The sequence below is a fragment of the Gymnodraco acuticeps genome, unplaced genomic scaffold, assembly GCF_902827175.1.
Source record: "Gymnodraco acuticeps unplaced genomic scaffold, fGymAcu1.1, whole genome shotgun sequence".
Classification (NCBI taxonomy): domain Eukaryota; kingdom Metazoa; phylum Chordata; class Actinopteri; order Perciformes; family Bathydraconidae; genus Gymnodraco; species Gymnodraco acuticeps.
Window position 1 is genome coordinate 133,707 of NW_022991064.1, and position 72,089 is coordinate 205,795.

At 41.1% G+C, this 72,089-nt stretch overlaps 1 protein-coding gene across 2 annotated transcripts; it reads left to right on the forward strand.

Annotated features, from left to right (window-relative positions):
* The first annotated feature begins 2,226 nt into the window (after nucleotides 1-2,226).
* On the forward strand, nucleotides 2,227-58,552 carry foxo6b (forkhead box O6 b). Of its 2 annotated transcripts, XM_034236650.1 has the most exons (4): nucleotides 2,227-3,200; nucleotides 3,535-3,570; nucleotides 53,480-53,693; nucleotides 54,032-58,552. In XM_034236650.1, exons 1-4 carry the CDS (start codon nucleotides 2,721-2,723, stop codon nucleotides 55,423-55,425), a joined length of 2,124 nt encoding a protein of 707 aa, XP_034092541.1. In that variant the 5' UTR covers nucleotides 2,227-2,720; the 3' UTR covers nucleotides 55,426-58,552. The 2 variants fall into 2 exon arrangements, with proteins under 2 accessions (XP_034092541.1, XP_034092542.1); XM_034236651.1 differs by lacking the exon at nucleotides 3,535-3,570 and having other exon boundaries at nucleotides 54,032-55,425.
* The last annotated feature ends 13,537 nt before the right edge of the window (nucleotides 58,553-72,089 follow it).

Genomic DNA, 72,089 nt, shown 5'->3' on the forward strand with positions numbered 1-72,089 from the left:
TTGACAGTCAATATGCATTCGATCAATATTTAATACTCAAAACAACCAAAAAACATGAATATCCAGAATCCAGCTGGCACAATCTGACTAATACTAGTCTGGAGAAGAAACAGTGATGTAAAATATTTTCCTTTGAATAGCTGAATCTCATATTTTGCACGTTATATTCCAAAAATCCCCTCCCTCCGTGTGAGGACACATGTACTGTGACTCATGTTTCTCGTGTTTACGCACTTCACCTAGCCTGATGATGACGAGTTCCTTGCCACAGATGAAGGCGGTGTTTCCTCCATGCTGGCAGCGCCGCTCTGTTTTCATTCCTGATGAGACGAGTCACACCGCATTCCTGTTACAACTTCGCTGCGGCGCATTAAAAAAAAATCTCCTCTGTAACAAACCGCAGCGCCATGTGTTTTACATTTTCCCTCTGTTTGTTCCCATTTACAGCATGGCTCTACACTATTTTTGCACACACACACACACACACACACACACACACACACACACACACACACACACACACACACACACACACACACACACACACACACACACACACACACACAAACACACACACTGGTTCGTACTCGTGTTGATTGGCTCGTTTAGTCCTCATGAAAGCATTCCTGTTAGGTGCATTTGAGGTTACGGTTGTCACTGACGACTGGCTGTCAAAGAGCGGCAGCCTCTCTGCATGTTGGGGGTTTCCAAAAACGAGCTGAAAACACACAGAGCGGCCATTGATAGAGTTTCTCTTTATGGACTCAGAGACACTAAAGGCAATGATGAGGGACAAAGACAGTGAGGGGACTCTTTAACTCCAAAGCTGGAAGAAATACACCATTTGATAATGACTCTTGGAGTATGTTGAGAAAAGTATTCTATCAATAATCGTTATCCAGTCATTTACCATATGATTCTGGAATGTGCCATTATGCATAATGAGTACTTTTACTTTTGGTATTCTAACTATTTGACAATGCTACTTTTACTTGAAAAGGCCCTATTCTGCTTTTTGGGGGTTTTTCCTTTCCTGCAGTGTGTTATAGGTTTTAAACCTATAAATCAGGGCATGTATGTGCATGTAAATCAGGGGTGTCAAACTCAATTTCAACTCGGGCCACATTAGCATCATGGTTGCACTCAAAGGGCCGGTTTTATATATAAGACTATATAAGAATAAATATATAAATATTTAATATTAAATAATGTATTATATTACATTATTGCCTCTGCATTGGTTTATTATCGGATAGGGTAATAACTTCATAATTAACCAAGTCTGAAAGCAGAAGTCTAGGGCAAACAATTGCAAGTCTCTTCAGTGCGCATGTCACAAAATGATTTAAAAAGAAAAGCCAAATACTGGAAAAACAAAAACAAAAAAGTGACATTTTGAAAAAAAAAGTCAAATTCCGAGAAAAAAGTCAAATTTGAGATGCATTGTGGGACATGTAGTTTATGGGCAATGTGCTTCTGTAAAGCGGGATGTAACCGTATAATAAACGTATTATATTATTTGCAAGCTCTTGTGGGGCCACATGAAATGAAGTCGCGGGCCGGATTTGACCCCCGGGCCTTGAGTTTGACACCCCTGATTAAATGGTCTGCAAAGGCTAAAATCTCTGTGTTTCCTCCAGAGAGGGTTTCTCTCCCACACACTGCCTGAAACGCCTCCATTGGACTCTTTTGTTTACTTCAGGAACATAGTGACATCACTATGGAACAATCGCGCTTCTATTGGCTATCGCTCCAATACATTGTACGTGATAGGCTAAGGGGCGGGACATCTCTAAGCGGTTGACCAATCGAGACACATAGCAGACTGGGCTCTGGTTTTGAAGAAGCTCCTTTTGATTTGATTAGGTTATAAAATAATTTTAAAAAAACAGGGAAATAAAGTTAATATTTGTCTTTAATAATTGAGTTAAAACTGATGATTTCAAAATATGATTATACACTTCAATTATCTAGCCTTTGTTGGCAATATCACTCCCACCACTCACACGCGCACACACACACACACACACACACACACACACACACACACACACACACACACACACACACACACAAACAAACAAACACACACGCACACCCCCCTCCTCCTCTGGAAACCTGTTCTGGAGGGAGTGACTTGAATCCAGGCGTCGTCCAATTATATGGAGGCAGCACTTATTCCACTTTATTCCCGGCTACAGTTAAGTGGCTGTGAGCCTTCAGAGCCGCAGCAGTATAAAGGCAGAGCTGAACATGTGACTGTGAGCGAGAGACAAAGGTGGAGACATATCTACTACAGACAGAGAGGAAGCTCATCACATCCAGGAGGGCTTCTCATTCTCGTCTGGAGATCCTTCATATATCATGAGATTATTTCTATAAGGGAGTAATTGTGAGTTGCTTGGAGAGTTTTTCACCTGTCAGGAGGATCAACTGTTGCTGCAGCCGGAGCTCAGTCAGAGACAAGCGTGTGTATGTGTGTGTGAGTGCGTAATTATGGATGTGTGCGAACGACACTCGGACATGCACACTGCCGGTGATGTGCAATTATCATGGAAGAGATACTGTTGTTGATGCCTCGGATACACCTTCATCTGTCCTGATGTGGAGAACCGGCTCTCTCTCACACTGAATCCTCTTTATTCTTCACATTAAGGACCTTTTTTGTGTAACTCACAGGCGTTTTGATACAGTGACCTTGCCCGATTTTGACATCCATCATGCTGATGATGATGAAGAACAGCGTAATGGATGCGCATCAGGTTGATATCGATCCGGAATTTGAGCCTCACAGTCGGTCTCGGTCGTGCTCTGCTTGGCCGCTACTGGAGGATTTCCCCGCCGGCGGAGAGGACGCAAACCTGGGTCTGGTTTCGGTCAAAGTGGAGAACGAGCAGTACAACGTGCCGGCGTCGTGCCAGCGTGCCGGGAAGAAAGGCGGCGCGCCGGCGGAGCTCCAGCACCCGACCGGAGCTCCGGTTGCCGGGGCGTCTGCGCTGGATGCGGCCGGGCAGCTGCGCAAAGCCAAGTCCTCCCGGAGGAACGCGTGGGGGAACCTGTCTTACGCGGACCTGATCACCCGGGCCATCGAGAGCACCCCGGACAAGAGGCTCACCCTGTCCCAGGTCTACGACTGGATGGTGCGCTTTGTTCCCTATTTCAAGGATAAAGGAGACAGCAACAGTTCAGCCGGATGGAAGGTAGGTGTTTAGGAGACATGGATGTCATGAATGATTGGGGATTTATGTTCATATATGCCACATGAAAAATAATGTCATCTTCACACACCACATGGGGAAGGTTTTTAAGTGGAATATCTAGTCTATATAGTCTGTCTGCAGCAAACTCCTCTCCTGCATGTTTCAAAGCCCTGGTTCCAAGATTCAAAGGATTTATTGTCAAATGCAAAGCAGCTACGAGAAACTTAAGTCCTCCAACAATGCAACATAAATGTATAAAATACATCAAACTGAAAAAAATTGTGCAAAAAGAAACAGAATAGAAATTAAATGTGCCTTTTTTCCTTATTTCAAGGATAAAGGCGACTGCAAAAGTTCAGCCACATGGAAGGTATGAAAAATAATGTTCCTATGTTCTTGTTCTTTATTAGGATCCCCATTAGCATTGGCTATTCTGGGGCATGCATGAAGTGAAAAACAAAAATGATCATCATATTTAATACAATCAGTTTACCACAGACACAGATCAATTATAATTTGGAGATGCTTTTAAGCAAACTTTTGAAGCGTACTTTGGATTATTCCTGAATAATATGGATTCCAGCTGACCATGTCCTCTCACACACCGCATGGGGAAGGTTTTTTACTGGACTATATTTAGCCTGTAGTCTGTCTCCTGCAGAAAATCCTCTCCTGCATATTTCAAAAGCCACATAATTGAGCCTTGGTTCCAGTCATTTATGTCTGCGTTGTGTCCCAGAGTCACTCCACTACAGTGTGTTCAGGGGAGTTGAAGGTTCACTGGGTTCATCCTATTTAAGAGATGCATGTGTGTATAGAAGGAGAAGCCACTCCCCCTCTTCACGGTTCCCTTTGGATAGGCTAGTGTCTGGTTTCAAGCCTTCCTCTGCTGGAAAGGAACAAAATACATTTGAGGAAGTTTAGGTCTGAGTTACAAAACTACTTGGTGATGGTTAAAGCAACAAATATTATGGTTGATCTTATAAGCAAGTCACGTCACAGAATGTTAGTTTTGACTTTCATTTCCCTGGAAAAATTACTGTTGTTTTTCGCTTGAAAGCTTTGTATGTGTCAAAAACCACTGATCCTACAATTCCCACAATGCAACACGGTAACACTTTTTATTGGATTGTCACTGAGACACTGATTCTCAAACACAATCGGCAAAAATAGCAGCTATTCTTCAAACGATGAAGCTCTTTAGTTTTTGGATATGCGTAATCTCATAAAAAAATACAAAGTACTGTACTTTAGTACAATTTTGAAGTACTTCAATACTGAGTATTCACAGTGTATGCTACTTTATACTTTATACTTCATTCACAGGATATATTTTAATTTCAAACTACTGTACACCATTTTTGTATGCATATAGTACACTATGTTAATATGTTAAGTAGATTGGTATATTAGAAGGTATGGGCCATTATGCATAAGGGAGTATTTAATTTTGGTACTTTAAGTATATTTTGATGCCGTACTTTTACTTCAGTAAGATTTTAAATGTAGGACTTTTACTCGTAACAAAGTTCTTTGAAAAAGTAGCATTGCTACTTCTGAGTTCTTCTTCCACTGTTTATATTGTTAAATTGCAGTTAAGCTTATTATAAACACATGTCCTCCTATATCTGGTACATTTGGGCATTAACACTTTCTAAACTGGGAGTACGTACAAATCAGATGGAAAAACAAGTTAAAAACTTTTGAAAAGGAGCTGAAAAACCTCCATTTAAAACCCTGCTTTCCTGTTTCTCTCCCGAAGTACTTCTTCCACCTCTGTTCATATCTCTGTGTTATGGGTCAGCCCGGAGCCAGAGTGCGTCCTCCGGTCCGATTTTCAGCTCCTCACCCTGGGTATAACCCCCCCCCCCTCATCCAGTTGAAGTACACACAGCCTGTTTGCGAAAGCATGGCACAAGGCGAGGGGGTTTAAAAGGACAATAACAAGAGATGATGACATGGGGTGTCACAGCAAACAGATGTAACCACAGATTATCCCTTAAATTCAAATTAATATGGGGTTAATCTAATAGATTGGTTGATGTAATCTACTTAACGTTACCACCCATTCTGTGTGCGGATTAATGGTCTTTTGTTTCAAAGCCCTGTGCTGTATAGCTTCACAATGGCCTCCATGTTTTAGAAATGTGTGTATCTTTTGGTCCCTTCTCTAGCCATTTCAAAGCAGTCTGACTGAGATTTGGTGATCTAGATTGCAGTTAAGTTAATTATAAATATATGTCTTACTATATCTGGTCAATTTGGGCATTAATCAGGACTTTCCTCACTGAAAGTAAGTGTAATTCGAAAAAACAAGTAAAAAAACAATTGAATATGAGCCGAAACATATATTTGTTTCATCGCTTATGTTATATGGTATTTTGCTGTAGTTAGAGTTTTATCAAAGGGCTCAGCAAATTTCCAAAACTGCTGGATACAAATTGTTAACTCTGACAAAACAGGGGAGATTCCTCAATAAATCGCCTCTTGTTAAATTTGACAGCATTAACATTTACTGGCAGAAAAAGCAACAACAATGTTTAAAGGGTCACTTCTGTGATTAAGTACTTCACTCTCTCTCATAACGTTGGGGAGTTCACGTTAGACAGATTGAAAAGGGAAATGGTTGTTATTGTTTAGGTTCAAAGCTTTGTATTTGTGAGAAAACCCTTGGTACTACCATTCCCACAATGCAACGCAGTAACGTCTTTTATAGGACCCTCGCTGACCAACACATTCTCAGAGAAAACTGGAACAAAAAGAACAATTTCTTGGTTCATATTTCAAAGTAAAGTCCTGTTGTATTTTTTGTAAACGTTAAAGCTTTGTGTCAGTCAGAAACCCTTGATACTACAATTCCCACAATGCATCATGGCAGTGTTTTTTATTAGACCTTTACTGACAACACATTCTCAAACACAGCTCGTCAGAAATGTCAGTCAATGTCATAAAAAAACAACCTTGTTAGCATTTCAAAATAAGGAAGTTTTGAGAAACGAATTCCAAAATATTAACTTTAACCTGTTGTTTTGGTTATCTTAAAGCTTTCCCTTCAGAGCCACAGAATTTAAAATGCATTTGTTTTTCATGTGGGTTGAATCTTTGTGACGGGTAAACTGAGCGTTGTGTGTAAAACCAGCAGGGCGCCCCTTTAAGAACCTCAAACGCTTTAACGCTTTTGAAGTCGTACTTTACTCTTCCTGCTTTCGGAGTGACGTAGACGTTTCTCATCATCTGTGTGTCTGACATCTAGTTCATCCAGAAACAATCCTCTCCTGTCATTTCCTCACAGCCTTCCATTATAAGTGCCATTGCCCCCCCCCCCCCCCACAGACACACACACACACACACACACACACACACACATTTCCTCCACTGCTAACCCTCCATCTCATTTGGCTCCATACCAGCCTCCAATTGAGCAGTATTAAGACACAGATTAATCTCAATAAAACCACCATTTGATTTAAGTCAGCAGCAGCCTTCTGTCCAATCTTTATGGTACGACATTTCTAAAAGTGGATTTAAAGCTGAGCGTAATTCCCGGGGTCGTGATACCTGCTCTCCGTTTTCCCGCTCTGCGCTCTGATTGGCTAGCAGAGGGCGATTGGTGTCAACTGATTGGTGCTCCAAGAGGCTCCAAGTTGAGGTGAAAAACAACTTGATTTAATCATGATAACAGAGTGGACACACACACATACACACAAACACACACGCACACATGCACGCACATGTTGGACTGTAACAGTTGGCATTGGTTTTAATGAGATTCGAAGCACGGAGGTACACAATCCCTGGCAAACACACAGACTGGCGTGTAATGTGTACACACACTCACATTCCTGTGTGTGTTTCTGCTTAGATTGAACAATATTGATGAGGGGGATGAGATCAGTGTGTGTGTGTGTGTGTGTGTGTGTGTGTGTGTGTGTGTGTGTGTGTGTGTGTGTGTGTGTGTGTGTGTGTATATGTATGGATGGATGTTATGAGTGGGAGGGAAATAGGATCCAGTCTTGCTATTAAAGGCAGTCTTTAAGAGCTGTTGTGTAATCCTGTCTGAGAGCTGCTGCTCAGTTCAGCCGCTGGGCTCTTTGTCTTCATCTGGGCCACACACACACACATACATACATACACACACACACACACACACACACACACACACACACACACACACACACACACACACACACACACACACACACACATACCATGTATACATCACTTCAGGGGACATTACATTGACTTACATGCATTTCCTGGAGACTTATCCTAACCTTAACCATAACCAACACATGCCTAACCCTAACCCTAACCCTTAACCTAACCAAGTCTTCACCCTAAAATTAATGATTCCCCTCATGGGGACCTCCAATAAGGGAAGCCAGTCCCCACACGTGACTATGTAAACAGATTTAGGTCCCCACAAGTATAGTAATGCTAGACCACACACACACACACACACACACACACACACACACACACACACACACACACACACACACACACACACACACACACACTCACACCCACGCACACACATAAACACACACTCACCTATACACAATGCTGTGGTGTCACTCACTTGCTTAAGTGTGGAGTGTTAAGGCTACAAAAGTGGATTGGATTTCTTTCACACTCTCACATCACTTCTTTGGACCAGTGGTAGATTTAATTTGATTGTGCTCACACCCACCCACACACACACACACACACACACACACACACACACACACACACACACACACACACACACACGCACACACACACACACACACACACACACACACACACGCGCACACACACACACACACACACACACACACACACACACACACACTGTTGCTCAAAGGAGTATTTAGTTATCCATTAGTACCCGATGTTACCTTCAATTCTTAAACATAACTGCAAAGGTAACAAGATACAACATGTTTAAAGTGTCACTCTAGTGATTTCATATTTTTGTTTCATACATTTTGGGAGCTAACCAAAGAAAGATTTATGAAATAACGTAAACATTAAAGCAAATGAAGCTGAGATATCCTGACTTTAACTGCCAAGTATGTGATAAGCTCCAGAAACCCTGGATCCTACAATTCCCACAATGCATCTCAGAAAGGTATTTTATTAGACCTTTTAAAAGGCAGCCTAAAAGGGGTCCTAAGCTACAAATGTATTGAGCATGATATCGTTTTCTTGTGTAACGCTAATCACCATTAGTTCAATTTTTCAAGTCGTATTTTTTATTCTTCTTTCAGTTTTCGTTGGCAAAATCAATCCAAGTTCATTCGAGAGACAACATGTTTAAATGGTCTCTCTAGTGATTTAGTACTTTGATACATAAATCGGGGAGCCTACCCTAAAAAGATAACAAATTAAAGGAACTGAAGACGTGGTATTTGTCTGAAACCCATCCTACATTTCCCATAATGCAACTCAGTAGGCCTACCTTCACAATGCATTTTTGGTAAGTTTTTAGCATTTCACTTAAAAATGTATGTTATGATAAAGTGTTGCTGTATTACCCGGACCTAAATCACTTTAAAGCTTCAAGAACTTTCTGCCTTTTTGATCTATCCGCAACTTTTCTACAAGAATCCAGATTGCACGTATTAAAACAAGAGTAGGCTACACACTGTGCTTCAGTGGGTGGAGTGAAGTGTTCCTTTAAGCATCAGTTACGGGGATGACTATGTATGGATTTCTCCGGCTGTGACTCAGTAATTGCGGTCGAGTGTCGGGTCGCGTTTGTTATCGTATCTGAGGTGGGAGGCTGTGTTTGATCCTATGAAGTGAGTTCAGTCCTGTAGGAGGTCGTGGTGTTGGTGCGGGGGGGACCCGCTCACACACACACACACACACACACACACACACACACACACACACACACACACACACACACACACACACACACACACAGGTTAAACCTATGTTCATTTTAAAGTGTGTGTGCGTGGGATTGTCCTGTCTGCAGGCTGTAAAGCAGCTCACTACCTGAAGGATATAGAGGGAGGTGGGAGGACCAGTGCTGTAATCACACTGTGATATAATGAGAAGAACAAGAACAAATAAACATGAGGATTAATTATTTCTCCAGAAAAGCTTTAATTTCTCACTTTTTCTCTTGTTTTATCTCAAACACGCCTCCTTTACAATGTGCAGTAAAGTGACCGCACTGTATTTACTATAAGTCAAAAAGGTGGAGTCTAAATATGCTTTTTAATTTGTGAGAATGTTATACATTTTACATTTGTGATGTTCAGCTGTAGACAGTGGTGGCAGTCAGACTTCTTACTTAAAGGTAGGGTAGGTAAGAATGGAGAAACCAGCTCGAGTGCGCTAGAATTTGAAAATACGCAGCCGAAAAGAATCTGCCCCTTCCTCACAGAGCCCCTCCTCCAACACACACGAACGCGCACATGACCAATGAGGGCACGAGATACGTTTGTGCACAGATGGAAGGCTGACAGGCAGGTAGGCCATCCAGTTACTTTAGCCGGGCCGGCTCAGATGATTGGTCGTGCTTTTTACAGTTCTACGGCTTCCACATATGATGTTTTTTTATGTATTTATTGTGAAAGCATTTCATATATTCATTGCTATCGGGATGTTAAGAGCATTCCATGGAATATAACACAAAGTGTTTCTGAAATAAATGACCTACCCCACCTTTAAGTAAAAGAAGCAAAACTAAATTGTAAAAATACTCATGTAAAAGTAGCTACTGCATATGAAAGGTAACTTGAGTAAAAGTATGTATAATCAAAAAAATGAATTTAAAGAATTCAACCTGTTGCACAAAAATGTAAAATGAAAAAAAAGAATAATTTAAAGAAAGTCAGAAAATGATTTGAACTTGTGTTTATGGATGCGGATTACTTTCTTTTAATTGGTTGATTAATTAAATGTAATGGTACAAGTACCTCACATGTGTACAATATATGAGTAAATGCACTACTCTGCTGCTGTTATTCAATACACTGTTAACTGACTGCAGGATTCTAGCTTTTTGACATATTTACACACAAATCTTAAACATTAAGACATAAAAATCCCCTGAACAGTAGACCTACACATTTGGGTAAAGTGTTTAAGCTAGAAATGGGGAACACTGTTTTAACTTAAGTACGGTCAGACCGACTTTACCTCTTTATCCCTGATTTACTTCTAATGTGCTTTTAATCTGCTTGTAATGCATCACCGTTCACTAAAGCACCACCGCCCACACTCACCTTCCCCTTCCTCACCCAGCTGCAGGAGACGGAGAATATAGGCAAGGAGAATTTTTGAAGAAAAAGGTATTATCTATCCTGCCAATAAAAAAACCTTCATTTGAATTGGGTTCAGGATTGAGTGGGAGCTGGAGAGAGGCGAGGAAAAGATGGCGGCTGAGCACATTGAGAGCAGCCTAAATGCCTGTCAGACGGGGGGGGGGGGGGGGGGGGGGGATTGGTTGGAGATGGTGGAACCGGCTTATAGAGGAAGCTGTGTGCCAGGCGGCCCTTTTTGCACCGCCACACAGTTATTGTTATCGTCACAAAGGCGCAGCAGAAGGAGAGGCAGCTCTCGAGTTGGCGGGCTTGGCGCCGGGTTAACCGGGGGCGGGAGGAGGAATTTGGCTCGTTGGATATTTTGGATCTGATACTGAAAAACTGTGATTGTGTCGTGTGAATGGAGAGGAAACAGTTGGGAAGAGTCGTTGAGAGCTTGAATGGGAAGCAGACGAGCAGATTTTGATCCGGATCAGCTGTCGGCGTGCAGAAGGCCTTTTGAAAAGAGCGGGCTGCTTGTCACTTCAGTTTGGAGGAGGGGGGGCGGTGGATGAGATATCAGATTAAAAATGTAGGAAACTCTCAAAAAATGAAAGTAAATGGGGGCAACAATGAACTATAACTATATAAAAACATCCATTACTAAAGTCTCACTCAACTAATTCATTATAGAATAGCCTATGCTGTGTCTCAAATTGCGTACTTTAGTACTTATATTTGCTATTTTGAATATATTTGAACCAGATATCAGTCCAAAAATGTAGGAAATTCTCCACAAATGTAAGTAAATGGGTGCAGCATTGAACTATAATTATATCAAAACATCCATTACTAAAGTCTCACTCAACTCATGCATTATATGCTGTGTCTCAAATTGCGTACATTAGCACTTATTTGCTATTTTTAGTGTGTGTTCCCATGTAAAGAATGGCAAATGTTTGCTTACTATACTTCACAAACATGCATTTAAATACTAGTAAACAGTTCTGCATAAACAGTCACGCTTGTGCATGCAACACGTCTGTTTGAGCTGAAATTGCGTTAAATATTTAAGTTAAGTGTAAATACATGTGTTTGTTAGGTTGTGAGCATTTGACTGAAATAGTTTTGCTGTATAACACTGAACCCACAACTCAAACACTTCAACAAATGTCTTCTTTCAGTTTGGTTCAGAACCTTTCTATAAGAATCCAAGGTAGCATGTGTTGACTTGAAATACAGGACAAATGGTCATTTTCTCTTTAAATTATTCCTTCTATCATCAGTAATTATGAGTATGGATGTCTGCCCAGCTGTCAGGTAAATGTTAACCTGCTTGAATAAAGCACAGGTTGAATATCTCTTGAATTTGGAGAAAAGATCCGAGCTGTAAACAAGGGAAGCACCAGCAGTGGAGGCGGGGTGTTCGCCGCTTTAAAATGAGTCACAGCGGCTGGAAGAGAACATAATATTCTCGCCCTCAGCCCTCGCACTTCAATCGCTTGGAATACATAAGCTGGGAGAAAATGTTGAGAAACTCGCCACAGACGGAAATTCCAGAGAGGAGTCCAGACGAGGAGAGAAGGCGGATCCTCGGGAAACGTTCCTGCTGCTGCTGGGTCGTAAAATGTCTGCTCGGCAGAACATATTCTCTCTTGAAATGTTCTGGTGTCTGGTTCTAGTCAGGAAACATGTTACTTATCCAACCATTGGTTTCTCTTCATTTCATCCCAGTGTAAGATCATTGCCAGACATCTTTAATTATGAAAATACATCAGTTTAAAGGTGGAGTAGGTACGTTTGAGAAACCGGCTCGAGATACACTTTTTGTTATATTCCATGGAATGCTCTTAACATCCCGATAGCAATGAATATCTGAAGTGCTTTGACAAAAAATCCATAAAGAAATGTCATCTGTGGAAGCTGTGGCGCTGTAAAAAGCACGACCAATCATCTGAGCCGGCCCAGGCTAAAGTAACTGGATGGCCTACCTGCCTGTCAGCCTTCCATCTGTGCACACACTTATCTCGTGCCCTCATTGGTCATGTGCGCGTTCGTGTGTGTTGGAGGAGGGGCTCTGTAAGGAAGTGGCAGATTTGTTCCGGCTGTGTATTTTCAAATTCTAGCGCACTCGAGCTGGTTTCTCCAAAATGACCTACCCCACCTTTAAGTCGAAAACATTTCTTGTTTCGTCAGAGTAAAAAACACCAAATATATCACTCTAACAGGACTTAAAGCAGAAAAAAGTGGAAAATCTTTATATTGAAAGTCAGAAAATTGCCTTTATCGCCCTTTTTCTCCATGTTTAATTGATTTATGATATGAAAACCAATAAGCTGAACTCAGTTTGAGTTATGCCATCCATCACAGTTACTATTTACGTAATATTGAAATGTTTAGATTACCTCAAAGTTTAAAAATCGACAAATACATTAAAAACTCTCAAGCATGCATTTTGAAATTGGTCTGCAGAAATGTTGTAGATACATAATACACATTGGCATAGCAATAGTATGAAAGGGCAGCATTTGTTCTATGAATTGTCTTTTATATTAATAATTTTGTCTGTAAAATGTCAGAACATTTTGAAAACATTCTTTAAGTCAGTGTAAAACCCAAAAATGTAACTTTAATAGGATATAAATCAGAATAAAAGTGGGACATCTCCACATTGAGAGGCTGAAAACAGCATTAACCCACAATTCTGCATTTCAAAATGTACCAATTAGCATGATAGTTGGCGCTTTATCAACTAATTCTTACAGCTTTGGAAAGTTATTCTAACTTCTTCAATTCTCCATATTCCTGCAAAACTTCACTCCACAAACTGTGAGCAACAATGTAAAACACACTCACCACAACATCTGAATTCACATTTTGAAATAACCTTAAAGTAATACATCACATGGAGTCACTTCTTAAAATAAAACCATCTCTGACAATCCATCACATCTGAGGAGGATCCCACAGGAATCAGCCATAATGTAATCATGCATCAGAAATCGCACTAAATTTTAATGTGATTAATGACACAGTCGCTTCATAAAGTATTAAACCCCCTAAGTTTCTCCACATTGTACTCATTATACCATGCACCAAATTTCAATAAATCATCATGCACTCACAGTGTGTTTATAATGGGCTGTTTGATGCCTAATAATGCCGTACGAGCACCACTCCAAGTCGAGTGTTGCCCTTATTTTTCTACCGCAAATGGGATTAGTTTTTGAGTTCCTGCACACGCTGAAATGGGTTTGATAGAAGGAAAAGGATGTGTGTGTGTGTGTGTGTGTGTGTGGGGGGGGGGTGCATCTGCCTCTTGTTGTGCAGCAAAGCCTGATGGGAGTCCAGGTCCGGGGGGTACAGCTCTAGTTAATAATTCAGATGAGGCTCATTATCAAGGCAGCGCAGATCTCTCTCTGATTCCACCTTAATTGCAGGCAGGATGTGCCTCTCAGACACTCTGAAGCACACACACACACACGCACGCACGCACACACACACACACACACACACACACACACACACACACACACACACACACACACACACACACAGACTAGGGCTAGGCAATATATCATATCAATACCGTGATAAAACACTAGATCTTCTTAGATTTGGATATGGTACAATTGTACGTGTTGTCTTTTCCTGGTTTTCGAGGCTGCAGACTTTTCTGAAGAGTGGACATGTCATGTGACCGTGCTGTAGTTCCTTTATAGCCCAACATTAGCCTCCTTTAGCTTAGCGGTGGTGACGTGAAGTCATGTGACCGTGCTGTAGTTCCTTTATAGCCCAACATTAGCCTCCTTTAGCTTAGCGGTGGTGACGTGAAGTCATGTGACCGTGCTGTAGTTCCTTTATAGCCCAACATTAGCCACCTTTAGCTTAGCGGTGGTGACGTGAAGTCATGTGACCGTGCTGTAGTTCCTTTATAGCCCAACATTAGCCACCTTTAGCTTAGCGGTGGTGACGTGAAGTCATGTGGACCGTGCTGTAGTTCCTTTATAGCCCAACATTAGCCACCTTTAGCTTAGCGGTGGTGACGTGAAGTCATGTGACCGTGCTGTAGTTCCTTTATAGCCCAACATTAGCCACCTTTAGCTTAGCGGTGGTGACGTGAAGTCATGTGACCGTGCTGTAGTTCCTTTATATCCCAACATTAGCCACCTTTAGCTTAGCGGTGGTGACGTGAAGTCATGTGACCGTGCTGTAGTTCCTTTATAGCCCAACACTAGCCTCCTTTAGCTTAGCGGTGGTGAGGTGAAGTCATGTGACCATGATGTAGTTCCTTTATATAGCCTTTCACTTAAAACAAAAAACCTTCTCTTTTTTACTGAGGAGCTTCATAGCAGTTTGCAGTTAGCAGAGCTCTACTTTATAAAAGTGTGTATGAATATGTATCTGTGTGGACATGGAGGTCTAAAGTGATCCAATCGTTTCCCAGACTTCATGACTTCAGACTGTCGTTAACTAATCTGAAGAGATTTGCTAGACCAAAGACAGCAGGACAATGTGGAAATCCAGCTCAATGGACTTGATATTCTTAGTTTGAATAAGGTCAAAGGTAGATGTCTTATTTTTAGTTTTGTCTGTCAGAAGGATAACGAAGAAACTACTGGTCCAATTTTCATGAAACTTTGAGGATGGGTTTAGAAAGGGCCAAGGACACATCCATTACATTTGGACCAGATCCGAATCACAGTGTGAGCCTCATTTGGCTGCGCTCTCCAAGTGCCCTTCTAGGTAGTAATTGCATTAGTAATCAAATGGATTACAGCAGGTATCTTTGCATAGCAACTTGCAGAGCTGATTATGCCAAATGTCAAATCTCAAGAATAATTGCTATCTATTAGTCTGAAACCGACTCTGGTGAATCTGACTGGCACCAGTCTGAGTTTCTGAGGTTAAAAATACAAAACCATCTTTGCATGAAGTTCAATGAGTGGGTGAATTCATAAAAGTCTCCTCAAGCAGCTTGTGAGATATAAAATGGATGGAAACAATTATATTACTGTATGTGCAGCTGAAGATGCAGAAAAGGTTAAACGTTTGCAGAAGGTAACAGACAAATTAGTCAAAAGCCACACTCCATCATTGTACAGTACTATCAATCACCCTTAATGCGCATTGTTCTCAGTGAAGTTCACCCATGTTCAGGTGATGTTCGGCATCAATCAAGTCACATTCATTCTCTGGCAATTTCATCCGTTTTCATTAAAGGTGTCTGTAATCGCACTTTGATCATAGCTGATAAAAGCCAGTTGGAAATGAACGCCATCAGTGTCTTAAGAGCCAGATTGGTTGTGTTTTTACCAGAGTTATATGCAAAGAAAGTCTGTTTAAGAAGTCGGGAAGGTGTCTGCTAACGATTTCATTCAAAATAAAGAGTCTATTGTTATCACAAAGACGGGTCAGGGAGGAGTATCTCCCCTCATGAATATTCATCAGGCTAACGGCATATTTGGACAAATTACAATAAAAGCCTCTCAAGCTCTCAATCCACTCATTTTGGAGATTATTAATCAAACGCTATTAAACTGCATTAAGCAGATTTACATTACGGCATGTACAGACTGTGTAATGCGTGTGTGTAATGTGTGTGTGTGTGTGTGTAATGTGTGAGTGTGTGTGTGGTCCAGGAGAGGTTAGAAAGATTGCCTCTCGGTGTCAGTTTGATGAAAATAGGTCAGGATTCAGAGCTTGGCGTTTAGCATTCTGCACATGTGATGGCCTCGAATAAACTCCAGACTTGTCTCCCCCTCCTCCTCTTCCTCACCCCTTGGCTTCCTCCCCCTTCCCGCCTCATTCCTATCTAATCTAAACTCTGTCTTGTCAACCTCGTTCATCTTGCTTCGATAGAAATTCAAATCTGCTGCCATAGATTAAACCCGCAGAAAAATCCACAATAGTCTGGCGGTATTTATTAGACCTAGATGTTCTTCTTTCGGTATTGTAGTGAGAAAAAATAGATGTGCTCGAACGTTTTTATGAGGATAATATTTCAGTCGTGGCCGGCAGTGACCTAGCTTAGCATAAGGTCTTCTGTATGTTTGGTCACCGCTGGAAAAAGGTCTGATTTATGTATTATTGTCCCACGGAGCAGACCCTCATCTCTCAGGACTGAACGCTTTTTAAATAAAAATACTCTCTAAAAGGTGAAATCATTTAGAGACGAGACGCCTCGATGTGGAGCTGCAGCTGAGGCTTTGAAAGTGAGTCACACCTGTGGCATGTGGAGACTTTAATGGACAAAAACAAGAAGTAAATATAAAGTTAAAAACATGAAGGGATAGATGAAAATATTGTGACAATTTGTAAGTTTTGGATTGGGAAGTTGTTAGTTAGTCCATAAGCTTTAAGGTGTAATGAGGAAAACACATGGATGTTACAGATACTACTTGTTGTGTTTTATTGCACATAGCCATGAAGCTAATATGTACTTTTGTCCTCCATGTTTCTGATTAACATGATGTCAACTCTGCAAAACGAGCACCACAATGTTCCCCAACTTTCTGAGTTGTTGTTTTGACCTGAGGGTATTTTTGAGGGAATTTCCCTCGTCAGAAACTAAAATCGGACTCCACATGAATGAAGCTCAAATGCCCTATCTCACACAGAATGATTCAGAACTGCTGAAAACAATCATGGGTTTTTCTTTGCCCCATGCCACATCCTTCCACAAAGTTTCATGAACAACAGGCTTTCAGTTTTTCAGCAATCCTGCAGAGAGACAGAAAAGCAGAAAACATGACCTCCTTAGTGGCAATGATAAACGTTTTCAACTGACCAGCCACATTTGGTGATGATACACTTTGCCACTGAGTTTCATGCAAATCAGGCTAGTATTTTTTAAACAGACAGTCAAAAAACATGACCTCCTGCATATAATGAACGTTATCATGTAAACTGTCCGGTCAAAGTCCCTGTTTTCTGTTAGTATACAAAGTATACTGTCTTTGTATGTCTAGTATCTGTCCCTCATTGTCAGCCTCTAACTTACCCACATTTTTCCGACTTTCAAAGTTGTTGTTTTGCCTTTTGACTTTCATCGACTTTCCACATTAATTAGTGTATTGTTAATCTGATCTGCTCCAACATTTGATGAGTTGTTCTTACCCCAATGATACACCCACCAAGTTTCATGCAAATCAGAGCATTCGTTTTTAGACAAACCAAAAACATGACTTTCTTGGCTCACGTAATGCAAGTAATCATATCAACAACTCAGTGTTTCTGTAACTGGAGTTTATAAAGGAACATACCTGTGTTTGTTTGTGCCTCGTGTGTCCGGTATCCATCCCTGATTGTCAGCCTCCACCTTGTGAAGTGTTAGATTTCTCCTCCAATCTCTGATTTACGGGCCCGTGAAAGTCTGACTTCATCAAATCCCTGATAGCGCTCGTCATGTATACGGGCTTTGATGAGAGCCACGGAGTCGATGTGTGAATTTAATGGCTGCATTAATCTGCCTGTTTAATGGTGTTGTTGAGTGGAAGGTGGTCACCACGAGACGCAGCACTAAAACATGAGTTATGAGCCCAGCCGGCGCGCGAGGAAAGGGCAAAAATGCAAAACATTGGAAGTGGAGGAGAGCGGGATTAAACAAGGTCTTCAGTGAGAGGACGGAGGGAAAGTAAAGATAGTTACTGAGCGTCAGAGGTGGACGAAGTACTCAGATACTTTACATATTATTACATTAAGTTTGGCGCATTTAAAGTACCTGCAGATTCTTGAGTTTGTTTGCACTTTGGATAAAAGGGTCGAAGAACCACATTAGGGTCAAAATACTGCAATACAAGTTAAAAAAAAGAAGCAACATGTACCAAAAGTTAAAAGAATAGAAGTAATCTTTTGCAGAAAAGCAGTGGAGTAATTACATGTTTCTGTTCTGATACACAAATAATTATCGTTTAGGAATGTTTGTAATATATTTGATAATTTTACTTTCATTGTAACAGTTGTTTAATGGTTTAAGTTTTAGAGATGCATTATTTTTTCTCTTTTGTTTTACTTTTTGATGCAAAATCTTAGTGTGAAAGAGAACTTAAGCTCTAAAAATGTAGAATAAAAATACATTAATGTCAAATACTGCAATACAAGTAAGAGTCCAACATTCATTCATTGAATTACAAGAACAGAAGAATTAACAGCGAAAAGTACTAAGTATTCATTTTGCAGAAAACGGCACTCAGATTTAATGAAATATGAATGTTTCGTTGGTTTAATCTCGATTTGTAGGCTTTTATATTCATCTGAAATGTACAGTATTGACTTAGAATAAAAAAAGTAGTATTAAAGAAAGTAAAGTATTGAAGTAAATGTATTGAGTTAGTTCCATTGCTGATATGTGTCCTATTATATAAATAATAAGAGCCTACTAAGATCCCAGTATATTAATGTTACCTTATTCATAACAAAGCCAATCAAAGACATTTTATCACTGAGCCTCATTACAAAAACAACCTGCCAAAATGTTTTTAAAACACCTAAAAAAAAAGGTGTATGGTTTATTGTAGATGTATTTCAGCAGGTTCATTATCCAAACAGGCTTGTGACGAGATGGGAGATGAAGCATATTTGTGTAATCTGATAAAATGTCACATGAGAATCAATTATCATGTGTTATCTGTAAATTAACAGGATCGCAAGACGTGCTAACAAATAAAATATCACCTCACGCTCGTGTTTAACAACAACGACGACAAGCCGCTGAAACTCTGACTCTGAATATAATTTTATTTTACACCAGGCTCAGCAGCCGGGGAGAGAAACTAAGCACATTTATTAAAGTACTCTGCTTAAATTCAATTCTGAAGTACTTGTATTGAGTTGGAGTATTTTCATTTAATCACTTTTATACTTCTACACAATTCATAAAATAATAAGACCTTTCACAGCTGAAAGTTAGTTTAAGGTTGAGTTGAAATGCCCAATGAGTGTTGCAATTGTTGAATTTGTCCTAAAAACCCAGCAATTAGTCAGCATTTTACCCGTTGGAGACATGAAGTCATGTGACGTGCTATATTCCTTTATACCCCAACATTAGCCACCTTTAGCTTAGCGGTGGTGTCGTGAAGTCATGTGACCGTGCTATAGTTCCTTTATAGCTCAACATTAGCCACCTTTAGCTTAGCGGTGGTGATGTGAAGTCATGTGACCGTGCTGTAGTTCCTTTATAGCCCAACATTAGCCACCTTTAGCTTAGCGGTGGTGATGTGAAGTCATGTGACCGTGCTGTAGTTCCTTTATAGCCCAACATTAGCCTCCTTTAGCTTAGCGGTGGTGACCTGAAGTCATGTGACCATGCTGTAGTTCCGTTATAGCCCAACATTAGCCACCTTTAGCTTAGCGGTGGTGATGTGAAGTCATGTGACCGTGCTGTAGTTCCTTTATAGCCCAACATTAGCCACCTTTAGCTTAGCGGTGGTGATGTGAAGTCATGTGACCGTGCTGTAGTTCCTTTATAGCCCAACATTAGCCTCCTTTAGCTTAGCGGTGGTGACCTGAAGTCATGTGACCATGCTGTAGTTCCTTTATAGCCCAACATTAGCCACCTTTAGCTTAGCGGTGGTGATGTGAAGTCATGTGACCGTGCTGTAGTTCCTTTATAGCCCAACATTAGCCGCCTTTAGCTTAGCGGTGGTGACCTGAAGTCATGTGACCGTGCTGTAGTTCCTTTATAGCCCAACATTAGCCACCTTTAGCTTAGCGGTGATGTCGTGAAGTCATGTGACCGTGCTGTAGTTCCTTTATAGCCTAACGTTAGCTTTTCAAGTGGTGTTAGTTTCATAAATGTTGAGATTATTTTCTGCAAAAGTCTAAAATCTGTTATAGATGGAGATGCTAACTACAAAAATACGTCATCACCACTGTATTGACATGATCATGATAAGAAATGCCAATTCTCAGCTTCCCTCTCGATATATCATCAGATATGACGGCAGTGATGAAGCCGATGGGAGGACAGGATGATGGTTGCGTGACTTTCTGTGTCATCCTCGCAGTCGACGGATATTAAAGACAGAGCGCAGAGGCCTTTTCCCTCCGCTCGGTCCCTGCTCTCCCTCGCCCTCCTCCCCCCTCCCTCTCCCTCTCTCTAATGATCTGCTCCGCCTGTCGCAGCCTGGCTGACTGATGCCCACTGACAGCCCCACTCATGCAGAAACACTCCCCCCTTCACACACACACACACACACACACACACACACACACACACACACACACACACACACACACACACACACACACACACACACACACACACACACACACACACACACACACACACACACACACACACACACACACACACAGTAATGAACTTCTACATATTTTCTATGCTTATGCGACACACATGCCCCGTGCACGCCATCTTGCGAGAATGATCCACACAAACAAATCACGCCCATTTGTTCAGTCACATGTCAGCAGACATACACGTGGAGCAGCTGACAGACGCACAAATAGAGCAAACACTATCCATATACATCACCTGATATTCCATAGCATCCTGCACACTCCCCAGCCGTGCATTTTTATGCAAATGACCATGAAGGCTGAATGGAAAGCGGCACATCTCACTGAGGCTCCGCAGAAGCGTTTTGCTGCAGGCAGAACACTTTTACTGCTTATAAAGAAATGATGTAATAAATAGAGATGGGAGTGTGTTAATCATATGAATAACGATGCAGGTTTGACACGATAAGCTTGTTAAATGTCTCGTAATGAGGACACGATGTGATGAGTGGGACAAGTTTCCAAAAGATAGTTGACAAATAAACAGTTTTCCGTTTGACTTTGGACTGTTTTAAGAATAGATTATGAGGGGAAGCCCCCTAATAATAACTAAACCCAGCTTCTTACATTTCAGGATTTTCCCCTTTTCTCCACTTAAATACAAGGAACAAGTAAATACACTTAGCTTTAGGGATTCTAGTTGAAAATAGAAGATTTTATCGTAGGTTTTGGAGATCGTGCTAAGCATTTTTCAATATTTTATGATGTTTTAATAAGAACACTTAAAGGTGGGGTAGGTAAATTTCAGAAACCGGCTCGAGTGCACTAAAATTTGAAAGTACGCAGCCGAAAAGAATCCGCCCCTTCCTTCAGACTTCCTTACAGAGCACCTCCTCCAACACACATGAACGCGCACATGACGTCAGCAGACTGGTGAAAGTGGCCGCCTGTTGCTGGCGAGTCATTGAAGTACTGCTGCAATGCACGCCCAATGACGGCACGCCCAATGAGGGCACGAGATACATTTGTGCGTGCACGAAATGGAAGGCTGACAGACAGGGCGGCAATCCAATCGGTTTAGCCGGCCCGGCTAAACCGATTGGTTGTACTTTTTACAGCACTAGGGGTTCCACAGATGCATTTTTTTTTTATGGATTTTTTGTCAAAGCACTTAAGATATTCATTGCTATCGGGATGTTAAGAGCATTCCATGGAATATAACAAAAAGTGTATCTCGAGCCGGTTTCTGAAACTTAGGTGGGGTTGGTAATTTTGGAGAAACCAGCTCGAGTGCGCTAGAATTTGAAAATACACGACCGGAAAAAATCTGCACACTTATTTATGGTAACAACTTTATTAGCGTCTTATAAATATTTTAATTAATTAATTTATATAATGCGTAGAAATTCTAAATGTGGGTACTTTAAGTAAGATGTTACAGTTCGTATCGACTAAACAAAGGATTGATTGACGCAACATGTGGATTTTTCACAAGAGATAAATAAATTCAGATTTTTTTCTTATCGCTTAGCATTTTCAGAAAACATCTGACATCCTATTTTCGGCATTCTGAAAAACACAAATTGTATTTGCTTCCACCTGTCGTATAGAAACAAATCTAATTCTAATTTTTGTTTGCATCTTTTCAATTCATACGTTGGATTCACCACGCCATGATGCAGGGATTCAGATTGCATTATTGTTTTGATTGCATAAAACCTGCTACTAGGTGATTTTATCCAAGGAATATCCAATGTATTTTGCACACATTAGCAGAACTGAGATGATGCAGAAAACACTCCAGTGGTAAATCGTATCCACTCCACATATTCAGCAACACCACCAAACTGCACCTTGTGGACATAAACCTACTTTCTCAATAAAATAACTGAAACTCTATTTATTTCTTTTCATCAGCACACATTAGCTCTCCCTCTGCTGTTGCTCCTCATTGCTAATTGGCCCTTGTTAATAATAAACAGTCAATCATATGGAAATCTGATCCAAAATAGCTTATTTACACCAATTTGGGGTAATTTACTCCCGTGTTGTGGCATTGATAAGCCCTTTAATCAATCTATTACATATATCAGGATCTTTCTGTGAATGTATCTAAGCGTGCAGAGCATCCTCACATCGGCGCTCTGCCAGGGGAGTTTCAGGAGGGAGGAAATTAGGTCAGTAAGCAACACTGTGATGCAGGGCGACCCCCCCGGGCTCCCCTCAGTACGCCCCCCCCATGTCTGCACACACACACACACACACACACACACACACACACACACACACACACACACACACACACACACACACACACACACACCCCTTCTGCATACTGTACGGCCCACAATTCCCCAGCTGATGGCTCTGCCCGGCGACTAAATTCAGCCGCGTTTACACAAGCCTCGGAGAGATTAGAGACTCGGCCAGGTACTCCAAATATCTGGGCTGCAGACCAACATGAGAGCAGAGCGGCTGTAGTGGAGAGGGAGGGTGGAGAAATTGAGAGAAAGGGAGAAATGTATGGTGAAATTACGTTTGAGAATGACCATATCTGGACCCAAATGTAGAGTTTTTACTATACAATAGCGAGAATCTAAGAGACAAAAATTAGAATCCTGGAAAATGGGGAAATTGGCCGTTCACGTAACTCTAGTCTCGGACACTTAAAACGGTTTGGAGGTCATATCTAATGACTTTATTTAACCATTAACTAATACTTTACAGATTAGGTCCAACATATGCTCTTAACATTTTTCATGTAAATGTTTATTGTTTTCTGAATGCGTTTTTTTTGTCCAGCAACATGAGCGACCCCTGCAGTGCTCAGCCTTATTTGTATTTGAATAATAACATTTCTTACATAACATACATAAGTTGTTTGTTCAGTACGTAACTTAGGGAACAAAAAGAGTCAGCAAAGTGCCTCCAAGTTTGGGTTTCTTATGTACGCGGTTTGTCACGTCTACGTTATCTTGTGTAACTTTAGATACACATGTAACTTAAGTTAGAGAGATGAAAGAGAAAACTTTATGGATGAATAACACTTGAGAATGAACAGACGGCAAAACACTGATAAAGTTTTATTAAACAAGTTATAGATATCTTTTATTTTGATAGTCACAGGTGATTAGTGGAGAATAAACTGACTTCCTGTAGCACCTGCCCTTCAAACACTCATGCAACTTTAAGCACGAATAAAAGCTAGATTGTCACCCACAAATGAAACCCAGTGGAAAACACGAAATCCATTTCCATTTTAGCTTCAATTAGCAGAACGGTTTCCAACTCTGTTAGCACTCCTCAGTTCACGAAAACGCGTCGACGCTCAGATGTGCAGGAGGCGAAACTTCAAGCATCTAATGAAGTTTTCCGTCGACTCTTTGAAAAACTGAAAGCTCTGTTACACTCCACCCCTCATCTACCAGCTTGACCCCCCCCCCCCCGGTTCACACACACACACACACACACACACACACACACACACACACACACACACACACACACACACACACACAGAAAACACACATTCCGGCATCTCCATTAGCAATTCATGAGCTGCGTCTCATTAGACTTTAAGTTTTACCATAGGCCTCTGAAGTATATGGCTGGAGCAGTTATTAATATTTCATAGCCTCCCATTGAGGAGCTAAAAACGAAGGCGACCCGCTTCCGCTAGAAAGTGACTCGCTTTCCTCTTTTTATTTTATTTTATTCCTCTTCTTCTACTTCTTCTTCATTTTTTACCGCCTCTTCTCCGTGTTCGTTAGACTGTCTCGTATGTTAGCTCCGCCGCCGCTGCCGCTTTTCAGTTTCCTCGCTTCCGATCCCTCTCTGCCACACAGACCTTAACTCAAACTGACTTAATTGGGCTGTCTTTGTTCTGGGGAAATGTGGGCATACCTTCCCCTTCTCCCCAGCAAAGAGAAAGTGAAGAGGGGAGGGAAACGATGGAGACGGAGGAAGAGGAGGAGGAGGAAGAGGAGGAGGGGGAAACGATGGAGACGGAGGAAGAGGAGGAGGAGGAAGAGGAGGAGGGGGAAACGATGGAGTGAACCCAGATTCCTCAACGAGATCTCAAATTCAAAGGAGCTTTATGACCATGTCAATAAACATAGTATTACTAAAACATTTTGTACAAAGTGCTTCAACAACAAAATAAGAACAAATATAATACAAAATAAGAACTCTAAACATCAGCGATACATGTGGCACAACAGGAGAACATTGAACATGCCAGCGATAACATGTCATTAAAAATCAAATAAATTGTGTGCCATGCTCGGATTATGAAGAGGGGGACTCAAGGGTTTGGAAGGGGGGATGGGATGTGTGTGTGTGTGTGTGTGTGTGTGTGTGTGTGTGTGTGTGTGTGTGTGTGTGCGTGTGTGTGTGTGTGTGTGTGTGTGTGTGTGTGGATTCTCCAGGGTTCACAGGGTGTCTGTCAGACTGGCAGACAGGAGCTCTGCCCCCGAAACAAACCCATGCATGAATAAGTCAATAAAGTTGTGTGTGTGTGTGTGTGTGTGTGTGTGTGTGTGTGTGTGTGTGTGTGTGTGTGTGTGTGTGTGTGTGTGTGTGAGAGAGAGAGGATGAGGGTGATGAGGAGGCGTCTTGTTTCCCAGCGTCTGTGACAATGAGACAGACGCCACATTCCCTCACAATGAGAAACAGACAGAGAGAGAGAAAGAGTGATCAAAACCAGATAGAGGGTGAGGGGGGGGGTGCTTAGAATCGGTTGGGACAGTTACAGCATGCTTGCACGTTGCACGAAATCGCTTGGAAGCAAAAGTATTTGGAGTATTCTGTGTGTGTGTGTGTGTGTGTGTGTGTGTGTGTGTGTGTGTGTGTGTGTGTGTGTGTGTGTGTGTGTGTGTGTGTGTGTGTGTGTGTGTGTGTGTGTGTTGTTGTCGGGGTTCTGCAAAGGTCTTGGACCCACATGAACCCGACGGGTATCGCAAAATGCAAAACAAAGGGTACATTTGTGTAATTAATGTATGCAAAAGATCGAGATATGCTTGGTTCAGATCTGCACAGGTGTTTTGATAAGTTGCAAGACCTTTAAAGATATTATGTCTAAATAACACACGTTATTTCAAGGCTCAATGTATGAATTTAATAATACAACAATATTAGAGCGTACAGAGATAAACCCCCTCTCCTCTCTGTGGCATCCTATTCACGATGTTAGCCGCACGCTGTATTCTTTACACTTTCCTTTTTCTAAATCAGCATTGAACCTCTACTCGAAACACAAAACACACAAGCCCAAGATGTATGAGTGGTTGCCTAACCTTCACGATACAATGACCATAGTTTATCAACAAACCTTCAGAGTACTTCAGACTTTCCAGCGTTGGCATTGGACTCGATCTGAAGGGTTTTGCAGAAACATCTTAACCCTTCTGCTCAGCAATGGGGTCGGACGAAATGTTTTGTGTGTGCGGAGGAGTTTTTTTAACAACAAGTGGTCCAAGGCCCATTCTAGAGGATTCTGTCCAATGGAGGTCGTATGGGTGCCTTTCGTTAACCATTCATTGACCAAAGTTTGTTTGCAAAGACCTCTTTTGAGTTATTCAATGTTTATGGTTGTCATGTACTTATATCTGAAAAAAACAAGTTGTTTGGTGCGTTGACATTGGTCTCAATCAGAATCAGAATCAGGTTCATTGCCAGGTAGGTTCACACATACGAGGAATTTGACTTGATGTCATGGTGCAGACATAAAATATAAAACAAAAAATCTTTAAGGACACCGTAATAAAATATAGTTAAATAGCAATAAAATAAAGCAGTAATTTACATGGAAATAGAATGCTATGAATTAATTATAGGATATAAAATATGAACTATGAAACAATAAATATGTGCAGTAAGCAGTATGAACATTGTGTGCATTAATGTAATGCATATAGAGACTACGTCGTGGCTAAGGTAAGTGTCGGGGGGGGGGCGGGCCTTGTTTAAGATGCTGGTAGCGGAGGGGAAGAAACTGTTCAGGTGGAGAGGTTTTGGTCCTGAGGGGAGGGGGGTGAACAGTTTGTGTCCTGGTGGGAGGGGTCGGCCACTATCTTCCCTGCTAAAGCGTTTTGCAGATCTTATCCTTCTGCTCAACAAAATGCTCACATGGATTCAGAACAAATGAAGGAAAGATAAAAATGTAATAAACCAGAAGCCGACATGAACTAGATTCTAGACGTCATACTTTGTCGTGGCTAACCGGGTTCATTTCAGGTTCTCTTTTGCAGGTTGAGGGTGGTGAGAGGTGAAACCCTTCAGGTGTTAACATGTTGAAACTCCACAGTTACATATCGCTCATGTTCTCCTTAATGTGATGGAGCCGTCCGGGAAATGAAAGCAATGATTTAATAAGAACTGAAGTCAGAGAGGGAGAAACAGAGGAAGCACTGTTAGCTCACCAGGCTAACGCTACGTGTCGGGTACATGCTGTTTCCTGTCATAGTTTATTTTCCCACTGAGCACTGGATATTATGTTGAAACAAATAACACTTCAGTAGCCAACCTTTTTGTACATATTGGATGATTCTGCAGCTGTTCTAAATCCAATGGAGGTTGTAGTAACCTTAACCATACCTTTACTATAGTTTGTTTGAAAAAAAACCATTTCGAATTTGTTAACTTTCCTTGGTTGTCATGTCTATTGGACTAAATCAAAAAGGTTTCGCATACACATCTTAACCTTCTGCTCAACAACGGGGTTAAACAGAGGGTGTTTTAGCACAACCAGTGAAGGAAAGACAGACATCTCTCTTTAAATGTCATTTTAAATGAACCAGAAGTCGAATCCAGACTCACAACCCGACCTGAGCTCGATCCCGAGGCGTTGAGGTTGGTGAGAGGTGAAACCCTTCAGGTGTTAATATGTCTGAACTCTGCAGTTACACATCGCTCCCTTGACACACATGTTCTCCTCATTGTGACGGTGCAGGCCAGGGCAATGAAAGAAATGATTTAATAATAAGAGAGGGAGGAAAGACATGTGGGGAGTAACGAGGGAGGGAGGGAGGGGTGAGTAGTGACGCAGAGAGAGAAACTGGGATGGAAACAATTCAGTGTCCTTGGAAACCAATAAGGCTAATTTGAATTTAAGACTAAGGACTTATTCTTCTTTCTTCCTTCACCTCGTATGACCTCCTCCTCTTCGCCCTTCTTCGTCTACGCTCCCCAATCAGTTTAATCTCCCCCTCTCATCCCTTCCCTCCCTCTTTCTCCCTCTTTCCATGATGGATGGGCTCTGTGAACACTCGACTAAGCGCTCTGTCAGATCTGCGTAGTAAAAATAAAATCTGGAGGTTCACTCGGGGACACTTAACGTCATTTCTCAACGCCTCTGGATCTGGTTGTGGTCGTGTGTGTTAGCCATGGGAAAGCTGCAGCATGCACGAAAAGGAGGAAGGAGGAATAGATCCATTTTATATATTTCCAAAATGTTTTGGGGAATGTGTGGAAGGTGTTTCACATTTACATACAATATATCACCTCCAAACAGTAGTCTAAAACAGCAAATTGTACTTTTAGGTGGTTTTGAAAGCACATGTTGGATTTCTAGTATTTTGAATTTGTATTGTACAATGCCATGTCTTTTATGCCACTGCAACACACACATTTCCCAAATTGGGATCAATAAAGGACTATCTTCTCTTACCTCTTATCTGAATGTCTTTTTTTAGCTGCACAGTTTTTAATGGACTTATTTTAGATCCTGAAACCATGGTGCGGCATTTCATCTTGAAGTAAAGAAATCTGGAGGTTCACTCGGGGACACTTAACGTCATCTCTAAACGTCTCTGGATCTGGTTGTGATCATGTGTGTTAGCCATGGGAACTGCATGAAAAGAAGGAAGCATTTGGGCTTTTGTTTTTTCAAGGTCTCCCTCTTCCCCCCCCCCCCCCATCTTTACAAGTCCTCCTCTTTCAACATCTTCACCATAACCCCCTCCAGCCCTCCTCACTCTTTTCCTCCTCGTCTCTCTTTTCTCTCGCTGTCTGCGATGGTCATGTCTCGCGGGGGGAGACAGTTGGCAGGATGCAGGCTTGCTGCCATGGCAACAGCAACCCTACCCTCTCCCCAAGGTCTCCTTAGCAACTAGTAGCTTGGCATTGTAGTAATGAGCCGGCCCAGCATGCCACACTAGGATGAGATGTGTGTGTGTGTGTGTGTGTGTGGGTGTGTGTGTGTGTGTGTGTGTGTGTGTGTGTGTGTGTGTGTGTGTGTGTGTGTGTGTGTGTGTTGTGTGTGTGTGTTGTGTGTGGTGTGTTGTGTGTGTGTGTGTGTGTGTGTGTTGTGTGTGTGTAAGATTGGTCTCAATGTTATTAGGTGAACTGATACGAGTATCTGTCTGTAAATGTGTGAGTTGTACATTTAAAATACCTTCCTTAAATGCAAAAGACAGATGAAAAACTTGAATTTGTTAATCGGGTGTCAACTTACTCATGCAGACACAAAAAAACTCACCAACTATCTACCGCACTTTTCCCTCGAGTAAAACACATCCTCGCCCTCGATGATACTCGGTTAAAATGAGTTAGTCCAAGCCATACGATAAATCGATCCATCTGCTGACTGTTGGACATTATGAGAGGGACAGCCTGCTATCAAACTTTACCCTTCAAATCAATAATATTTTGAAAGCTAAGAATCTCCTCTTTCCAACGGTTTATACAACACAACATGTGATCCAGGGTTAATGATTTTTGATAGAGCAGGTCATAAATATACATGCAGGATACAAAGTCACACCAATCACATTGACTTTCAATAAGACAAACCTTTTTAAATGCGTATCACATAGACAACAATATGTCGATCCCTCTCCTCGCTGGCAATTTCTCGTCCAAAATTGCATCCACTAAATGGAAATGTACAGCCTTGTTGTTAAAGATTGACAGTCACACATCACACAAAGAATCAGACTTTGTTTCCCTTTTGAAAACTGGCACACTTCAAAAGAGCTGATGAGAGATGTGTTGCTGATGAGAGATGAGTTCTCAAGAAGTGCGACAGTTTGTGTGAATTGGCAAAAATTATTTACTGGGAATGAAACCATCAATCTCAAGTCAGGTGACATTTCTTTTTGAAAGGAGTATTCAAAGCTGGATGAGTAAAAAAAAGGATGAATTTAACAATATGGTGTAGTATTTATCGTAGGCAATGAGTGTGTATTACTCTCGAAACCTCTGTGTATCAGTTAGAATCAGAACATGTTATTTATCCCAGAGGAAATTTGGTTTGTGACAGTTCCTCCATTCAATTGTTTTGCATATCTACAGTAGGCTATATATTAAACTGGTATCAGGTAACACGGAAGCAGTAAAGATTGAGTTCATATACTCATAAAAACAGAAACACATTGCCAGTTGCAGTGAAATATGATATGATTTGTTTTGATAATTGTTCTGACGTCATTCTGGGGATTTAGTCCAACGTTTAGCCGAAGCTGACAAAAAGGTTTTGGAAGTTTAAGTTACACAAATGTAAAATATGCAGTCGTGTGTGTAGGTTAATTTCACGTGCTAATATGAAATGGCAACATAGCGAGATCCGAGAAAAAACATTTCATACTGAAAGCAGAAGCTAATTCGGCTAACGCAGATAGCTATAGCTACATTTAGCTTCTGTTGAATCTCAACTCAACAAGAGTCATCGACTTGGTTCTTTATATTCTATAGTGTTGGTCATTTGATGAATGCATCACTTTACATGGGTCTTAAATTGTGGTGGAAAAAGATTGACTGCTTCTCGCTACATCACCTGAGTTTCCATGGAAAAAGATGACGTTAGCATGATGGAGATGTTGCTATTGGACTTCCTTTCTAACAGTAATGAGCGCGATCTGTTCGGAAAACATATTAAACAATATATTTATTTTTGAAACTTTAATGAATATTCAGTACAGAGCGTTTTATAATTAGGGTCAGGATTAAGAGACTTTTTAGCACTTACCTATAATTGAGGTACTGACATGTTCAGAAAAGTGTCTCTTCTTCAAGTGTTTTCCATATTGATGTATGTATGAAATGCCAAAGGTTGATTTTATAATCACGACGTAAGAGATGGTTGTTTCTCTGCTGGTGTTACTAGCATCTAGAAACCTTTGACGCTGTTTTTAAGCAGGATTGTGGACGTCAATGTTCCTCAGAAACAATAACCATTGCTACAAAAAAGTGTGGATCAGATTGATGAAGCTTCTCAGGTTGTTGTTATTTAAGTACAGAAATAACACTCTTATGTTTATCTTAATTCAACACTTAAAGAGTATTGGGCGCTATAATAATGTCATCTTCCACGCAGATAGCTACATGTTAGCTTCTGCTGAACTTTAAATTTGAAGACAAGGACTTGTTTCTTTATATTCTTAAGGTGGTTTTTTTATTCAAAGCTTCAGTCTTTTGGTTATTCATGCGTGAAAGGCTCATATCAGATCTCATTATCTGGACGTATAAGAGATAGTTGTTTCTGGGTCAATCTTGATTTTTTTGTATTAACGTGTGTTACGTTCCCTCCTAAACTAGGGGTACAAAAGGAAGTAACAAAATGTAAAAATAACCGGGAGAGAGAGAAAAGAGAGAGGAAACTGATGTGGCCAAATTAGTAGATAATGTTTAATTGTTCAAAAACAAAGAAGAGGGATCAACCAGCCAATTTACACTACAAATGTAAGACAAACTAAGAACAACTTTCTCCTAAAAGAAAGTGATTAAAGTACTCAATACACAAATAAAAACTGGAGCACATCTCCATAGAACAAAACACAAGTTGTATTAACGTGCCATTGAGACTCATATCAGATCTCATTATCTGGACGTCTAAGGGATAGTTGTTTCTGGGCAGGTGTTTCTCAGCATGTTCCCAATCTCTCTAAGTCAATCTTGCCTTTGTTGCCTTTTTGTTATTAACGTGCCATTGAGAACATGGTGGTGAGTTTGTTGGAGGTGTGGATGGATGTGACAGCTGAGGTGGGTGGTGTCTGTGGAGACCTGATGGCAGGTGTGATCCGTTTCCCAGCTTCTCCTCGGGGTCCTAAAGGCGTCTCGAGGCTCCACCTGGAGTGTGAAAGCTCCCCGGGGGGGGAGGATCACAGCTGTGCAAGTGAGCTTCATCTTATGAGCGCGAGTCAAAGGTGGAAGTCACATGACTATGTTTATTTTGTTACTGTAATTGCAGGGCTTTCTTTTCAGGATTTTCTTTTTAAAGGTCACCTATTATGCAAAATCCACTTCTTCATGTCTCTTCTACATCAACATGTGTCCCCTCTTCTCCATGTCTCTTCTACATCAACATGTGTCCTCTCTTCTTCATGTCTCTTCTACATCAACATGTGTCCTCTCTTCTTCATGTCTCTTCTACATCAACATGTGTCCCCTCTTCTTCATGTCTCTTCTTCATCAACATGTGTCCCCTCTTCTTCGTGTCTCTTCTACATCAACATGTGTCCTCTCTTCTTCATGTCTCTTCTACATCAACATGTGTCCCCTCTTCTTCATGTCTCTTACATCAACATGTGTCCCCTCTTCTTCATGTCTCTTCTACATCAACATGTGTCCTCTCTTCTTCATGTCTCTTCTACATCAACATGTGTCCCCTCTTCTTCATGTCTCTTCTTCATCAACATGTGTCCCCTCTTCTTCGTGTCTCTTCTACATCAACATGTGTCCTCTCTTCTTCATGTCTCTTCTACATCAACATGTGTCCCCTCTTCTTCATGTCTCTTACATCAACATGTGTCCCCTCTTCTTCATGTCTCTTCTACATCAACATGTGTCCCCTCTTCTTCATGTCTCTTCTCCATCAACATGTGTCCTCTCTTCTTCATGTCTCTTCTACATCAAAATGTGTCCCCTCTTCTTCATGTCTCCTCTACATCAACATGTGTCCCCTCTTCTTCATGTCTCTTCTCCATCAACATGTGTCCCCTCTTCTTCATGTCTCTTCTTCATCAACATGTGTCCCCTCTTCTTCATGTCTCTTCTCCATCAACATGTGTCCTCTCTTCTTCATGTCTCTTCTACATCAAAATGTGTCCCCTCTTCTTCATGTCTCCTCTACATCAACATGTGTCCCCTCTTCTTCATGTCTCTTCTCCATCAACATGTGTCCCCTCTTCTTCATGTCTCTTCTACATCAACATGTGTCCCCTCTTCTTCATGTCTCTTCTACATCAACATGTGTCCCCTCTTCTTCATGTCTCTTCTACATCACCATGGTCCCCTCTTCTTCATGTCTCTTCTACATCACCATGTGTCCCCTCTTCTTCATGTCTCTTCTACATCAACATGTGTCCCCTCTTCTTCATGTCTCTTCTACATCAACATGTGTCCCCTCTTCTTCATGTCTCTTCTACATCAACATGTGTCCCCTCTTCTTCATGTCTCTTCTACATCAACATGTGTCCCCTCTTCTTCATGTCTCTTCTACATCAACATGTGTCCCCTCTTCTTCATGTCTCTTCTACATCAACATGTGTCCCCTCTTCTTCATGTCTCTTCTACATCACCATGTGTCCCCTCTTCTTCATGTCTCTTCTACATCAACATGTGTCCCCTCTTCTTCATGTCTCTTCCATAGTCTCTCTACATCAACATGTGTCCCCTCTTCTTCATGTCTCTTCTACATCAACATGTGTCCCCTCTTCTTCATGTCTCTTCTACATCAACATGTGTCCCCCTCTTCTTCATGTCCTCTTCTACATCAAACATGTGTCCCCTCTTCTTCATGTCTCTTCTACATCAACATGTGTCCCCTCTTCTTCATGTCTCTTCTACATCAACATGTGTCCCCTCTTCTTCATGTCTCTTCTACATCACCATGTGTCCCCTCTGTGGAAAGAGACTCTGAAAGTTTCAGGAACAAAGATTCTCTCTCTTTTTGATCCATTTTTATAAAAACCTGTCTGAAAATGAGCTGATCAGATTTTGGCCACTTTATGATGTCATAACGATGTGTTGTCTTGTGTAACCATTAACCAATCAGCAACCAAGGTAACCCCCCCCCCCCCCCCCTTATCACCTGAATCTCCTCCTAGAGCACCATTGTGTTCTTTGTAACCAAATCTCTCTCAGAGGGGCGTGGGGAGGGGCTCCTTATTTTCATCTAAAGTAACAGACAGAGAATCAGCACTTTGGAAACAGGGCTGAAACAGAGGGGGTTATGGGTAATGCTGCAATGATCTGTTTGGTGTTTGGAGCCAAACACTTCAGAGATATGTTTTGTATATATCTGACCTATAATATATTGATGATAAACAGTATAATAGGGACCTTTTGAGGTTTCGCAGCAAAAACTGCATGGCTGCAACAAATCTATAATATCACTATAATATTACCTCATGCAAGGGGGGGGGCAGTTAAGTATGTCTATGAATAGGAACAACATTGATTTTCATGCACTTTCTAACGCAGTGAAGGGCCCAGGAAATAGTGGGAAATGTTGGTTTTAATGGGATTCAATGGGAAAATTGTCATCGGGTTTGGCTGTCTGTATTATTTTCAAGTTTTTACAATCAATTCAAAGAACCTACTGCTATTATATGTACAGTGTTCCATTTGAAGTTGCTTTTTGGCACTACTTCTTTTAAAGTGTTTTTTGCAGTCTGTATTTTGGATCAAACACTAAATGTCTATCTTATTATTTAGCTTTTGGAAATAGGATGGGATGTGCTTTTTGTAGTAAATGAAATCATGTGTTTTTCCAGAATGCCATCTGTTTGAAAACTTGAATTTACAGAAAAAAGTCCAAAATCTGATCTCAAATTTTCCGCTTTTTTAAACAAAATTACGAGCTACCGTACATAGATTATTTAGTAAAGAGCTGTGTTTACTGTATTTCTACTCCAGCATGTTGTTGCCTCCTGCCCCACATTAGCATTACAAACAGGACGTAATGGTGTTCGTGATGTAAGGAAAGCCAACAGGAAGGAAGGAAGGAAGCTCCACAACTCGGGGTCATCTCTCTCTCCAGAGCTGGCCTGAGGACCGAGCATCTCTGGCACGCAGGGAGGATTTTCCGATCCCCTGCCCCGCTCTCAGATGCTCGTTAATCTGCCGGCTCTATTTTTATCCGGCCTCTCCTCACCGCCCTCAGGGGCTCTCCGCCTTCTCTCAGCTCCGTACGTCCGTCCGCTAGTGATGGGAATTACGGCTCTTTGAAGGGAGCCGGATCTCATGGCTCTGTTAATATATAACTGGCTGCTAAATCCTAAGAATTGTTACAGGATGTGTGTTTTGTAAATTGCGAAACTTTTTATTTTATTCAATTTTGTATTATATTATAACTTTGTTTTTACTTTGATACTTTCTTATGCATGCTTCTACATTACAGTAAGCTGTCTTTGGCTTTTTTTCTGCTGTAACAACGTACATTTCTGATTCTAAATCCGTTCCTTTCCGAGAGCCGTTCAAAAGAGATGTCTTTTTTTTAAGGGGGCGGGGTTACTAGGTTTATCTGCGAAATAATCACCCGGATAATGATTGACTGTTTTGCCAGAAATCTACATTTACTCACAGAACAATGTATAACTTGCCACATCTCTCAGCCAGCCAAAGTACTCAAGCAGCATGCGTTATGCCATCATCTATCGAGGGCAACTTTGCATTCAGGAAAGCAAGTTCCCGTAAAGGCGAGTGGATTTATGGCAGGCAGTTTCAAGGTTTCAAGGCTTTTATTGTCATGTGTACATAGCTACAGTGTAGTTATGACAATGAAAAGCTTAGGTCACAGACTCCTCCAACAGTGCAACACAATAACACAGATACAATAGTACAAGTAAATAAAATAGAATATAATAGAAACAGAATATGATAGAAACTGTGCAGAATAGTCTATATACAGTAATTGGAATATTGATATATGTGAGTTGCAAACAGATGAATGCTATGTTCTTTCAAAAGTGCAGATGTGTAACAGTCGTATGGCCTGTGGGATGAAACTGTCCCTGAGTCTGGTGGTTTTAGTGAACCAACGATAAAAAAGAACGGCTCTCACCAAGTACGACTCGGTTCCCTTCGTTCGCACCAAAGAGCCGTTCAAAATAATTGGATCGTTCTCGAACGTAACATCACTACCGTCCATGGAGGAGCGATCCGGCCGACAGCCAATTAGAGCCTCCCTCCGCCCTCAGGCTCTCCTCACGTCTACCTTTCTCAGGTTTTAGCCCCAGACGACGTCTCGCTGCCTGCCTCTCTACCGTCTTTATCCCCCCCCCCCAGAGCTTAAGGAGCTCCACAGGGAGTAAGGAGGAGTGAAAGGCCTTCTGTCGCCTCCAGGCCGGATCCCTCGGCTCTACTTTGAGGAGAAGTTAACTGGGAGGAGACACTGGCTCTGATAGTATTGCACATTTACTCAAGTACTGTACTTTTTTAAGTGCTTTACATAAGTTTTGTGCTACTTTATACTTTATTCCTCTACGTTTTGAAGGCAAATGTGGTGGTTTTCCCTCACACTCAATCATTTGAACATACAATATTAACATATAGAAATAAAAGAAAAAAACAAGTGCGAGTGAAATGAGGAATAAGTAAACGCATTGTTCTATGTATTTTGGTTAAGACTGTTAATACCTTAGTATTTGCAATTCAGTATTGTTCTATTTACTTTCTACATATTTATATTATTTAGGCAACTTACTTGACTATTTTATGTCTTACTTTAATGTTAAGTATATTGTATGTTGCCTTGTTGGAATAGCTTGAGACTCAAGATGTTGATAGCCAAAACTGTGCACTCCAAAGTGTAGTAATGGTGCATTTAACAAATAAAGCCTTTACATCTCTGTATTGCTCAGGATGTTTTAACATTAGCAGCATCCCTGTAAAGTGTGTCTGCACATCTTTATAGTAACAGATCGCTTTGTGCTGCTGCTGCTAGCCTCGAACACAACTCACTTATTGTGCAGCTTGAACAGTCCCAGCCACGCTGCATTCATCCGGATCCTCTGACCTATTATTTCCCTGCAATCCACCAAAAGAAAAGCATCTCTCTTCCCAGCTTAACCCCCCCCCCACCAAACCCTGCATGCTCACACCTTCTCCAACCCCATTAATCCCTCTGCCTCCCACTTCTTTATTTCCCTTCAAAGAGACAAGCGCTGCCCGTGACATCAGTCACAGGAAGTGAATCTTTAGCGTTGACTAATTTCCATCGATTGCCTCCAGACAGGCTTAGCAGACGAGACCCATTCCCACACAGAGCCGGCTGCTCTCATTTAAGTCTCCCCGCCTGCAGAAAACGCTTCACAATGAACGCAGTCAGCGCTTTTATCTTCTCCCCCACTCCTGCTTATTATCAAATAAATGCGCGGCACAGAGAGATACCCATTGACAGGACCGTGCATAATGACTCCTGGCTGTGTGAAATGGATTAATAAATAATGGTTCAGCAAGGGGGAGAAAACGGATTTGCAGAATCCCGCTACTTCTGTACAAGGCGATGTACAACGATCCCGTTAACACTCAGCGTGATGGTGTCTGAAAGCGTTAGGCCTAGATCTAGAGATCAAAAGCAGGTCACGCATTGAAGCCCTCAGAATGATATAGTTGATCAAGGTTTTGGGTCCTCTCCATGGATGTATAAAGAGAACTGGATAAAGCGTTGGAGGCACGGTCCGTTTATTTCCATGAGTTGCTTAATGGCGCATGAAGCCAAAATAGCCTGACTCTCACCAACAAAAATACCCTGATCTTGCACGTTTTTCTTAAATCTCCAGCTCGCCCTGTCTCGTCTGGTCTCAGCTCAGTCAAATTAATATAGAGTTTGAAATAACTGAATTTGGCTTTTGGGGTATTTCACAACTTGTAGACCCTAATCATTTGAAAAGGTGCGTTTAAAGTGTTTGTGCCGGGTAGATTTCCCTCCAAAAAAAGTATGTGAAAGTAATTTACAGATCTCTTTTCTAATGTAACTCAATGGGAACACCAACAGTGACAATTGGACAGTTTCATAATCGTAAATGTCATCAAGCTTCGGTCCCACTTTTTAGTGTCCCCTGGTTTCCGCTGTGTTTTGAGCTTCTTGCAGAGTTTTGTATTTCGCAGCTCTTTTGGAAAACGTGTTGCCAAGCTTTCTACAAAAAAAAGTGTTTTGCAGCACGTTTGCACCTGTCGGCCACCATAGTTATCAGTTGTGTTGACTATGGAGAGCGGGACATAGTCCGATTTCTGGGCCCCAATGTTACTCCATCCTAACAGCGCCCCTGGTGCCGGAACACATCCAGAGAATTTGAAACGCAAACCTTGAATGTGCCGTGCAATGCGTCATAAATTAGAGGTGGGCTCCTTAATATGTGGAGCAGAAAGAGCTGTAAAACCGACTACATGATGTTCTCTAGGATCCCCTCTGAGAGATGCTCTCCGCTGAGCACAGAGAGGTAAAAGCAGCCTATAAAAGTGTCCGGGAGCAGAACTCAAAGCTGCAGCAGAAGGTAAATCAGTTTCCTTTCTGCTTCTGCTTTCACGCTCTCATGAGTATATCCTGCATGTGCAAACTCCATCGAAACAAGCGCACTCTCCCGACACCAGAGGCCTGCTTCTTGTTTTTTAACAAAGCGTCCTCACCCATCCCCTGTCAGTGACATATTGCTTCATTAACGCTCGCGGCTGTGTGTATATTGACAGCTTTTTTTCAATATGGCACAGAGTAAAAGTGCTCCTGCCGCCTGCTCTGCACCAAAGGGGCTTAGACAGACTATAACAACCCAAAGTGAGTGTATGTGTGTGTGTGTGTGAGTGGAGTGTGTCACTGTACCAGAGTAATAAATCCGTCTGAGACTCGGGTGAAAAGGTCTCAATCTCTTTAGCGCTGGATTAAGAAGCAGCTTGATCAAGGCGTCTTAAGTGCTTCATTTTGGAATCAGGATCGATGGCCGCTAAGAAGAATTGAGCTCGCAGCTTCGGCAGGGAAAGCTGATTGAATAGAGGCTAATGACTTCTGAGAATCCCCTCACACCGGAGGAATGGATCATACTGTAGGCCCTTATTTTTAATTAGTGGGGTAACAAAACTAAAAGATACCACCATGAAACTTCCCAAACTGATTACTAACATTAAGGGAGTTGTGTTTTGTATTACACAATTGTGGAAAGCGTATGTTTGGATGTAGAAAATTAGGCATTTCTGTCCAAATATGTGCCAGTTTGCTTACATTTCAAGAATAAAGCCAGGTTCCAAATTATTTTTTGGTTTGTTGACATATTAGAGTTTTTAGAAAATATTATGTATATCTCTTTTTAACACTCCAAACATTCGAAGATACTGTCAAATGGCATGTTTTTAGTGATAAACTGTTCTATAATCAGGCTGTGATTAATGTGTGAACAAAGCCTTCTGTAAAAACCATCAGAATACGGATTTATGGAGATTTCCGGCTAAAGAGAATGAGAAAAAACGATAAGCGTTAAATATATGTAATTAAAATAATATCAAATAATTTATAATAATATATATTAGCTTGAAACTTCCCTAGTTCATGTTTTACACCAAGACAATTATTTTTATATAATTTAAATATGCAAATATGGCAAGGTAATGCTAACTTTTGGTGAAACTAGGAACAATCTAAAGATGTAATGTTAGTCAAAATAACACTTTAATTGTGTATTTCAGATGTTTTCTTTCCACTAGTCTGAAAGAAAACATGTTATATGCCAAACAGCCCAAACTCAGTTAACGGTGTAAAAACAATGTTTTTATCTCACGTCAAATAACAAAGAGACGGATATTCCATCTCCTTTGTCACAGCGAACAGACACAGTCAAAAGGACCTTGTTTAAGCGAGTGCTAACACTCTGGTGAAAAACATGTTTTTTAACCAGAGTGCCGTGGACAGTAAACATAACGGCAGCGCTGTGACGTAGCGCGGCTCAATCCGTACGTATTTTTGAACACCCGTGAAAACCTGTGCTTGTTTTTCTTGGCTACCAATAAATGCCCGACCAATTACATCCACCGACGCTCGATCGCCGTGATCCCACCAATCCCCTCCCTGTCTCTGTGGTTTCAGGGCGAAACCCAGTTGAGGAGTGCCCAGAATTAACCGGGATTAGCTTGGATTGTCAGGGATTACTCGGGCTGGAGAGGGATTAAGTAGGCTATGATTGCCAGTTTGGGGTGGGGGTTTTAGGGACAGGGGGGCAGATGTGTGTGTGTGAGTACATCAAGATGAACATGTGTCAAGTTGAGTAGATACGACAAGGTTTGTTATCATGTGTGTACAATGATGAAAATGTTTTTTTTAGATTATAATCAATTTTATGGTTTTAGAGTGGTTAGCATCTCCCTGGTTCCCTCCAAAACAAGCTAATGGGTTTTTTCCATTGGAGATCAAATCATAAACGTTTTCATATTTACACATTTTGTTCTGATGGATAATCTCCACCTATTAACACCACTTTATGATTGTTGAAGTAAAAAACTAGCGTTAGGCTATAAAGGCAATACAGCACGGTCACATGACTTCACGTCAACACCGCTAAACTAAAGGGAGCTAATATTGTGCTTTAAAGGAACTACAGCACGGTCACATGACTTCACGTCAACACCGCTAAGCTAAAGGTGGCTAATATTGGGCTTTAAAGGAACTACAGCACGGTCACATGACTTCACGTCAACACCGCTAAGCTAAAGGTGGCTAATATTGGGCTTTAAAGGAACTACAGCACGGTCACATGACTTCACGTCAACACCGCTAAGCTAAAGGTGGCTAATATTGGGCTTTAAAGGAACTACAGCACGGTCACATGACTTCACGTCAACACCGCTAAGCTAAAGGTGGCTAATATTGGGCTATAAAGGCAATACAGCATGGTCACATGACTTCACGTCACCACCGCTAAGCTAAAGGTGGCTAATATTGGGCTTTAAAGACAATACAGCACGGTCACATGACTTCACGTCACCACCGCTAAGCTAAAGGCGGCTAATGTTGGGTGTGATGACGTTTAGTTGTCTCATTTATGCACTAATCAGTATAAAATATGGCATATGAAAAGTAAAAGTGAACACAGTATGGACAGCATTAATAAGTAAAACACAATGAACAGTCTTATTAATATAAATATACCATAAAGTCTGTAGAAATAAGGACAGTAAAATACAGACACTATGAACAGTACAAATATTAAAGACATTAGGCATTAGGTATTAGAAATACAGTACAATATAGACACTATAGACGGTAGGATAAATATGAATAAAATATAGAGATAATAACAATATAGACAGTATAATAAAGACAGTAGTATACATATTTAATACACTATAGAGATATAAATCCTAAAATAAATACAGAAGTGTAAACATTTAAAATGATATGTAAGTAGTAACAAATAGACACTATAAAGGTGGTAGAGATATATCAGTTAGACACTATAGACGGTAATATAAATATGAATACACCATATGGACACTTTGTATAAATAATATGAAAACATATGAGTATACCACAGAAGATATGGACTAAGTACAGATAAAATGATTGTGTACAGTCTGAAAATTGCTGTGGAAACAATCTTTTCCTCTATATTGTGACAAGGTCCGGTACATAGAAATATATTGAGACATTAGCTGTTGTGTAGATATTAAAATAGGAGGCTTTTCTGCGCTCAGACACTGATCCCTGCTGAGAAACAGAAAGGAAAACATCACTCTCGTTGCCATGCGACACAAACTGGATAATTTGCAATAGATGCAATTAGCCTTAGCTAGCTGACCTGGGCTGAAAAAAAAAAGGACAAGGGGGGTTTAAAATAATAATAATAATAATAATTGTGAAAATTAGCCACTGCTGTTGTGTGAGGACAGGGGTCGGCAACCCACGGCTCTCAACCCTCTACTCTGGCTTAGACAAAAATAAGAAGGAAATAAAATAATAATATTTGTAGGACTATTTATATGTTGTTCGTATCTTGTATTTTGAGGTGATACTGTGACACATAACATTTTTTAAAAACGGTTTTAATTAGGTCAACTAAAATATGCGTCACATCCTGCTACGGTCCCGCGCCAGCGCCTTTTCTTACAGGCGAATAACCTGACCCCCGGCTCGATGAGCGAACTATGGATACATCAAAGAAAATAAAAGTATCGGAGGAACACAGAGGGTTTAATTCTGCGTGGACAGAGTTATCTGCTTTCACAGCAAACGATGCTGGTTCACCGGTATGTTTGATATGTGGAGAGAAGTTGTCAAAGGTGCTGCAGCCTTTACGTATCGAGGAGAAACACGGAAGAGGAAGACAGCTGGCGATCTTCAGTCGTAATTCAAACTCAACTCTTTTTAGGGTGCAGCTATGTTTTATTTATTTCAAAGTGGGCCCATTTTAATTATATTCTTTTTCTTCAAATGAGTAGAGGAAGTGCTGTGTTGATTTATTAGTAGGCCTCCGTATTTTTTTTAATTCTCCTTATAAGAGTTATTTGTTTATTATGAGAGGTTTCTATAATGTAATACATAATAAATGCAATGATGTCTATGATGTAACAATATACAACTTTATAAGCTATCAAGCTATCAAATATGTTTTTCGGCTCCAGACAAAATAAATTGGTGGAAAAGGGGGCAAAATGGCTCTTTTGGTCAAAAAAGTTGCTTGTCCTTGTGTTAGGAGGATGTGGGCAGAGGCTGCAGAGAGCTCACCGTTTGAGATCATTTAGAAAGCTGCTTGATAGAAACAGAAAGTCACAGTGAAATATAATCTGCACTAAGAGAGGGAGATTAACCTCTCAGTCTCACCCAGTTTTAACACAATTTAAAATGAATTTCTTAAAGATAAATACCATTTAAACACATATGTTCTGTCCACCTGTGGTTTGTTCAGTTTGGGATGTCAAGAGGAGTTGGATGTTAAACAACAGTATTGATATATAAAATAAGATACAAAACAACAAAACAAAACAAGGCATATAAGCGCATAAGTAGAATTAAAGAGTAGAAATAAACAAAACTAGAATTTAAATATCTCAAAATAGAATTAAAACAGCATTAAAAAGAAATATACAGTAGACCGTGAAGATAAAAAAAAATCTATAAACGTTGACAATAACACACTATTGAAAGGGTTTAGACACAATATAAAGCAGGATATTATTTACATTAAGAGTGAGGGAATGGAATATTAAATTAAATATGAATGCAAAATGTACAGTTTGTCCAAAAAGAAGCTATGGAGCAGAAAGATATGTGAATACCTATGTTCCTTATTTTGTTGAATCATTAACAGTTGATATGACATGGATTTAAGGTCTACTTACTTTTATTTTGTTGTATTAAATTAAGTTAAGCAGTATGTGTGAGACAACTCTCCTGATAAGTAATACAAACATTATGTGTAAAAGCGGGGTAAGACTCAGAGAATGGGGCGGAGCCTGCGAGCTAGTTCAGGCGTCAACTCGAGCACTTATGCTGCATTCATACATAACGCCTCTTGCCACTCTACCACCAACCAAACAGAGTCTCCTGAATACGCCGCTCTATTGAACCTGCCAGATCTCTCTGCTTTGCTGCAGCTACTTCCACGTCGCTGCTGCTCGCCTGCCCCACCACCACCCCAGCTTCCACCTGTAGGCTCGGGGGGCTAGTTATTTAATCATCACTCATCGTGCTATGTATATCTGTGGAAACACGTGAGTTGTCTGACTGAAATACAGTTCAGTCAGACAACTCACGTGTTTCTTAATATGTTTATTAGAAGCAGCATATAGTTTGAGTTTGGCGACTATAGGCTCGGGCCTCATCACTCCACAGATATACATAGCACGATGAGTGATGATTAAATAACTAACCCCCCGAGCCTAACCGGGGTGGAAGTTGGGGTGGTGGGGGGGCAGGCGAGCAGCAGCAACATGAAACACAGCAGCAGGAACATGAACGCAGCACAAGTGGACACAGCAGCCGCAGCATAGCGAGGCAGAGGCAGGAAGACCTGGCAGCTTAAATAGAGCGGCATGTTTAGGAGAATGTGTTTGGTTGGTTGTAAGAGGGACGAAGGGCGTCACGTGTGAGTGTATCATTGGTGCTCGAGTTGACTGCCTGAACTAGCTCGCAGGCTTCGCCCCATTTAATGCTATGATTTGAGTGGCATTATATAATATTGTGAGACATTGATTCAGGATGGAAAGTCAGGATGGAAAGTCAGGATGTCCGGCCTTCACTGCTTGGATTTTGATGTATTTCAACTGCAGCTCTATAGGTTATTGTCGGTGCACAAAAGTGTTCCCACTCTTTGGCGGCCTCATTTTCCGCCTTTAGAAGCGAACATTTGGCATTAAAGTCAAGTATTTGATAGATGATTGCTTGTTAGAAAAATGGGACATTCTTGTGAGTTTGGTGTTGAATGTGTGTGTTTGGTGTTGCTTTTGCATTTTGTCAATTGGCAAAAAGGGCCAGTGGCAATTCGAGTGGCCTTGGACGAAAATATGTATTACTTTAAAGGTCACCTATTATACAAAATCCACTTGTTCATGTCTTTTATACATAAACATGTGTCCCCTCTGGGTAAAGAGATTCTGAAAGTTTCAAGAAAAAATATTTGCTCACTTTTTGTCCTGCATCTCCTCCTAGAGCACCATTATGTGCTTTCTAACCAAATGTCTCTCAGAGGGGCGTGGGGAGGGGCTCCTTATTTTCATCTAAAGTAACAGACAGAGAATCAGCACTTTGGAAACAGGGCTGAAACAGAGGGGATTATGGGTAATGCTGCAATGATCTGTTTGGTGTTTCAGCCAATCAGAGACATGTTCTGTATATTTCTGAGACCTGTAATATATTGATGAAAAATAGTATAATAGGGGACCTTTGAAACAGGTTAACGCTCCAGTTGTTCATTGTTGTTGAAGACACCATTGCTCTAATCAGAGTGTTGTCGAGATCTTGTATGACTTTTTTGTGACTTGCAAAACAGTGACTTTATACTTTGCTATCAAGCATGCTGTCATGAATTGTCGCCCGGTCTGCCATATATTTTCCAAAAGGGTAAAAGTGTGGGAACTCTGTGTTCGGACGGATCGGGCCATTAGCTAACGGGCGGACTGCCTCTCCCCCGACTCGGTGAAAGCAGCCAAGTGTCAGGGTCAAACTCAGTCGCTGTGAATGTAGAACACACAGGAGCTGGACACTCCCTGTAGAGGAGGAGGAGGTCGAGAGGACGGATTCACTCACCGCTCTCTCTCTGCAACACTCGCCTGAGCTTCAGAAACACTCGCTCTGACAACTTCATATATAAATACTACTACTACTCCAAACTAGAAACTAATCTGGAGTCCAGAGGTGGGAAGTAGTGGAGTACAAATACTTTGTGACTGTACTTAAGTACATTTTTCTGGTATCAGTACTTTACTCCACTACTTATTTTCTGACGACTTTCTACTTCTTACATGTTGAACACAAATACCTGTACTTTCTACTTCTAACATGTTGAACACAAATACCTGTACTTTCTACTTCTTACATGTTGAACCCAAATACCTGTACTTTCTACTTCTTACATTTTGAACACAAATACCTGTACTTCCTACTTCTTACATGTTGAACACAAATACCTGTACTTTCTACTTCTAACATGTTGAACACAAATACCTGTACTTTCTACTTCTAAACAGGTTTGAACACAAATACTGTAACTTTCTACTTCTAACATGTTGAACACAAATACCTTGTACTTTCTACTTCTTACATGTTGAACCAAATACCTGTACTTTATACTTCTACATGTTGAACACAAATACCTGTACTTTCTTCTTACATGTTGAACACAAATACCTGTACTTTCTACTTCTAACATGTTGAACACAAATACCTGTACTTTCTACTTCTTACATGTTGAACTCAAATACCTGTACTTTCTACTTCTAACATGTTGAACACAAATACTTGTACTTTCTACTTCTAACATGTTGAACACAAATACCTGTACTTTCTACTTCTTACATGTTGAACACAAATACTTGTACTTTCTACTTCTAACATGTTGAACACAAATACCTGTACTTTCTACTTCTAACATGTTGAACACAAATACTTGTACTTTCTACTTCTACATGTTGAACACAAATACCTGTACTTTCTACTTCACATGTTGAACACAAATACCTGTACTTTCTACTTCACATGTTGAACACAAATACCTGTACTTTCTACTTCTTACATGTTGAACACAAATACCTGTACTTTCTACTTCTACATGTTGAACAAATACCTGTACTTTACTTCTACATGTTGAACACAAATACCTGTACTTTCTACTCTTAACATTGTTGAACACAATACCTGTACTTTCTACTTCTTACATGTTGAACACAAATACCTGTACTTTCTACTTCTTACATGTTGAACAAATACCTGTACTTTCTACTTCTTACATGTTGAACACAAATACCTGTACTTTCTACTTCTACATGTTGAACACAAATACCTGTACTTTTACTTCTTACATGTTGAACACAAATACCTGTACTTTCTACTTCTCTACATGTTGAACAAATACCTGTACTTTCTACTTCTCACATGTTGAACACAAATACCTGTACTTTCTACTTCTTACATTTGAACACAAATACCTGTACTTTCTACTTCTTACATGTTGAACACAAATACCTGTACTTTCTACTTCTTACATGTTGAACACAAATACCTGTACTTTCTACTTCTATCTTACATTTGAACACAAATACCTGTACTTTCTACTTCTACATGTTGAACCACAAATACCTGTACTTTCTACTTCACATGTTGAACACAATACCTGTACTTTCTACTTCTACATGTTGAACACAAATACCTGTACTTTATACTTCTACATGTTGAACACAAATACCTGTACTTTATACTTCTTACATGTTGAACTCAAATACCTGTACTTTCTACTTCTTACATTGAACACAAATACCTGTACTTTCTACTTCTAACATGTTGAACACAAATACCTGTACTTTCTACTTCTTACATGTTGAACACAAATACCTGTACTTTCTACTTCTTACATTTGAACACAAATACCTGTACTTTCTACTTCTTACATGTTGAACACAAATACCTGTACTTTCTACTTCTTACATTTTGAACAAATACCTGTACTTTCTACTTCTTACATGTTGAACACAAATACCTGTACTTCTACTTCTTACATGTTGAACTCAAATACCTGTACTTTCTACTTCTCACATGTTGAACCACAAATACCTGTACTTTCTACTTCTTACATGTTGAACACAAATACCTGTACTTTCACTTCTTACATTTCAGCACAAATACCTGTACTTTCTACTTCTTACATGTTGAACTCAAATACCTGTACTTTCTACTTCTTACATGTTGAACTCAAATACCTGTACTTTCTACTTCTTACATGTTGAACACAAATACCTGTACTTTCTACTTCTACATTTGAACACAAATACCTGTACTTTCTACTTCTTACATTGAACACAAATACCTGTACTTTCTACTTCTACATGTTGAACACAAATACCTGTACTTTATTTCTTACATGTGAACACAAATACCTGTACTTTCTACTTCTTACATGTTGAACACAAATACCTGTACTTTCTACTTCTTACATGTTGAACACAAATACCAGTACTTTCTACTTCTTACATGTTGAACACAAATACCTGTACTTTCTACTTCTTACATGTTGAACACAAATACCTGTACTTTCTACTTCTTACATGTTGAACTCAAATACCTGTACTTTCTGCTTCTTACATGTTGAACTCAAATACCTGTACTTTATACTTCTTACATGTTGAACACAAATACCTGTACTTTCTACTTCTTACATGTTGAACACAAATACCTGTACTTTCTACTTCTCACATGTTGAACTCAAATACCTGTACTTTCTACTTCTTACATGTTGAACACAAATACCAGTACTTTCTACTTCTTACATGTTGAACACAAATACCTGTACTTTCTACTTCTTACATGTTGAACTCAAATACCTGTACTTTCTACTTCTTACATGTTGAACACAAATACCTGTACTTTCTACTTCTCTCATTTTCCAAACAGCTGGTTCCTTTAGTCTGAATGTGTGTTTGGTGCGTGATCATTATTCTTTAGAGTCATTGCGTGCCTATTGATTTGAACACGATCCGTGTATCCATCATTTCCTGGTCTTCTCTAAAGAAGAGGGACCAATGGAAACGTTGTCATGTTGCCGTTGTTCAGCATGGAAACATTCATTAGCTAACAATGACATTATTGTTCTATTAATATAAAGGGAGGTCAGGTACTCTTTAAAACAGAGCTAGTTATGGGAACTTTTTACTGAAGTACATTTCAAAGCCTCTTTACTTTGACTTGAGTAAAGAAGTTTAGTCAGTACTTCTACTTTACCAGAGTATTTTTAAACACGAGTATCTGTACTTCTACTTGAGTAAAGGATGTGTGTACTTTTGCCATCTCTGCTGGAGACTGATCTGGAGTCTGTGGTTTTCGGTGCAAATCAGCGACAGATTCTTGGAGACTTTCCGTTGCACGTGATGCTCCAATCCTGCACTAGCCAGGTGAATAAACTGGACTCATTGAAGACATAATCAAGAAAGGCCTAAATAACAGCGCTGTTTCCCAACAACTCAACTGCTCTCTCATTTTGCCGGGAACTTATATTTATAATTTTTGTGAATTGCAAGAAAACAAGACAGAAAGGCAACATAACTGCTTTGTTATGTTCAGTTAAAGGGTGATGCTTTGGCTTAAAATAGATCCGTTTCTTAAGTTTTTGGAGTTTTGAAGAAGGTGAGTTTTAACGATTATATGCCAACTTTTTGGATTCATGTAGGATTTGAATCCTCGTCTCATGGGTACAAGTCACGTTTTAGTTTGACTCATTCATCCATCCTCAACCCATTCAAACAAAGACCTTTGATTAAAAACAAAAACGTACCAGTGAACCTCTAAAACAAACGTTATCTGGGACGAAACACATTTCCCTTGAAAGGTAATTCACAGCGCAGTTTCATTGTCGGAAAACGTCATTTTTAGGTGTGCGCAATATAAGAACAAACATGTCAGTTTAATCTCAACAAACACTGAAGACAATGCAGATAGATGCCACGTATAGAGCTGTACGATGCATCAGCAGGTGAAAGAAAAGCTACTGTGGCTCTGGTAGTTGTATAAAAAGCACTCTCTCTCTCTCACACACACACACACACACACACACACACACACACACACACCCTGCTAATCACAGCTTGGTGCAGGTAGTGAGACGTTGGGACTGCTGGTGATTGAGTTTCCCTGGTGGATTGGAAACAGGAATCTGACAGTCTCAGATAAAAGGCTGTTTGGAGTTGCCTGCAGCATCAAACAGCATCACCCCCCCCCCCCCCCCCCCCCCCCCCCCCCCCCCCCCCTGAATCACTTCTCCCCCTATTTTTGGTTTACTCTGTTTCCATGGCTACATCACGTTGGTTAGAAACCTGTCATGGCGCCGCGCTCAGATCACCTGACGCGGGTCATCGCCTCTTTCACATCGTCATCGTTCAATTTGGGCTTTGATAGAAGTCTGGAGAAGTGAGATCGGAGCATTTTGACACAAATGGTGGAAGAAATGTTCTTTTTTTTGGAGAGGACCCCCTCCCCCTTATAAAGAGCAACATAAATACATCCCTCATATCCAATTTCTGTAAAGCGAGTCTAGTCAAAGCAGCGTGATTTGAGTGGACAATGGGACGAAATTACCCGTTAGGAGTCGTGCTGAGGGGATGGGAGTGTGTGTGTGCGCGTGTGTGTGTGTGCGGGGGGTGGGGGTTTATACGTGAATGAGAACAGCGGGCAGGAGACTGATTTGGAGAAGCCACTTAAAGCTGAATTCCCCCTGTAAACATTTTGCGTGGAAACATATTACCTGCTGTTGTGGACGCTGTGATTTTCACAATACGCTGAAACAACAAAGAGCCGTCACCTCTTGTCCAGTTAGCAGCCGAGCATGCTGCCAGAAAATAAGGTGTGTGGGCAGGGGGGTAGGCTACATATGCTGTCTGTATGCATTGCACTGAAGGGTGAAATGTAAACTGGCCCACTATTAAACCCAGATTTGCATCTCCCGCTGTTTGTAGGGATGGGTTTCTTTAGGATTTTAACGGTAGATTTATCTATCCAATGTTTTAACGCTATCTGTTCATTTTGTAATTTTTTAAGGGAAAAACAAAACTAATTTGGGACAAAATTAAGATTGCTTTATTTAATGTAAAATAAACGATTATTGACAGCAAAAGAAACACATCTGACTTGGTAATGTAATCGATATGGGACATCGGAGCAGTTTCATTTCTCTGAATATGAAGCACTTTCGCCAGATGTTTGGACAGTTTGCTCGTGTTTCTGCCCTTACACAAAAACACTTATTGCACTTATGGCAACAAGCATTGTCCACATCGAGTTTCGAAGTTCAACCACACTTTTGAACGCTTCGTTCTCTGTGTTACTGGCGAGGATCTCTGTTTCTCGCACAGACGAAGAGAGAGATCGTTCTTCTGGATTCGAAGGCGCGAAAATGCATCATAGACAAATTGTGTAATGATATTAAAAATGAGAAAGGAAGTAGGTTCGATAACATGTGTGACATAACATTTATGTGGCAATAATAAATATGAAATAGCTTTTATTTGTATTTCTCCAGTACCAATAACACAACCGATAACGTCGCTATAAATGTTTGCCCCAGGGCCCGTTTGATACCGGGTTTTTGTGCCTATCTCTAGCCGTTTGTTTCTGATATTTGCTCGCCTTTCAGTGAATGAATGAATGAATGAAAGAGGTAGGGTAAGGTTGGAAAACAGCGAGGTGATGAGAGGATGGATGTGCAGGAGAGAGGGAGGGAATGAGCAATGTCGTGATCAAGAGACGCCGGAACTCAGAGAGGGAGATGAATGGGGCTGAGAGCAGGAAAATTGGACAGGAGGCGGGGAGTGAATGAAGATAGAGAATGGCTCCAGATATCAGGAGACAGAGATTGTGAGCTATGTGCAGGTAATAAACAAGGCAGAAATAGATAGATATCTCCAGAGAGGGGAAAGGAAAAGTGTGTGATTGTGCCGCATGGGGAAGAGGGTGAGGGATATAAGGGGATGTTTGTCAGCTCATAGAGGCTTACTGTGAACCCAGAAATGTTGAGTGACCCAATGTTTATGTTAGGAATGTATGGGTCCCCAGCACATAGAAACTGTCCATTTCTGACATTTTCAGGATCAGAAATGGCAGTTTTAACCAGAAATTAACCATATGTGTACTCTGTGGGCTGATTTTGATACATTTTGGGTCGATTTTGTAGTTTTAGGGGACTCTGGATCATTTGGATTGGACATATTTCTTATCTATTTTAAATAAATTGTCCCCAGTAGAAGTAATACTTTTGTTCTTGTCCTCTCTATATCCAATGGTCGCAACATTAGTCAAAATCCGCCCGAAATGGATTCAGCTTCCTCAATAACCCTCCAAAACAGTCCAAATCGGCCAAGCCATTTTGTAGCTATTGTCTGCATAAGCTTAATCACGCTAATTAACACAATTTATGCTAATTGTGCAATTTGCCAAACATATGCAAGTTGGCCTCCGGCAGGTTCTATGTGCTAAGGACCCGTACTATATATTTCTATCATAAAAATGTGGGGTACTCATTTCCAGGTGCACAATCTGGCAACTAGACTATAGAGGTTTGATTCTCCTAAAAGATCTGAAAAAGGCGAAAAGAGAAGGCGGAAAAAGCTGGAGAGAGTGTGAATAATGACATGAGCAGAGGAGATTTGGACGAACATGCTGTACTGAGTCTAACTTGGCCGACTGAGATGATGTGTATCTAAGCTCTCCTTTAGGCAGGCTTAGATCTCATCAACTCACTCCAGGTTGGCAGCGGCTTCAAATGCTTCTGGATTAACCAAACAGCCGTCACTCAGACACTCAAACAGGGGTCTGGAGAGGCTTATCCAATACTCAACCCCCCCATATTCTCCATTCTGCACACCCACCCACAACCAGAGGTGGATGAAGTACTCCAATACAGCCATTCTACAGTCCAAAAATACTCTGTTTCAAGTGAAAGTCCTGCATTCAAAATCGCACTTGAGAAAAAGTATTTACATTAAAAAATACTTTAAGTACCAAAAGGAAAAGTATGCTATGCAAAATGATTATCACTTCACTGTTGGACTTGTTAAAGGTGGGGTTTATTGAATTCATGTATACAGTACTAGGTAGTTTAACCTATACTATCATAATATTAACTATGGAGAGTATGGAGAATAAAATAATTTTAAAAATAAGTATAAAATTCAGTTTAAAGCCACATTTAAAAGGTGGGGCTTGAGTTTGCTCTGAATGGCATCAATTACTCTCCCTCGATCTTATTCCAGGTTTTATTTTTTCACTCTGGTGCCTCTCCAGATCTCCCCCCTCCCTCCCTTCCCTCCCCTGGCTGGATCTCAGACTCTCATATTTGGAGGCCCTTCAATCGATACAGGCTGTCTGTGATTGGGTTGATTCATTTCTGTAACCTTGGTGATGGTTTGATGTGGAGGCTGCACCCATGTCCATATTATGACTCAGTGTGGAGAGGCTAGTCGGGGAGGGAGGTATCGATTGGTCCTTGACTCTCCCTCGCCCTATTTGCTCTCCGTCTCCCTCTCTCTCTCTCTCCATCCGTCTTTTCTCTCGCTCACTGTGTGCGGCGCTGAAAGTTTGGCCATCATTTGAAATGACTTCTGAAGAAATGATTATTTAACCCTGAATGTTCCTCGGGTGTTAATGATTATATTTTCTTCCCTTCCGCTTAGTGCTGCAGAAAGCTGTAACAATCTTTTAAAAGTGGATATATGCACCGAAATGTCCATATTCACCCCTTTACTTTCACCCATTTGCTTAAAAACGCCTGTTAAGATATAAGATAGTACTTTATTGATCCCAATTTGGGACATGTTGTGTTGCAGCAGCATAAAAAGACATGGCATTGTACAATACAAATTAAAAGAAATAAACAAGAAAGTAGAAAATACACATGTTGAATTTACAAATTAACAATAACAAAATATAAAGCAAGTTATTATATATACATAAGTATGTGAGCCACCTGAAATTACAAATTGGTGACCATTTATTCAAGATAAACAGTGTTTTAACACAGAATTGTAACCACTTGATCAATTGTGGTGATTTTTGGTATTGGTATTTGACTATGGGGAAGTCAAATCTACACTAAAATTAGGAAACTTGTATTTCTATTGTCTTATTTCTGTGTTTAATAGACCTACAATTGACACAGTGTGACCCCACTGATACTAACCCACCCCACACACACTATGCATTACATTATTGCACATCATGTCAACAACATATTGTTCATTTTTGATTCTGTCAGTTAGTTCATGTTCATCTCTCTGAATATACTTTGCATTTATCTATATATCCCTACCTCACTTCAAATGTATCTTCATTATATAATTATTATATTTTTGACCTTTCCTTACGACTTATTTTCTTATGTTGTTTCTGTTTCCACCATCAGACACCAAAGCAAAAAACTTGAATGTGTAAACGTACCTGGCAATCAACCCGATTCTGATTCTAAAATATTGAATTAAGGTTTGATACTGTCTGAAGACAATTTAACCATTTCTTAGCGAAGAAAAACGCTTCTTACAGGCAACTTGTGGAGCTATAAACTATTCGATATTCATGTTTTGTTGGATCCATCAGACACCAAATACCAATTCCTTGTATGTGTAACCGTACCTCGCAATAAACACAATTCTGATTTGTTCTCTTTGCTTCTCTCGTTTCAGAATTCAATCAGACACAACCTCTCCCTGCACAGTCGCTTCATCCGGGTCCAGAACGAAGGCACGGGGAAGAGTTCGTGGTGGATGCTGAACCCAGAAGGCGGTAAAATGGGGAAAGGACCGAGAAGACGGGCAGCGTCTATCGACAACGGCCCCCGGTTTCTGAAGACGAAGGGCCGCGCGGGCCGTAAGAAGGCCGGCATCGGACGGGGACAAGGTAAAACTACATGCATCACATTAATGTACATCGTGTCAACAATATCTTGTACTTCTCAATTCTGTAAATCTTGCAAATCGCTTTGAACATGTTGCACATTTCTGCTCCACACCTGCAAAGTTCTCCACTTTGAACATAGTATTTGTCATATTTGATTTTACGGTACTCAGTTTTTTAAATATTTATATTTTGGGTAAATATTATTTATATATATTTTTTTTTTTTTACAATATTCTCTAAAATGGTTTTTATAATAGCGTTATTTTTCCACCAAAGTTCCTTGTATGTGTAAACCTACTTGGTAATAGAAACGATTCTGATTCTGATTCTGTTTCAAGGGGCTGGACCCACGATACAAGGATCCCCGGAGCACGGCAGTCCGGCAGGGAAAGGCGGTGTGGGCATGGGGGGCGAGGAGTACGACACCTGGACGGACCTCCATTCCCGCACCTCGTCTTCTGCATCGACTCTGAGCGGCTGCCTGTCTCCGATCCTGGCCGAGGCAGAGGCGGACGAACCTGAAGAAGGTGGACTGACCTGTTCAGCCTCCCCTCGATTGTACCCCAGCCCAACAAGCACCCGATCTCCAGCTTTGGGCACCGGGGGCCACTGCCCGAACGTGGAGTTGCCCCAACTGACGGACCTGACGGGAGCTATCAGTCTAGACGAGAGCGGCTACCCCCAGTCACAGCAAATCAAATGCAACGGATACCCATTCGCGCCCAAAGCAGAGGGCTCCTTCTGCGCACCCATGTATGGACAGCCTTCCATGGGAATGCTGCGGCACCACACCCCCATGGAGACCATCCAGGAGATCAAGCCAGTCAATTTCCAGCGCCCGATGAGGGGCTACTCGGAGAACAACGCCCTGCAGAGTCTGTTGACCGGAGGTCCTTCGTACTGCAGCAAAGACACAGTGCTGGGCCGGGAAACTCACTCCCTGATGACGCAAGGGACCAACGGCGTGCACAATCAGAGTCGAAGCCACAATCACAGCCAAGAGCACGTTCTCAATCCCAGTCTACATAATGGCTCGGTCCATGACCAGAACACAACCCACCGTCAGAACCACAATCAGGGTCACAAACACCAAGCCAGTCTCGACTACAGCCACAAGCCGCACCCGGCACACGACTACGGTCCCAGTCACGAGCACGGACACAACAAAGTAAACGATCACAACCCTCGATCCAGTCAGAGTCACATGCACAACCCTCAGAATCCTATGCACCCGCAGGCCCTCTCCCCACGGGTCAGCACAGACATCCTGCAGCCCTACAGCCTCAAGACCTCCAGCCTCTACGCTCCCCGACCACACCTCCCAACATCGCCATCTTTGCCGCCAAACCCCGCTGGAGTCATGGACGTTCCCCAGGACCCCTGCCGCCTAGCATCCGCTCCTCACCCCCGTCACCAGCCTTACCCCGGAGCTCACCTTCAGGGTATGACCGACTCGTGGCACGGATACTACCATCACCACCATCCGGGGTACCATCAGCACAACTCCCACGCTAGAATGGCCGCAAACCTGGAGATGGAGAATGTCGCGAATAGTCTGGACTGTGACGTAGACTCCATCCTGCTCAATGACTTCATGGACTCGGCAGAGAGCATGGAGTTCAACTTTGACGGCTCTCTGTCCCAAGGCATGGGCATGGGGATGGGGATGAGTTTGGGGGCGTTTGCATGCCCTCCACCAGCACACAGCAACCAGAGCTGGGTGCCAGGGTGAACCCACGCCCGAGGGTTGTTTTTTGGATAGACACATGACCGGAAAGCCTGGATGCTGGTGGGCTGTACCCTTGGACTGTGATTTCTCTGAGACTGTAAAACAAAATATGTCATTTTGTTTCCCGGGGACTCTGTACACCCTTCCCTCCCACTCTGTTTATAAAGTCTACATATTGAACCTGCCCCCAATGCACCCAGTCCTAAAACCTTCCCATTTCTTGATTCCCTTTAGTTTTTGTTGTGTTTTTTGTAATGGTTTCCGCCCAATTTCCTCCGGCCTGCCTGTCCACTTTTATCGTTTTTCCAACCCAGTTGAGATTCAACCACGCCCACTTCCGCATTCCCGTAGCTCCGGGCGACTGCGTCATGGATGTATAAAGAGAACGTCCCCATGATAACAATGCTGAAGTAATATCAACTTTACTCTAGCTTGGGAAAAAAACAATATTGGTCGTTTATCAGTCAGTGCCAGTGCAAGCCATGCTGAACATTTTTACAGCGGTTTTAGGCAAACGGAATATATTTTGTCGTTTGAGAGTGTTGGAAATATACTCAAATTAGTATGTATCAAACAACAAAAAGACAAACTATTAGGCTACATTGTTTGCTAGTTTAATTTTCTTAAATCCATGGTCAATTGATATTAAAAGATCAACTCATATTTAATCAGCTATGCATAACTGTGATTTTCTTTCATATCTGCTTCAGTGGGCGTGGTTATATCTCGACTGGGTTTGAAAAACGATAGACGCTGCCTGTCCTAAGCTCTCAAGCACTTTACATCAATCCCTTTCTCCGTACAGATGCAGTAACACAAAGACCGGGCAAAGTCACGTTGTGTGTTGGATTATGTTTAATGTATGCAATCCACTTTACAGTATTATCTCCCACTACAAAGGAGGTGTTGTTTTTGACTCAAGTACATGATCAAACAGCTGCATAAATATCTTTCAATGTAGAGGTGCTCTCAGATTAGGGGTTAAAGGCTTTGAGGTTTAGGGATAAAGAAAAAAGGAGATTTTTTTGAAGAAGAGGGGACTAAAGGGAAGATGGTTAGGAAGGGAGCTCCACTGACTTCTTCCAGAGGACAGTCATACATCAACACAACATGCAACCATCAACACCGCTGCAATGAAACACAACGCCCCTTCTTTAATCTCCAAAGTAATGCCAGAGTGATGCATCACTATTGCAAATCTAATGCGCTAGTTTGTGTTTTTCCAACCCTCCTCCACCCTCCCCTCTTTCCCTCTTCAACTCCGGACACACCGGCTTAATGTGTTTTGGCGAAAGTGATGATTAAAGTCACTCTGCACTAAATGGGGGAGGGATTGCAAAAGGGGGTTGGTGGAGGAGAGATGATAGGAGAGGAGAGATGCAAATATTCCCTCTGTGCCTCTTCCTCTCCATTTTGTGGATTTATGTAGCTTTCCCCGTAATTAAATAAGCAACGATCAGAGCCTGCTGTACATCCTGAGCCGCTCTCTGATTGGCCGACTCGTCAGCTCCTTTAACGGCTGACCCCAGAACAGCTTTCCGTCAGAACAGGATGTTGATGGAGCTGCCGTCCTCAGACCCCGGTCAACCTCGTCTAATTCGCTCACACCCAGGTTCAAAGCCCTGCTCGGTGTTTTTTCACTCCTCGGCACCAGCAGATTACTATTTGGTGCTATCTCCTCTTCCCAGGCTCCCCTCCTATCGCACCGCCCCATCCTGGAGGTTACTCGGAGGGTAAACAAGAGTAATTAACCGCCAAACAAGACGGATGATTTATGCAAGTGTGTGTATTCGCTCATAGGTACAAAGTCATAATTCTTAATCCAAGAACAAGGAGGGCGATTTTGTTGAGAGGTGATGCCCAGCAACAAGGTAAAGCAGAAAAAACTGAAACGTTTACTTTAATTAAATGTATGTCAACAGATTTCACTTAACTGTATGAGGTTAGTTGAAAGCATAATATTAGGTTGAAGTTAATATTTTCTATTATAAATAAATAAAGCTTTATTTATATAGCACTTTTCATACAACGCATGCAGCTCAAAGTGCTTTACAAAATGACACATCACAAGTTAGAAAAAAACAAGAAATTCCCCTCAGATTATTTGTTAAGAACTTTAAAAAAGGTACATGCAGCAACATATAACATTCTATCAAGTTAATAAACACAAGGAGGTAATTATTGCTTTCAATTTAGTAGTTGAAAGTAATAATTACCTGTAGCCTAATCCTACCTACCTAATCCTACCTAACCCTAATAAGTCAGTTATTTGAAATATGTTGATATAATACATTAAATTAAAGTCCGTTTTTTACGTGTGTCCTTCGAACGTCTTATGTTTTCTCCAACCCAGTTTAGATGTAACCACTTCCACATGACAAAAGCATCCACGCAGCGTCAGAGCGTCACCCTTGAAGGGGTATAGGAATAGGAATTTCTTCAATTTATTTTTGAAATGTTCCGACTGGGATACTCCCACCTTCCAGTATACAACTGGAACCCACCATTAGATACACAGAGTCTGAACGAGGGGGGGGGGGGGGGGAGGGAGTTTACATGCAGGATCTCTGAGGCTAGAGGGAGGTTTTCCAGCTCGGTAGCTTTCTGTAGAATTGGCTGTTTGAATCGGGCCAAAATGTCAAGTGCTACTCAGCCGGCTCCGACCAGAGAGCCACTTCTCCCTCCTGAACAAGGACAATGGCGGGTATTTCCATTCGCATTTATTTTGCTTTTCTTCTTCCCTTTTCACGAGTTAAGATGGCCCATTGTTGTAAAACCCCACTGTAATTTGTTCTCTGGCCCTGTGTGCACTTGTGTGTCAAGCTTCTCGTTGGGTGTGCGAGTGTGTGTGATGTTCAAGAAATGATTTAAGGGAATATTGTTTGAGAAGTAACCCTGGTGTTTTCCACGCCTGGATGAGAGCAGCATACATAATATATACAGTTTATATTTATTGGTTATGGAGACGGGTCTTCGCAGGGCCGCTCACTGCTTTGTCTTCTCGAGGCAGAACGATATTTCACTTTGACCACATTTCATTCTGTACATAATCTATATTGAGAAAATTGTATTATAATTTTTTTGCAAATATCAATTTCTTTTCTAAAATGATGTATCTGCTCATCTGGTGACCGTAAAATAAAAACAAATAAGAAAACATGTGCGTTTTTCTGAGTGTCTCTGTTATCACATGTGCATTAATGTCAGATATAAACCTTATCTCCTGTATATGAAGTCTTAAATAACGTTATAATCAATCAATCAAACTTTATTCATAAAACACTTTCATTACAGCCACAAGCTGTAGTGAAAAATAACAATACATTAAGAATAAACTAAATAATACAAATAATAATAACTAAAGAATACAAAATTAATAACTATACAAATATATATATATATATATATATCACTTTTTTTGTTGAGTTTAATAGCATACAACACTCTTTGCCAATATGTTGAGTACACCAGAATGAGTTACATAAGATATATGTTTTTTTTTAGCGGGGATTATAATGAAATCTGCCTACAGAAGATAAAACGTAAAAATCACTATATGGAGTTACGAGGTTTCCCCACAAACAGCAGTCATAGGAGCTCATAACATCAGTAGGAAAATACATCACAGGACACATCATTAGCTGTGTGTGTGTGTGTGTGGGGGGGGGTGCATCTGGGTGTGTACATGAAAGTGTGTGTGTTGCTGTTTCTATACAGAACAATTGTAGGCTACCATATGTGTGTATAAAGGGTGCATGTGCTTGTTTATGTGTGTGTGTGTGTGTGTGTGTGTGTGTGTGTGTGTGTGTGTGGTGTGTGTGTGTGTGTGTGTGTGCTTGTTTATGTGTGTGTGTGTGTGTGTGTGTGTGTGTGTGTGTGTGTGTGTGTGTGTGTGTGTGTGTGTGTGTGTGTGTGTGTGTGTGTGTGTGTGTGTGTGTGTATACAGGGTGCATGTGTTTTTCGGTGTATTCATGTCCCTGTGTATTTATCAAAGTGTGTATGATTGAGAGTTTAGCACACCACCACACCTCATTTTTGGGACTGTCTGAGTGTGTGTGTGTGTGTGTGTGTGTGTGTGTGTGTGTGTGTGTGTGTGTGTGTGTGTGTGTGTGTGTGTGTGTGTGTGTGTGTGTGTGTGTGTGTGTGCTTCGTCTAGCGCCTGTGTGATGAGTCTCGTTAGCAACCCGATGCCATGCCACAGCTGTGTGTGTGTCCCAGCGGAGTTTTCCTCACTGAGGGACCGACTGCATCTGCACCGCCATACTGTGCCTCACACACACACAACACACACACACACGCACACACACACACACACACGCACACACACACCCACACAGACATATGGCTGTGTCCTCATCACCCCCTCACCTCTGCGGCTGTGTGGTGTGATCCTGCAGAGAGCAAGACAAAGTAAAACCAGGTAAAGAGTAATGGATTACATGAAACAGGATTAATTAATCAGGATATTAAAACTAGGTAACTGTGTTATTTTATAGTTGCATTAAAAACATTCTAAAAGTGGGGATGATTAGCAGGATAACAATGTTATATAATACATAATAAAATCAAGAACAATACAAAGCTTCCATTTTAACATTGTGGCCTCTAGTTCAAAGAATCATTTCACAGGTTAATGATTTGTAAATGACAATATGTTTAAAGAGTCCTCTCCTGCTGATGTTCAGGTGTATATCAGTATGTAGTGTCTCTACTTTAAAGAGTCCTCTCCTGCTGATGTTCAGGTGTATATCAGTATGTAGTGTCTCTACTTTAAAGAGTCCTCTCCTGCTGATGTTCAGGTGTATATCAGTATGTAGTATATCTACTTTAAAGAGTCCTCTCCTGTTGATGTTCAGGTGTATATCAGTCTGTAGTGTCTCTACTTTAAAGAGTCCTCTCCTGCTGATGTTCAGGTGTATATCAGTATGTAGTGTCTCTACTTTAAAGAGTCATCTCCTGCTGATGTTCAGGTGTATATCAGTATGTAGTGTCTCTACTTTAAAGAGTCCTCTCCTGCTGATGTTCAGGTGTATATCAGTATGTAGTGTCTCTACTTTAAAGAGTCATCTCCTGCTGATGTTCAGGTGTATATCAGTATGTAGTGTCTCTACTTTAAAGAGTCCTCTCCTGCTGATGTTCAGGTGTATATCAGTATGTAGTGTCTCTACTTTAAAGAGTCATCTCCTGCTGATGTTCAGGTGTATATCAGTATGTAGTGTATCTACTTTAAAGAGTCCTCTCCTGCTGATGTTCAGGTGTATATCAGTATGTATTGTCTCTACTTTAAAGAGTCCTCTCCTGCTGATGTTCAGGTGTATATCAGTATGTAGTGTATCTACTTTAAAGAGTCCTCTCCTGCTGATGTTCAGGTGTATATCAGTATGTAGTGTCTCTACTTTAAAGAGTCCTCTCCTGCTGATGTTCAGGTGTATATCAGTATGTAGTATATCTACTTTAAAGAGTCCTCTCCTGTTGATGTTCAGGTGTATATCAGTCTGTAGTGTCTCTACTTTAAAGAGTCCTCTCCTGCTGATGTTCAGGTGTATATCAGTCTGTAGTGTCTCTACTTTAAAGAGTCCTCTCCTGCTGATGTTCAGGTGTATATCAGTATGTATTGTCTCTACTTTAAAGAGTCCTCTCCTGCTGATGTTCAGGTGTATATCAGTATGTAGTGTCTCTACTTTAAAGAGTCCTTTCCTGCTGATGTTCAGGTGTATATCAGTCTGTAGTGTCTCTACTTTAAAGAGTCCTCTCCTGCTGATGTTCAGGTGTATATCAGTATGTAGTATCTCTACTTTAAAGAGTCCTCTCCTGCTGATGTTCAGGTGTATATCAGTCTGTAGTGTCTCTACTTTAAAGAGTCCTCTCCTGCTGATGTTCAGGTGTATATCAGTATGTAGTATCTCTACTTTAAAGAGTCCTCTCCTGCTGATGTTCAGGTGTATATCAGTATGTAGTGTCTCTACTTTAAAGAGTCCTCTCCTGCTGATGTTCAGGTGTATATCAGTATATAGTGTCTCTACGTTAAAGAGTCCTCTCCTGCTGATGTTCAGGTGTATATCAGTCTGTAGTGTCTCTACTTTAAAGAGTCCTCTCCTGCTGATGTTCAGGTGTATATCAGTATGTAGTGTCTCTACTTTAAAGATTCCTCTCCTGCTGATGTTCAGGTGTATATCAGTATGTAGTATCTCTACTTTAAAGAGTCCTCTCCTGCTGATGTTCAGGTGTATATCAGTCTGTAGTGTCTCTACTTTAAAGAGTCCTCTCCTGCTGATGTTCAGGTGTATATCAGTATGTAGTATCTCTACTTTAAAGAGTCCTCTCCTGCTGATGTTCAGGTGTATATCAGTATGTAGTGTCTCTACTTTAAAGAGTCCTCTCCTGCTGATGTTCAGGTGTATATCAGTATATAGTGTCTCTACGTTAAAGAGTCCTCTCCTGCTGATGTTCAGGTGTTATCAGTATGTAGTGTCTCTACTTTAAAGAGTCCTCTCCTGCTGATGTTCAGGTGGTATATCAGTCTGTAGTGTCTCTACTTTAAAGAGTCCTCTCCTGCTGATGTTCAGGTGTATATCAGTATGTAGTGTCTCTACTTTAAAGAGTCCTCTCCTGCTGATGTTCAGGTGTATATCAGTATGTACTGTCTCTACTTTAAAGAGTCTCTCCTGCTGATGTTCAGGTGTATATCAGTATGTAGCTGTCTCTACTTTAAAGAGTCCTCTCCTGCTGATGTTCAGGTGTATATCAGTATGTAGTGTCTCTACTTTTAAAGAGTCCTCTCCTGCTGATGTTCAGGTGTATATCAGTATGTAGTGTCTCTACTTTTAAAGAGTCCTCTCCTGCTGATGTTCAGGTGTATATCAGTATGTATGTCTCTACTTTAAAGAGTCCTCTCCTGCTGATGTTCAGTGTGTATATCAGTATGTAGTGTCTCTACTTTAAAGAGTCCTCTTCCTGCTGATGTTCAGGTGTATATCAGTATGTAGTGTCTCTACTTTAAAGAGTCCTCTCCTGCTGATGTTCAGTTGTATATCAGTATGTAGTGTCTCTACTTTAAAGAGTCCTCTCCTGCTGATGTTCAGGTGTATATCAGTATGTAGTGTCTCTACATGTCTCCATGCTTTAATGTTCAAAAAGCTCTTTATTTTTCTCATAATGCCTGTGCTGCAACACCTCTTTTCACCCTCTGTCCAGTGTGCTCTGATTGGTTAACTGGCCGGCTCTGTTGTGATTGGTCAACCAGCTTAGTGATGTCCTGCCCCTTAGCCTATCACGTACAATGTGTTGGAGCGCCAATAGAAGCTGTATTGTGACAAAGTGTCACTATATTCTGGAGTCCAATGGAGGCGTTTGAGGGCCTGAAATGTAATGCAGTAGAAGTGTGAAGTTTTTTATATAGTCAGGTCTTCATAAATGCCAATAAAAGTCCTCGTGTCCCTTCAGTATATTAAGCCCCCCATTAAAATCGTAGCACTTTCCTTTTTTACACGGACAGATGATCTATTAAAGAGAGGGCGTTGCAAGAGGATTACGACAATTATCACATGTAAGTCCACACAGACTGCATACAGATGAGCAGCTGCGGACCGGAAGGGAATAACCGGACAAATGCAGTTTACACCAGCAGATCTCTGTCTAAAGCGTCTTAATAAAGCCTGATAAATTACATTATACAAAAAACTGGGACACACGTTGATTAGCTCACCCGTGGCTTTGTTTCCTCAGCGAATTAATGAAATTAACGAATGGAAAGAAATTAGGAGATTTGTTCAGAAACACAGTTTAATTCCTCAGCAGTGATCTGTGAGGCAGGGTGGGGATTTTGAGGTATTTTTAGTCTCTATAACAGAATTATAGAGATTTGTCATTAATGTTTACAATATATTTTTGTCGTAAGGATTCTTTATGTTATATTTTGTATACTTTTGATGAATAAAGTAACCCCCCCCCTGCCTTCACCTGCAAATGCCCCTGGAATAGATGTTTACCAACCACAAAAATACTCAAAATGACAGCTCCAAAAAGAGACTTAACGGTCCTACAGAAAGGAGCAAAACTACCAAAAACGGACTCAAAATGACCACAAAAAGTCTACAAAGAGACATTAAAAGGATAAAAAAGAGATGCAACCAGCTGCAAAGACACAATCACAGTCTCATAATGACTACAAAGAGACACAAAAGTACCACAAAATAACTACTAAGGAACATAAACCAAACACAAGAAGACCCAAAACAACAAAATAACTTACAAAGGGACACAAATCAACTACAATTAGACAAACAAAAAAAACTACAGAGACTAAAAAGGAGACACAAGACAACTACAAGACTCAAAAAGGCATACTGTACAAAGAGACATAAAACACATTAAAAAATCAGACAATAATACCCAAACACTTACAAAGGAACCAATGACGTATAATTACCAAAGACTGTTCCTCATGTGCACATTACAACTAATTCATTTTTAATAGCTCCTGAAACCATTCTATCAATAAGTCTCTTCTGATTTAAAACCACTTAATGTATCAATTATTTTAAGCAATGATAGCGAGGAACAATGCAGCGCTGAAACGAGGATATTCCATCCTTCTTTACATGTGTGTTATTCTAATTTCCTTTGTCTTCATGCGATAAAGCAATACTGTTAATAATATATTAAATATATTCTCATACTAACTGACCCCGGACACATTTCCATGCAGGAACAAAATCTGTTTTCCAACCCGTCGTCCTCCCCCGCCGTAAAGTAACAATCAACTTCCAGATCAATTAGCATTTGGTGTCAAATCTCCCGCGGTACGCGCCGAGCTGCATGTTTCTGAGGGGATAATTGTTGCCTGGCGGTGGTTTGTGAAGTCGCTCGCTGACTGATACATACATGAACGGTAATTATTAACGAGCACATAAAGACACATAAAGAGTGAGTGACACCGGTAATTAACACAAATGCAACACCTCTTTCTTGTGCCTTTCTGAGGGGCCCCAGCCAGAATAATCCATCTTCCATCGTGTCGACGCTGAGATTGTCACGCTCGCTAATTACTCTTTAAAATAATCAGATGGGGCTGGAGACGAAGCTCGGTTCCTCGTCTTCTCGGAGGAACGAGAGGTTTAATCTGAGGCGAGATCAGAGCGACCGGGAGCAGGAGGGAAATGAGAGGGAATTTGGGCATCTTAACAAACTCTTAATTACGTTCTCTATCCTCTGCATGGTGAATTAATGAAATGGATCAAAAAGAGGAAGAAGTTAACGCGGACAGTTTTTCAGAAACACACTTCAGCTCCTCAGCAGTGATCTGTGTCACTATACCAGAATCAGGAAGTGCTTCTTTGGAGTTAATGTTAACAACATCAATGTTGTCGTATGCGTTGTCCATTTTGTTTTTTTTGTAACATCGAATGCAGGAATGAAATGCTGAACCGGCCTTCACCTGCAAAAAGGCAATCAGTTAGACACTTAATCAGAAAACATAAAAAGACAAAAAAGAACGGCTGCAACGAGGAAAAAAAGACTCAAAACTAATAAAAAGGAACACAAGGACCACAAATACACAAGTTGACCACAAATACACACAAAATGACCACGAACACACACAAGTTGACCACAAATACACACAAAATGACCACAAACACACACAAGTTGACCACAAATACACACAAGATGACCACAAATACACACAAAATGACCACACACAAGATGACCACAAACACACACAAGATGACCACAAATACACACAAAATGACCACACACAAGATGACCACAAACACACACAAGATGACCACAAATACACACAAAATGACCACAAATACACACAAGATGACCACAAATACACACAAAATGACTACAAATATACACAAGATGACCACAAATACACACAAGATGACCACAAATACACACAACATGACCACAAACCAGGGGCGGACTGGCATCGGGATGTTCAGGACGAATCCCGATGGGCCGGTACTGAAGTGGGCCGGTCGGAATAAGTCACTAGCACCGTCCCGTCCCGTCCCTGTTGACAATTTACTAGCGGTAATTACTTGCGGTACCGAGGTGGGCCGGCGGTACCGAAGTGGGCCGGTCGATAGTCCCGGGCTGATTTGTAGTCCCAAAGACGCCCCTGCCACAAACACACACAAAATGACCACAAACACACACAAGATGACCACACACAAGATGACCACAAATACACACAAGACGACCACAAATACACACAAAATGACCACAAATACACACTAGATGACCACAAATACACACAAAATGACCACAAATACACACAAGATGACCACAAATACACACAAAATGACTACAAATACACACAAGACGACCACAGATACACACAAAATGACCACAAACACACACTAGATGACCACAAACACACAAAATGACCACAAATACACACAAAATGACCACACACAAGATGACCACAAACACACACAAAATGACTACAAACACACACAAAATGACCAACACACACAAGATTACCACAAACACACACAAGATGACCACAAACACACACAAGATGACCACAAATACACACAAGATGACCAACACACACAAGATTACCACAAATACCCACAAAATGACCACACACGATGACCACAAACACACACAAGATGACCACAATAGGACTATAAAGAGAGAACAATTAATTTGTGTTTGCTATTTTTATGTTTGTCTGGTTTGGATGTGTTTTGTGTCTCTTGTTTTGTTGTCATTTTGTCTATTGACAGACTCTGTAGTCTGTTTGAGTCTTTTTTTTTTACAGTGAAACATCTGAAACAGTGACTATAATGAAATGTATTATGTCAACAGATTTGACAGAACTGTATTAGGTTAGTTAAAGCAATAATATAACATTTAAATAGAAAATATGAAGTTCAACTTAATATTATTGCTTTCAACTAACCTAATACGTAGCATAATTGTACAGTATTGGAGTAAATGTGCTTAGCTACTTTCCATCACTACCAAAGAGACACAAATCAGCCTAAAAAAATACAAAAAAACAGCACAAAAAAAGACTTAAGGTGCACTCTTTAAAATAATCAGATGTGGCTAAAGACGCCGCTCTGTTCCTCGTCTTCTCGGAGGAACGAGAGGTTTAATCTGAGGCGAGATCAGAGCGACCGGGAGCAGGAGGAAGAGGAGGGAGGGAAATGAGAAGGAATTTGGGCATCTTAACACACTCTTAATTACGTTCTCTCTCCTCCGCTGGTGGCGGGCGTAAATGGCGGTCCCCGGGGAGCCTCTGATCCACTTTCTGATCTGCAGAATTCACTGCCGAGCCGCTGATCAAAAAGACGGAGCGGCCTAGATGCTTCAAACACATGGGACCTTTTCCAGCGTGGGACTCGGAGCTTGTCATTGAGCGGAAGTTTGGAGGAAAAAAACTCCCTTTAACGACGGATTGGAAGTGTTCAATGCGCCATGAATTGATAATGAGCGTTCATGCAACGTGCTGAAGGCGTTTGTCCCATATATGAGGCAGAATTCATTGGAGATGACCTCCACCCACGTTCTCTCTTTCTAATACACCAGGCGGCGGCGCTTTGATGTTCGCCATCAGCTGGATCCCCGGGGAGTTCCTGCTGTAATGAAGCAGCAGCAGAAAGCAACGCGCTGCCAGCAGGAAGTCCCATCAGCCCCGGCAACGAGTGTCTGTGGGGGTCAGGAGGTCACGGACACCGGATCACGACCGCTGACCACCTGCAGCATCGTGATCAACATCGGGATGATGAAGTACACGGAGATAAACGCCCTTTGGGACACGCTATCAGAATTTGATGTTTTTATTTGGAGAAAAACATAATATTACGCTAGATTTGTCGTTTGCTTTGACGCAGATGTCCAAATGGTCCATCAGGATCTACAAAGTGACTCCAAAAAACACAAAATGAATGCAAAACACTGACAAAGACTCAAAAAACACTAGAAAGTCACTCAAAACAACAAGAAAAAACACAAAATGAATACAAAAACAACAATAAAGGGACACAAACGGGATCAGGAGGTCACGGACACAGGAGGCCTGTACTACGAAGCAGGATTTTCGCTTAGCGGCTAACTTCAGGGAAAACTCTGGGTTTCCGGTCCTACAACGCTGGTTCTCTTTTTAGCAGGCTAGATCTCCATGGTAACTTATGCTGTGCGGCTAACCCAGTGGTTCTCAAACTTTTTCTGTCAGGCCCCCCCTTTGGAGAAAAAAAAAAAAGTCGGGTCCCCCCAACACACATAGTCAGGCTCAGTGGCGGCGCCAGAGACTTCTTTTGGGGGTGCTGTGGGGTAGCTTGACGTTTCATAGAGGGTGCTCAAACATTTAGGGTTTCCTATTAATGTACCGGTCGTTATAGTGGAATTTTCTACTGCAACACTCCCCACGCAAATACACAGTGTTCCCGCAACTGTTACAACAAAGGCTCGATAATCAGCTCACGGCATATAGGTGTAAGCAGGGGTAACGAGCTATTTTTATAGGTGGTGTGTGGACACATTGAGAGCAAAATGAAGAGATCTATGGATACATCTCTCAACACCCAGATGAAACGGAACTGTAAACAGATTTACTTTTTTTTAATGGATATTTTACAAATCACCCTTTTAAACTTTATTTTTTTTTTAAGGTCATATAGTATTTCATACCTGTTTTTCATTTATTCTCTTATTTTTTTATAACGATAATGATCATATAAATGTGTGCCTCGGAAATAATTGTTTACATTAATGGTGACCAAAACGTTTGAGACCCACTGAGATAACAATGAGAGAGTCCTTTAGTTCACTAAGTCTCTCAGTCTGACAGGAGAGGACTCTCCTCCACTTTGTTGTTGAAAAAACTCCTTATATCCGTTAGCGTAGCTCGCTAGCACCAGAAGCTAAGAACAACGATCTCCGGTACCGGTGCGCTCTCTTCTCTCTCTGTCGCGCACACAAAATGGCTCGTTCCACACACACAGAGCCGAGCTTTAATGAAACACAGAGACCCAGACGTAATAGTACTGTACTGTATCATTATTTTCGAATCAATAATTTTTCAAATGATGATTTTTTTTTTTTTATCTTATTTTTTTTTTTATATAACCATTTTTCCTCCTGGTCTCTCGCGCCCCCCCTGGCATGCCTCTGCGCCCCCCAGGGGGGGGACGCGCCCCACACTTTGAGAACCACTGGGCTAACCTGACCCGGAGCAGGTTAGGTTGCAGGCTAAGAGCTCAACTCAGTGAAAGCACTGCCTGCTGACCAATCAGAGCTCAGTGTGTGGAGTTTAAAAAGATCAAGTCATATTACAGGAGAAAGGAAATACAGAAAAGCTGCCGTCGCAGGAAAGACGGCCGGCAGAAATCACCGACTGTGTGAACGTGAACATTAATAGAATATCACCTCCCATCTTCAGAGCAATCTGACTATTATAACATTAGCGTTAAGAAAGCTTACTTAAATATCTGCCACAACATAAGTAACCGGATCAGAGTAACATTAAGTACAGTCCGCGGCATATCACTTCATAATGTATCATATATTTCCTTATCTGAGTCAGCTGAGCCGTATCTGGCCGTGCAACACTCAGTGTCACATACTGTATGCAGAAGTATTATTTTAAGCAACACATTAAGTTGACGAAACCCTCGAGTTAAATGTAATTAAAGTCAGATCGTGTCTTAGACGGGGCAGTGATATCCTAAACCTGTTAATGTACGCATTCAAACACTTTTTCTCCTTGCAGATGCAGCTACACTGAACACAAATATAAACGCAACACTTACAAGGTCAAGTGTCGGTCAATCTAGTGAAGCGAACAAGGGGAACGTATGTGAACAAGGGTTATGACAAAGAATCTGGGAGGTGGTCTATCGTCCTTCACCTCGGTCAACCAATAAGAAACAAGGATGCTTTATTTAAATAAATCCACCAGACTTGTTTGTGCACAACAGTAAGATGCTACTTGATGCAACAATATTATCTAGACCTGTCACAAATATATAAGTATGATTATAAACACACAAAAAGCAGTTTTCTGCACAATCACTTTTGATTTTCATACTTTAAGTACAATTTGCTCATAATACTCTTGTACTTCCACTTAAGTAAGACTTTGAATGCAGGACTTTTACTTGTAATTAAGTATTTTAACACTAAAGTATTGGTACCTTGGGGAGGCGTTTGCTGCAGTGGGTTGTGAGTTGGTATTCGGATCAGGAGGTCACAGGTTCAAACCCCACTGCAGTCAGTATGTCGTTGTGTCCCTGGGCAAGACACTTCACCCCAAATTTCTCCTGTGGGGATTGTCCACAGTATTGAGTATGTAAGTCGCTTTGGATAAAAGCGTCTAACAAGTGACATGTAAAAAATGTAATGTACCTTTAAGTAAAGCATCTGAATACTTCTTCCTCCACACACAAACACAAATGCACTGAAAGCCAATTAACCAAATGAAGGATAAGCTAGCGGAGACAATAGCCCTGCAGATTGTCGCGAGCTAATTAAAGAACATATAGCATGCAAATCGGAGATCACTCAGATCCGTTTGCCCTGAGGGCTCGATAAGTGTTCGTCTCTAAAGTGAGCCCGATGCATGAAGGCATTTCTCCCTACCTAAAACACTCCAAAACACAATGAAATAAAAATTACATTCCCACATTTATTTAATAGATTCCTTGACTTGTACGATACGATATACTTTATTGTCTCCGTAAGGAAATTTGTACTGGACTCCGTCCTGCAGTTCCGTATACATGTACTGTACATATACAAACATACACTGAACAAAAATATAAACGCAACACTTTTGTTTTTGCTCCCATTTTTCATGAGATGAACTCAAAGATCTAAAACATTTTCTATATACACAAAATAACCATTTCTCTCAAATATTGTTCACAAATCTGAAAAAATCTGTGATAGTGAGCACTTCTCCTTTGCAGAGATAATCCATCCCACCTCACAGGTGTGGCATATCAAGATGCTGATTAGACAGCATGATTATTGCACAGGTGTGCCTTAGGCTGGCCACAATAAAAGGCCACTCTGAAACGTGCAGTTTTGCTTTATTGGGGGGGTCTGGGGGGGTCCGAAAACCAGTCAGTATCTGGTGTGAGGGGTAGGATTAGGGTTAGGGGTAGGGTTAGGGTTAGGGTTAGGGTTAGGGTTAGGGTTAGGGTTAGGGTTAGGGTTAGGGTTAGGGTTAGGGTTAGGGTTAGGGTTAGGGTTAGGGTAATGTTGTGAATCGAGTGGCCCATGGTGGTGGTGGGGTTATGGTATGGGCAGGCGTATGTTATGGACGACGAACACAGGCCACTCGATTCACAACATTACCCTAACCCCGCCATGTGTATGTGGCTTTTATCCTGGATAAAGTGTTTAAGTCATCGATGTTTAAAGTTTAACTTCTTCATATTTGACTAGTATTAAAGTTCACTTTTCATTCAGGAAGTATGACGCTGCGCTGTCAGTACGCTTGTCCATGTTTGTGATTGGTCGAATGTTCCAAATACCACCCCTTTCATGTGAACGCGCACCTAACTAGATAGGACACGGCTGGCTTGAGCGATCCACTTGATAACCCGCGTCGTAGTACAGTTTAGCGAGAGCCCGTATGTTTTGGATTAGGCCAACCGGCCAACTCAAACATATGGTTAGGTTGAACCAGCTTCAGTACAGGCCTCGGATCACGACCGCTGACCGCCTGCAGCATCGTGATCAACATCGGGATGAGGAGATGTGAAGTACATGCAGATAAACGCCCTTTGGGACATGTTTTTCTATCAGAATTTGATGTTTTTATTTAGAGAAAACATACGATTATGCTAGATTTGTCGTTTGTTTGTGACGCAGATGTCAAAATGGTAAATCAGGAACTACAAAGACTCCAAAAGGACTACAAAGTGACTCAAAACAACAAGAACAAACACGAATTGAATGGAAAAAGACCCAGAAGTGCTACAAAGAGACACAACAGGAGGAAAACGGACACCGGATCACAACCGCTGATTATTATGCTTAACATCTTGACGAGAAAGAAAATATTAAGTACAGAAAGATAATTGTCCATGTTTATATCAGAATTTGATGTTTTTACACCTACGCTAGATGTATCACCTGCTTTGACTTAACACAAGCAGATGTAAAAATAGTCCATCAGGAACTACAAAGTGACTCAGAAACTAAAGACAGAAAATATGAAGTTCATGAAGATAATCGCCCTTTTTGGAGTATTTTTTTCAAACAGCAGTTTATCAAGAATTATTTTCCGCTTCTTTGCAAAACTATGATTTGCATGAATTCGGAAAGGATTGATTAGCAGTCAGAGCGCATGGATTTCAGCGTTTCTCAGTTATATTTCCTGACTTACCCTACACACTGCCGATATCACACACTCGTACAGAGCGTGCATATCAGCCTGAAACCTTTCTCAGATCACAAAATCCCAGACGCTGTGAAAAACGGGGACGTCTGTGAACTATCTGCAGAGGAACATGGGAGATTAGGGAGGAAAAGAGTGCATTAAGATGCTCTGCTTGTAAATATATATGAGGGGGGGAGAGAGGAAGGGAGAGAGGGGGTGTAGGTTTTTTAAGTTGCTGTCACCGGGCTGTCACTGTGTCTGTCAGAACAGATCCATCACGCCTCTGACACGTCGGATTCACATTTGCATGGAGCTCGTC

Bases quoted from the DNA above. Each gene is read 5' to 3' on its own strand.
- foxo6b (XM_034236650.1), top strand. From the start codon at position 2,721: ATGCTGATGATGATGAAGAACAGCGTAATGGATGCGCATCAGGTTGAT. The intron at 3,201-3,534 runs GTAGGTGTTTAG...CCTTATTTCAAG, and splicing joins ACAGTTCAGCCGGATGGAAG to GATAAAGGCGACTGCAAAAG. The intron at 53,694-54,031 runs GTAAAACTACAT...TTCTGTTTCAAG, and splicing joins CGGCATCGGACGGGGACAAG to GGGCTGGACCCACGATACAA.